Source organism: Elephas maximus, chromosome 6, assembly GCF_024166365.1.
Source record: "Elephas maximus indicus isolate mEleMax1 chromosome 6, mEleMax1 primary haplotype, whole genome shotgun sequence".
NCBI classification, from domain to species: Eukaryota; Metazoa; Chordata; class Mammalia; order Proboscidea; family Elephantidae; genus Elephas; species Elephas maximus.
The window spans coordinates 100821506-100882453 of record NC_064824.1 but is presented as its reverse complement, the minus strand read 5'-3'; the positions used below and the strand labels follow the sequence as shown (position 1 = coordinate 100882453).

The following is a 60948-nucleotide window of genomic DNA, read 5'->3' as shown; positions in this document are numbered from 1 at the left end:
AAGCCTCTGCAGGCAAGTCCTCTGCTACCATCTGGAAGCATCTACTGACTTTTCTGCTACCTGAACCCAAAGCACTTAATGTAACAATTTAGATAAGGTAATACAAACACACCAATCAGTTAAAAACAAAAACAACTCACTAAATTCTTCCCAAAGAAAACATCACCAGAAAATAACAAAAATATCTTCTAGTCCTCTTACTAACATGGACTTCATTTCCTAATGGCAGTAAAAACAGGGATCAGTCAAAAAAAAAAAAACACCAAACCAAACCTGGTGGGACAGCCCCATGTTTTTCAGAGCAGAAGTGCTCCATAGGATTTTCTTGGCTTTAATTTTTATGACAGCAGTTCACCAGGCCTTTCTTCCACATGGCTCAGACAACACCTCTCTAAAGGAAATGTTTATTCTGTACCTTCAATAAGTCATCCAAACCAGACTGTGAAAATGCTTAGGGGCGTGTGTGCGCGCGCGTGGGTGGCTGCGGTGGAGGGGGAGGGGTGCGGACAGGAAGCAGCAACAACAAAAAAATTAGGACAGTCGAAGTATTCACTACACTCCGTATTTTAAAAGGCAGGGAAAAATATATATACAACTCGAGGGTTTTTTGTTTTTTAATACATCAAGAATATATCACATCCTTTTTTCCTCAATGGGGGACACGACCAAGTGTCCCTCTCACCTTCTTTCCATAACACTTTGGCTTTATGAGATATAAGAACAGCAAACCCAAGAAACATTCACCTTCATATTTAAAAAAAAAAAATTTATTTGTGATCTGTACATGTGATAAAGTGGGGCGTCACTGAAGATCTTTAAAGGCAAAACAAGGCAAAAATCCAAAGTAAAAATGTATAAATACAATATATATTTTCTTACAAAAACGGGAGATTTACAAAATATACATACTGCAGTTGTCTCTATTTTACAATTTTCACATGCACTTAAGCATAACAACACAAAAGATGCCAAAAACCTGTGTAGTGGGAGTTTTCAAAATCCGGCTGATGAGACAGTTTTGGAGGTTTAAGAAACACAACGTCAATTTTAACCTTTGTATCAAAAGCAGCTCTACTTGACTGAACATTATATATATAAAGTAACTTGTCATCCTGACAGTACCACCTCTATGGTTGATATTTTAAAACTGTTCAGAGAAACATGATAGTGTGGCCTCCATTGCGATTGGAGGGCAGCAACAAAGGTGGAGTAAAGGTTAGTTCCCATGACTCTCTGCTCAGCTTTAGACCATGATGCAAAAGAGTAAGTTCAATTACAGAAAAAATATATATATGTATAAGATTTAAGATGAATGAATTTAAGTCATCCAGCACATTTCAAAGAACTCTAGAATTACTTTGAAGTTTACCCTCCTTTAATGACTTTCCTTAAAAATGGGGCCCATGGTTCCAACTTTCCTCTTCATTCACCGTCACCATCTCTGCAGATCACCTCCCCACCCAACCACAAAGCGTACACATGATGTTTTACAAACAGATGTGTGGAACTAAGAAAACAGGACGAAATGCTGCTTTACTTTTTTTTTTCCTTTATTATAAGGCTGAAGACATTATGCTTTTCTTTTATCTTGAAGGATTCAAATTGGAGGAAAGAAAAAAGAGAAAACCTAAATACAGGCTTATAGAAATTTTTTTAAAAATGAAGGGAGAAATTTCCTTGACCATTTTAACCAATCGTGTGTTCTGAATTAAATTTATTTAAAACAAAACCCAATAACAAGATCTCTTGCATTTTCTTTAGCCAAGTCAGAACCTCTGACTTAGTGGGGGGTATGAAAGCACACTACCCTTCACTTTTCCTTAAAAAGGAATGTTTATCTCAACCAAATTAACATCCAAAGGGAAACCTCAGATTTGTGCTACTTTGCCCGTAAAAGTTGCTGTCTTCACAGTTATGCCTTTCCACAGCGGGACACTTTTGTTTCCTCTTTTGTCTCTTACAACAAAGAAAGGGGGAAAAATGCATTCCTGTTTTGAAAAGCAACAAGTCATCACTTCTCTTCAGGGTATTAAACCAAATAAAACACCCTTCTTTCTTCCTGCCTTCCCCAGAAAATTAAAAAGTAGCAGAAATACCTGCTTTTCTCCTCCATCTCATCTCAAAATATTATCACTTCTTTCACATCCCCACGTTACGATTCTAGGAGACAGGCCTCCCAGGACTTCTAAATGCTGATTTTACAAGACTTGAAAGGGCTGGGGAAGGAAAAACAGTTGGGAGGGGGCCCAGCGGAGAGACTGTAATGTCTGACCCTGGAAATTAACCCATCTGGGCTCCAGTTTGGCCCCAGTGAAAAGAGATTATGGTTTGACCACGGCTTGACAAGGACACCGCAGGGAGTCCTCCGTCTTCCCAACAAAGAGACCGCCGCAGACAGAGCTGTACCTTTCACCCGGGCCTCACAGGCGTGAGGACAGGCCACTTTCCATGCAGCGGAGGAACCGCTCATGGGCCCAAGGCCGCCCCTAAGCGGGGAAGACCTCGCAGCAGTCTCTGCAGCTCTCAGCTTTCTCGATAGGCCCAAAGCTGCCCGTACCTTACATGAGTAACATCGTCATATCGTCGCATCAGGATCCTGCAAGTCTTTATGCCAGAAGTCTTTTCACCTAACCCGCCTTCGCACCCAGGCCTCCTTTTCAAACCCACCCCGCCGCCTTCGCACCCAGGCCTCCTTTCCAAACCCACCCCGCGCCCCAAATCTGCAACTGACTTTTCTCTTCCAGGTCACTGCTCAGCGGCAGGGGAGGAGGTTACAGACACAAACCCCCTACCCAGCAGTTCTGTCCCTACCGCGCCTCTTCCCCTGCTCGGGGGGTGAGGGGAGGGGTGGGGGAAGGGCCAGGGCTCATACCGCAGTCTCCCCCTTGCTGCTGTGGCTGAGTCTGTGGTAGAAGCGGCGCCACGACTGCAGGGTCTTGCCCGACCAGATCCAGAAGCCTGTAGTGATGCCCACGATCATGGTCATCAGGTACTTGATCATGAAGACGGTGAAGTCAGGGCTCATGGGCGGGAAGTGGCCGGGCGGGCAGGGCACGGCGTAGCTCTTGCAGGTCTGCAGGAGCCAGGTGCGCTCCCAGTGCTCGCGAAAGGCCTGCTCGTAAAAGTAGCAGGCCAGCACGATGGTGGCAGGCACCGTGTAGAGCACGCTAAAGACGCCGATGCGCACCATGAGCTTCTCCAGCTTCTCGGTCTTGGTGCCGTCGTGCTTCATGATGGTGCGGATGCGGAACAGAGACACGAAGCCGGCCAGCAGGAAGGACGTGCCGATGAAGAGGTAGACAAACAGGGGCGCCAGCACGAAGCCCCGCAGCGCGTCCACGCTCGACAGGCCAACGTAGCACACCCCGCTGAGCAGGTCCCCATCCACCTGGCCCATGGCCAGGATGGTGATGGTCTTGACGGCGGGCACGGCCCATGCGGCCAGGTGGAAGTACTGCGAGTTGGCCTCAATGGCCTCGTGGCCCCACTTCATGCCGGCCGCCAGGAACCAGGTAAGGGACAGGATGACCCACCAGATGGAGCTGGCCATGCCGAAAAAGTAGAGCACCATGAAAAGGATGGTGCAGCCCTCCTTCTTGGTGCCCTGCGCCACCGTGCGGTAGCCGTCGTCCGAGAAGCGCTCCACGCACACGGCGCGGTCCTCCAGCAGGAAGCCGGCCACGTGTGCCAAGGCCACCATGAAGTAGCAGCCCGACAGGAAGATGATGGGCCGCTCAGGATAGCTGAAGCGCCGCATGTCCACCAGGTAGGTAAGCACCGTGAAGAGCGTCGAAGCGCAGCACAGCACCGACCACACGCCCACCCAGAGGCGGGCGAAACGCCTCTCCTCCTCCTTAAAGTACATGAGGCCGTTGGCGCGGCCCGGCTCGCACGGGGCGCCACAGTCGCGCTCGCCCAAGAAGCGGTAGCCCAGGTAGGGAGGCACTTTGAGCTGGCGAGGGCACGAGAAGGGGAAGGTGGAGCGGCCCCTACCGTCTGCGGCCCCCGGGGGCAGCGCGGTGAAAGGCAAGTCAGGCAGGTAGGGCGCGGTGGGGTAGGCCGTGGGGCCGGGGCCCCCGGAGCCGTCCGACGTGTTCTGGCCCACGCAGATCTCGCCCGCGCCGTGCACCGGGAAGTTCTCGCAGCGCAGCCGCTCCGGCCACTGGAAGCCGAATTTGTTCATGAGCGCCTCGCAACCCTGGCGGGCGCGCTCACACAGAGAACGGCACGGCGGGATGGCCTGCTCGAGGACAGTGCACACGGGCGCGTACATGGAGCACAGGAAGAAGCGCAGCTCGGGCGAGCACTGCACCTTCACTAGCGGGTAGAATTGGTGCACCTCGAGGCCCGCGTCCTCTTGGTTCGTGTGGCCCAGCAGGTTGGGTAGGATGGTCTGGTTGTAGGCGATGTCCGTGCACAGCGGGATGGAGATGGGCTGGCAGAAGCCATGGTCTGGCACCGAGATGCCCTTCTCGCCGTGGTACGGCTGCGCCCCGGCGCCCGCGGGCAGCGCGCCCAGCAGCGCCAGCACCAGGGCGCGTAGGCCCAGGGGCGAGCGCGACGCGGCCGCGCCGGGGCCCCGCATCGCCGGCCGCGGATGCAGCTGCGCTCTCAGTGGGAGAAACGCGACGAGGCGGCCGGGAGAGTCTTGGATCCGAGGAGGCGACGCCGAGCCCGGCGCATGAGAATCCTCCCGGCGCCGGGGCCGGGCCGTAGGCGGCGCGGAGACAAGGGCGCTGCCGCCGGGGTGCCCGCGCCGCGGGGGCGAGGCCGCCGGCCGCGGGGGAGTCGCAGCCGTCTCCGCCCAGCACTCGCCCGGCCGCCCGGGCCCCAAACTCGTCCGCCTGGGCCGAGGGCGCCGAGAGGGGCTGCCTTCCCCTCCCCGCCGAGACGCAACGGTGCGGCTTTCTGTGTGGCGAGGAGCAACAAGCGTCTCCGGTTACCCCTCAAAGTTTGCCCAAGTCTCTCGCCCCCAGCGCACAGACGCGCGCGCTCCCCACACCACGTCCGTCCCCGCCAGGCGAAAGCCCGGCGCCGCCGCCTGCTCCGGGGGGCCGCCGCCTCGGCGCTGCTGCTCCGCCTCCTCGCCTCGAGGCTCCGCTCGCCGCCGCCCCCTCTTTCGCCTCCTTCTCCACTCTGCTCGGTCTTCAGCCCCAAGTTTCAGCCGTAAACGGCCGATTCTCGCTCGATCGGCGCCTCGGAGCCACGCGCTCAGCAACTTCTTCTTGGAAATCCTGATACACTGCGTCCGAAGCCGCGAGACCCCCGCGCCCGCGGCCTGGCCCGGCCTCTTCAGCCCCGCGCAGCCCTGGTCCGGCCGCCGCCGCCAGCCGCCCGCCGCCCGCCGCCCGCCGGGGGGAGCGCCGAGTAACGCCTCAGAGCCGCGCAACTCGGCTGAAGAAGCGCCGGCAGCTCGCAGGCTCTCGGGCCGCCCCGCCCCGCCCCGCCCCGCCCCTCCCCCTCCCCCTCCCCTCCCCCCATTCACAAACCGCTCCGGGGGCGGGCCCTCGAGTCCCCGGGCGGCCCAATGGCAGCCTTTGTTTTCTCTGCAGCCGCCTTCGGATTGGGTGGAATTCGGAAGGGGCGGGAGAGAGAACGTGGGAGGCGGTGTCTGCAGCGCTTTGGGCGGATTCCTGAGGGAAGGAGCGGGGGCTGGGAGGAAAAAGTTAGGAAAAACTTTTACCCTGAATTCACTCTGGAGGGAAAAAAACGCACCAGGAAGGGAATTTACTTGAAAGATTTGTTCCTCTTCCGGGTACACTAAAATACGCGTTCCTGAGCCGAAGGGCGCCTCCGCGAAGGGCCTCTGAGGGGAGAAGCAGAGAATAGCGCAGCGCCTCAGAGAGAGACGCGACTCGGAGTCACGTTTGCCGCCCGGCGGAAACATGCTGGCTTTGGCTGGGGGGCTGGCTGGCTGGCCGATGTCTTAGATGTGGGGTTTGGTACCGGGCGAGAAGTGGTGCGCCTTGCGGAGCGCTCTTCTCTCCTAGATCTTCTCAAGCAGATCACGTGAGGCCACAATCTCCGCTCACCCCCGGAATCCACCGGTTGTAAAAAAGAAGGGCCGCCTCCGCGCAGAAATCGGATTCGGGCCGAGGGGCCGACATAGGCGCGAGGAAGTGCAGACCCTTCGGCTAGGACAGGGCCCGGGGGTCCCCGGCCCCCCGCCACCCCGCAGGTCCGGACGGCCCAGGGCTGGGTTGCTGCTGTGGCTCTAGTGAGGTTATGAGAAAACTAAGACAGTGTGTGAGGGAAATGATTGTAAAAGTAACCTGAGACAGAGTGCCGAGGCGCATTGTACGATTTAAAGCGCGTCTTCGACTGCCCTGTTCTCCTTAGATCTGCAGCGTCTGGCCATTTGGGATCCCATCTTCGTTGCAAGAGCAATTATTTGACCCTCCACTTGGAATCTTGTGTAGGAAAGTTGTAATGCATATTAGAAGCAGGATCATCTGCATCTGCTAATTCAGGAGTTTTTAAAACACAGAGAGGGGTTATCCTCGTTCTCGGGTAACTCTCTGATTTGGCAAGCGTTCCTTTGTTCTTGGTCAAATCTTTGCCCGGCTCCAGGCGCTGGGCGCTCGCGCGCTCTCGGGCTATCCGTGGCGAGGTCGGTCGGAAGTCATCGGGGCCTTCTCTCGTCTCTGCGTAGCGAGGAATATCATGAATTCCCATGCAGGAAAGCGACATGTTGAGAAAGGAAGGAGGAGTCAGTCCCTCTCTTACACACACCGCGATCCTGGGCTTTAAAAACAAAACGTTACGCCTGACTGGCCTTCAGCCAGTCTCAATTCCCGGCGCTGGAGCTCTGAGGTTGAGTGTGTGCAGAAGTTGCTGCCTCTGCTGCCCCTGGTGCGCTTCTCCAGCAAGAAAAAACATTGACAGTTGAGCTCCTTTCCATGGGAGATTTCGGCCTCATCTGTTTTTCTTTCATTTATTTTGTTACTGCACTTTACAGGGAATCTTCACTTCAGCGTTCCATTTCGTTTCCCACTCCCTTTCCAGTTTCTGCGTCTGGAACCCGAATGTAGGGCGGGGGGTAAGGTGTCAGACTGCTCACGTACGCCTTCCGGCCCTCAATGGGAGTCCTCATCTTCTCTTTTCTTCAAAGCTTCAGTTTTTCCCCCCTCACACCCGGGATGCTAATTTTTTTCCCCTCTATTGGGGTATCTGTCTCAAGGCAATATGAAGGATTAATGATATTTAATTTAAGCATGTTTCATTCCTCCTCTGTATTTTTTAAGGGCTCTTTATTTTCTTTCTAAATTGTTATTCCCATTACCTAACCTCAGGGAACATTGATATTGCAGTGAAATTATGTAACTTGTTTAAGACAATGCTGCTGCTTTGCTTTGTCATTAAAAGTGTGTGATGGGGGCTGGAGAGGATGGGGCTTTGGAAATCCTTTTCTCTATAAGCTTCAGGATATGCTCCTTTTCGAAATCAAATTTTCATGCTTATTCATCAGGCCACTGATCTAAGTCACCTTTGCTTATTGAGGGAGAAATAGAACCACTGTTATCAAAATGAAAACAGACAGGATAAAAATACTGTCTCAAGCGCAACTAAAACCAGTTTAGTTGATAAGCTTCTACTCATATAGTGGCAGACAGCTCCCTGATGTCGATAATATTTAGAAAGAAAAAAGAGACCCGTTTAAAAAAGAAAATATACAGGGGGTGAATAAAATATTTTTAGAACAATCTACATATAAGGATGTCGAAAACCCGTTCCAAATGGAAAGTGCCACAGATGTGAGTCCTCTTGCTCTGTCCCAGCAGTGAAGTGTAAAAAGCAGGGAAGCAAAGGCAATTTTTTTTTTTAGCATGGTTTTAAAAAAAATCCAAAATTATTATGAAAAACATAAATTTACTGTTTGTGAAAAATGAGAATCTGCCGTTGGTGAGAGGGAAGCAGTAGCTAGCTTTCCATGCCTTACCTGATATACAATGCTAATAAAAGGGAGTAGGTAGATCAGACAAAATCAGTATACAAAGTAGGGGGCTAAATAACCTGTTTTAGGCTAAATGTAGTAACATTGACTTACATTCTGCCCAGGACCAATTTAATTTTCTTTTCCAAGCAACACCTTCCACATCCAACTGCCAGAACCACTAACTGGTATCTTCTTTGGAGAGCAAAGGGTGGAAAATTTTGTAACTGTCTGCTGCAAAACTTCCAATTGTCCCTGCCCTTTAAAACAACAAAGGGCTTTATTTCTTCACTCCATAGTCATATAGTCCCAGAGAAAAGTGATGCTAGTCATTGGCTCCAGTTTTTTAAATGCTACTTATTTTGGCCAAGACCCAGGTTTATCTAGTTGAATTACATTCTAATGTCAGGCCAGATTTGAAAATGGCCACGTTTGTGGTGCCACAATCCTGTGGTTGTAGAGAAACTCCAGCTGCAAGAATTACTCATGCAAGACCAGAAAGGGCAGCTTTCAGCACATACTTCCCTTTCTGGCCTCTCTTTTACCAGACAATTTATGACATTATAACACTGAGGACTTGGACATTCCAGTTGCCAGTTTACCATTGGGTTTTGTTCGTTTTAGTTTGGGTGTCAGATCATTCAAAAAATGGGAACATTCTTATCCCTAAAACAGACTTTCAAGTGTTATGAAAGTTAGAGGTGTCTAGATTGAATAGACCATGCTGAAAGCATGTTAGGTGTGATAGGTTCCATCCTACAGAGATGATTTATATAGCAGATTTAGTCACGAAATCTATTTGAACAACATTTCCTTTGTTGGTTGAGGGTTGTGTTAGTTATCTATTGCCATGTAACAAATTATCTCCAATATAGCAACTTAAAACAATAAACATTTAATGTCTCAGTTTCTGTATGTCAGGAATCTGGATGCACTTAGCTGTGTCTCTAGCTTAGAGTCTCTCACAAGACTGCAGTCAAGGTGTTGGTCCGGCTGCAGTTATCTCAAGGCTTGACTGAAGGAGGATCCATTTCCAAACTCACTCATGTGGCTGTTGGCAAGCCTCGGGTTCTCACTAGCTGTTAGCCAGAGACATCAGTTCCTTGCCACTTGGTCCTCTCTTAAGGCTACTGGCAACATGGCACCTTGCTTCTGCCTGAACAAGGGCTACCAGAGGTAGAAAGAGAGAGAGAGAAAAATGGAAGTCATAGTCTTTTCATAACTTAGTCTTGGAAGTGACATCCTGTCACTCTTGCCATATTCTATTCATTAGAAGCAAACAACCAGGCGTACTCCCAAGGAGTAGCAGGGATTATACTAAGGTATGAAAATCCATGAAGGGTTAGGATCACTGGGAGCCATTTTAGAGGCTGCCTAAGACAAGGCTTGTTCATTCATTGTTTCTCAGGCAGGAGAGAAACAGCCTCTGCCCTTAGGGAGTCCAGAGAAAAGGTCACAAATGAGAATACAGTGTTGATTGATTATGATGCCACTTGCATCTGTTAGAGTCAGAAGAGAAACCCTAACACTGGCCAACTGTTTTTCAAACACATGCCATTGGACACGAGGGAAAAGAATGTGGAGGAAGTGGATTAACAAAAGACCATCACCAATCTTGGAGAAAAAACTCCAAGAGGGTGGGCCATTCTGGGGAGTCAAATCTCCACTCAAAAGACAGGACATTTGGTCCACAAGTCTGAAGGAAGAGATTTTGGGTATTTGGGTTATGAGGTAAAAGCACTGTTGGTAATTGCCACCCATGTCTTCAATTCCAGTCTATACAGTACGAATGTTTAAGAAGGGTTGCAGAGGTGGTTAGTACAGACCTGTTTAGTTCTGCCTTTCTCCATAGGTTTCCTGTGATGCCTCAGGCAAGTCCCTTAACCTCCCTAGCTCCCCCAGGGTGTTGTGAGGATTAGAGAGATAATATTTACAAAATGCTTTGCTATCCATTGGCAAAAAAAAAAAAAAAAAAAAATCATGAGGGCAGTCTCCTGCTTTGGTTATATGGATGGAAATCACAGGGATAAAACAAAAGGTCATGTTAGAGGCATGTTTCATGGCTCTGGCTCTTTGCTGAGGTTATGACTTTTTTTATAGTGGTGTGCTGGTAAATGTTTAACAACCAGCTCTCCAGGAAAAAAAAAAAAGGCCCTGGTCTGTACATTTGCTTATTTCCATAGCATAAATACTTCCACCATGGCTGATTTCAAGTCAGTGTGATGTCATTGAACTTGGAATTTTGAAAAGATGCTCACAATCATCTGTCACAAGCCTTAAGAGTTGGTCCTAGCACACCATTGGATTTACAGAACTTGTTCTACTCAGATTATTTTGAGCATCCAAAATAGTTGTATTTTTATCAGTAATAAAAAAAAGAATGAACTGTTCATATATATAAGAACATGGATGAATCTCAAAATCATTATGCTGAGCCAAAGAACAAACATAAAAAGCACATACTGTGTAATTCCACTTACACGAAGTTCACGAATGTGCAAAACTAATGGATGATGGCAGAAATCGGAACAGTTGCTGCCTCTTGGAAATACTGACTGAAAAGGGGTACAAAGGAACTATTTGGGGTGCTGGGAAATTTTTATATTTCAGTTAGGATGTTGGTTACCCAGATGTGTACAGTTGCCAAAACTCTTTACTATATGTAAACCATACCTTGTTAAAATTAGTTAATTAAAAAAAATATTCTAAGTAAAATATAATTCTCTAAAAAAGTTGTATTTTTAATATAGTTACTACCATTTATGAAGTGCCTAGTGCTTTAGGTACAATCTCTCTAACTTCATAACAATCCTGTGAGATCCAAGGTATAACCTTTTTATAGTAGCAAAGCCTGGCTAAAACCCAGATCTTTGTAACTTTTTTTTCCACTTCACACTGCATTGCTGCTTGATCTCTTCAGGGTAATTATCACTGATTTTTGCTTTTTTATATGTCTGATCAAAAGCCATTCTGAAATTTAGAGAACCCCAGGATTTTTAGACTTGGAGTTTAAAATCCAGATTTGTGATTCCCCTCTGGTCATTAGACCCATACAAGTTTCAAACCCACTTGAAAATGTCAATTAATTTTCTCAAGGGACAACTTATCGTTATTGCCAAAACTATATCAATGGGGATCTAGATTTGGGGATGTGGGTACTCTGCTCCTGCCCACTAGAGCAGCGAGAATTTTGGTGGTGTATTAGGCCCTCTGTATAAGAGAATCTTGGTAGGCCATGACAGTTAGTGGAGAGCTAGGAGGAGAAACTGCAGGAATAAGAGACTCACGATAATCATGAAAGACCAAAGAACTTTCTAGAAGAGTGAAGGTAGGACCTAGAGCAATGGGTCCCAAACCTGGCTGGTCATCAGAATCACCAGGAACATTAAAAAAAAAAAAAAAAAATTTGGCCCTACCTCATACCTGCTGAATCAGAATCTCTGGCAATGGATTTGGCTATTTAATTTTTCAAAGCTCAGAAGGATACAACTATTGGTCTGTATGCATTTGGAGTAAAAGAAAGAAACCAAAGAAGAAACTAGTCCACAGGATTAGTAGTCTACCTCATCCACCCTGAGACTAGAAGAGCTGGATGATGCCCAGCTACCACTACTGACTGTTCTGATCAGGGACACAATAGATGGATCCTGGTAGAATGACAGCAAAATGTGGAACAAAACTCAAATTCTTAAAAAGTCTGGCTTACTGGACCAGTTTAGACTGGAGCACTCCCCAAGACTACTTCCCTGAGATACTCTTTAAGCCTTGAACCAAAACTATTCCATGAGGCCATTTTTTAGCTAAAAACAGATCAGCTCATAAAATAAACAGTATCATCCATGAGCACTGTGCTTCTTTAAAAGGTCATCTGTATGATACCAAATAGTTAACATTTACTCAAGAGCAAAGATAAGAAGGCAAAGGGGTAGGGAAACTAGACTACCGAAAACTGAACCACCAGAATGGAAATAATGAGAAAATTGACACACTGTAAAAAATGTAACCAATGTCATTGAACAAATTGTCCAGAAATTATTAAACAGGAACCTAATTTGCAAGTAAACCTTCATGGAAAACTCAATGAAGTATTTTAATTATATTAAACACACACACACACACACAAACAGCTCACTGAGTAATTCTTTTTTATTAGTCAGGTTTGAGAACCACTGACTGAAACTTGTATTCCAAAGCAGTATTCTGTCCTTGATGCTTTATAGAATGTTTTTTAGTCTTGCATAAAGTCCTCACTCCACTTGATTAAGTTTTGGATCTAAGGATGGAAATAGTGAGAACCATAAAGGAAGGGAGAATAATGAGTGTGAGGTGTGTGTGTGGTGTGTGTGTGTATGTGTGTGTGAGAGAGACAGAGAGAAAGAGAGACAGAGAGGAGAGAAGTGGTTGGATAAATGCCTGGTTGCATGGTGTGGTGTTGGATTGGGGCTGGGTCCTTATTTATAAGTCTCAACAAGTTCAAAGTGGCTATTCTGAAATGTAGCAGCTGCTACTCCCACAGTTTACAATGTTTCCTCAGGCTGACATCGCCATCCTGGTGCCCTGTAGCAGGTGAATCCTGACTTCTGATGGTTGAGCCAGGAAGAGGCAAGCACCTGACCCAGCCCTGAGGGTGTCTGGAGTAAGACCTCCGGTTGACCAGCATACCCCTGGGTATAGCGTGGCCACCCAGTCAGATGCTTTCACTTGGGAAGTCTGGGCATGAAGTAAACTGAATAGACCCCGGGGTGGGCAGAAGCTGAGAAACATTCGGTGAGAAGGGAATGAACAGAAGAAACCAGGAAGCGGCAGAAGCTTTGAGGAAGCAAGAGCCGAGTGGCAGTGAGGCAGATAGAGGGAGCATTTAGGTGGTGGCAACAGGAGCAGGAGAAGCAGAGACAAGTTGTTTTTGTTAGCTGCTGTCGAGTCAGCTCTGCTCACGGTGACCCCATGTGTGCAGGGTCAAACTGTGCTACATGGGAGTTTCAAGCTGTGACTTTTGGAAGGAGATCACCAGGACTTTCTTCTGAAGTTCCTCTGGGTGAGTTTGAACTGGCAACCTTTTGGCTAGTAGTTGTGTGGCTAACTATTTGCACCACCCAGGGACTCCAAAGACTGAGTAGTGGGGTCCTTTTGTAATGCAACACTATTGGAGGAAGGAAGGAAGGGAAGGAGGGAGGGGGAGGGAGGGAGGAAAGAATTAAAAAAGGAAGGAGGAAAGGCATTAAGGAAGGAAGGAAGGAGATACTGTTTCAAAAGGAAAAGACAGAAAGTCCAGGTCACAAGAACTACTTTCTCACTTCCTTCCTTGGGAATCTGACCACCCCCATTAATGAAGCTGTCTGACTGCCTGTCTGTTCTTGGGTCACGAGAACTATTTCCTGGCTTGCTTCCTTCCTTGGGAATCTGACCACCCCCATTAATGAAGCTGTCTGACTGCCTGTCTGTTCTTATCAACTAGAGAGAACCTCACTAACCACATGCCAGGGCCTGGAAAAGGGTGAAAACCTGGGTACCTTTTAACTTCCTCCTGTAAGGGGACCCACAGCTGCAGAAGGCTGACCTCAGAGGCTCAGCACCAGCCTGGGAGAGGCATCCAGTCCAAGTCATCCTTGACTAACAAAGCTCAGCCTTGCAGCGGCTGCGTCACCTTGTTCAATGACCTGGATAAAAGATTTGAGAATACACTTCCTAGGACTGCAAGTGACATTGAGTTGACTGTGATTACACAAGTGTTGCAAGATAGAAATTATCTTTAAAGTCTCAGGAGACCTCTTTCTTTTGGGTTATTATGAGCAATAAGTGGGCAAAAGCACAGAAAGTCCTTAGCATGGTGTGGAGGCTGCTAGCTGCCCCCCAGTATCTGTTCTCCCCTTCTTCAATAGTAATAGAACCCTCAGTCTTTAGCTGAGCATATAACCACCTGGAATAAAGACCCCATTTCCCAGCTTCCTTTTGGGCCATCCAAGTTCTGACCAATGGGATATCGGCAATAGTGTTGTGTGTTGTAAAGGGAAGAGGTGTGTCCTCCTTCCCTCCTCCGGATGGCTGGAGCTCCAGAGGCTATTGTGGACCATGAGGTGACCTTGGGAAAAGAACAAATGATAAAAGGAGCCTGAGTTCCTAACACCCAGGAGCACCATGCTAGCCTGGGATCAACTCCTTTGGGACTTCTCGAATGTAAGAGCAAAATAAATTACTGTCTCATTTAAGCCAACATTAATTTATGTTTTCCTATGCCTCACAGCCAAGCGTAATCCCGATTTATCTCCTGGTGCCTGGCATGTAACAGGCACTCATCAGATATCAGTTTTCTTTACCATCTGTCTTTGAAGGCTCTGTAGCTCTTTTGCTATTACTGTATTCTCTCTTGTATTTTAGTTATTTTGGTGTTTCTCCTTCCCGCACCTATTTATTTGAAGGTCCTTGAGAGTAGGAACTATGTCTTATTTTTCTCCTTTGCCTTTCACAAGGTTGTTGTTGTCAGCTGCCATTGATTCTGACTCATGATGACTCCATGTGTGCAGAGTAGAACTGTTCCATGGGGTTTTCAAGGCTATGACCTTTTTGTAGGCAGATTGTCAGGCCTGTCTTCCAAGGTGCCTTTGGGTACATTTAAAAAGCATTTGTTGAATCAAATTGTGCAAATTCATCAGTCAGCTGAAGTTCAGTGAAAATAAAAACTATAAATTGCAGAGATGCAGAATGGTGAAAGATTAACCAGGGAATAAAAGGCTGGGGTCATGGTAACTCACAGCTAAACATGTGTCAACAATGCACTGCTATTTTCTTCAAAATAATTTTTTTGTTCTGGTGGTAAAATACACAGCATAAATTTTATACACAGCATAAAATTGATCATTTTAACCGTTTTTAAGTGGCGTTTGGTAGTGTCCAATCACAATGTTGCAAAACCATCACTACTATTTCTAGAACTTTTTGATCCTCTCAAACAGAAACTTTGTACCCGTTAAACAACAACTCTCAAAACAACAATAACTCCCCATTCTCTTCTCTCTCCAGTCCCTGGTAACCATTACTCTACTTTCTGTCTCTCTGATTTGCCAGTCCTAGATACCATGTATAAATGAAAGCATACAATATTTTTTACTTCGTGGCTTATTTCATTTAGCTTAATGTTTTCAAGGTTCATCCATGTTGCAGCATGCTTCAGAACTTCATTTCTCTTTATGGGTGAATAATATTCCATTGTGTACAAACTCAAACCAAACCCACTGCAGTCAAATTGATTCTGACTCGTAGTGACCCTGTAGAACAGAGTAGAACTGCCCCACCTTGCCCTACTTCCAAACCTCAGTAAGAGACCAAAAGATCGACAATTACTCAAAAGCAAAGAAGAAAAGATAGGGGGTAGGGAAATTGGAGCACGGGAAAAGGAATAAACTGAATTTTGAAATTGTGAAGTGTTGTGATACGATACATTGTTATAAATGTAACTAATGTCACTGAACAATTTGTGTGGAAATTGTCAAGTGGGAACCTAACTGCTGTGTAAACTTTCACCAAAAACTCAATAAAATATTATTAAAAAAAAAAAAGAGTAGAACTGCCCCATAGGGTCTCCAAGGCTATCATCTACTGTGGAGCAGCTAGTGGGTTCAAACCACAGACCTTTCAGTTAGAAACCAAGTGCTCGACCACTGCGCCATCAGGACTCCCTCCGTTGTGCGTATACACCACATTTTGCTTATCCATTCATCTGTTGATAGACACATAAGTTGTTTTCACATTTGGGCTGTTGTTTTTTACGCTGAACACAGACTTGAGGTGCAAGAACTATAAATTACGTGGCACGAAGGAATGAGTATAAAGAGTAACAGAAGGGAGTTTAAGTGATTCTCAAAGAGGAGGTAGTGGTGGGGGCTTAATAAAAAAAAAAAGCCTACTTCCTGGGAGCCACCCCCGAAGTATCTATTTAAATGCTCCCCAAGCAAGTCTAATGCATAGCCAGGATCCAAAATAGCTGATAAGAAAACAAGGTGAAAGTTTTTGTTTCACTGGGAAAAATACATGATGTCATTTAACTGCCTTCCCAAGTGTATGAAATTTTGTTTTGCGATGGATGTGGTACGTTTCTCCCTCTAGAGGATCATACAGAGAAAAAGGCTTCAGTTACAGCCAGGAAACTTAGAAGAGTTTGTGGGTGTTCATCCAGCCACACACCCTGTGGCCTCGAGTCAGACCGTTAACCTCTCTGGGCCTCAGTGTCTTCATCTGTTAAGACAAGGAAGCTGGACCTTGTGATCTGGCCCAGTTCTGATAGCCTATGGCTCTATCTGGGGGTTCCTCATTCAACCAGGGCTTCTTCATGTTTTATGTGCACGTCACCCACAAAGCCGAGCTGGTCAGTCCCCAGGTCCTGAGTCCTGGCTTCCCAGCTGCCCCATTGAGGCTCTGGGGCTCGCAGTCTGTGCCCAACATGTGCTGATAAGGCCAGGGTACATGTTACCCTGAGTGTTCCCTTAAGGGCCACTTGTCCACCCCCTTTCTCCCAGAGCCTCTAACCAGTTTGTACCCCTATTGAGAATCTGCCTTTCCACCCCAGCTATACTGAATCAGAATCTATAATTTAGCAAGATTCCCAGGTGATTCTTATGTCTGATAAATTTTGAGAACCACTGCTCTTGTGGTGGTTCTCAGAACAGGTCCCTAACCAGCATACCTGGGAACTTGTTAGAAATGCAAATTCTCAGTGGGGGGGGGGTGGGGGGGTGGTAGTGGTGGTGGTGGCGGGGGAGGGGGGTGGGGAGGTTCGAACCGGAATGAACCTGTTTTGAAGCCCTGCTTTCTTCCCTTTCACATTTCCATTTAGTCCCCTTCCTCCTCACCCCTCCCCTGCGCCCTCCCTATTATTATAAATGGTACTTTAGGCTCTAGAGTAAAAAAAAAAAAAGAGTAGGGCTCTTCAATTAAGGTGTAGACAAAGTGGTTTGACTCCACTTGATTAAAAACTCTGTGAATGGGAGAGAGCACAAACCTCAAAACATTTGCCTTTCAAAGCCAGGAGAGCAGGGAGAGAGAAACTGTTACGTGATCTCGAATTTGCCAGATGTCAGCTTAAAGGGGTCTAAAGAATTCCTAAGCCTTTGTTTACCAAATCCTCCCTCCCCTGGGTCAGAACTCAGGGAAGCCGGGGCCTGTGGTTACCTTGCCAAGAGGCCACCGAAAGGCCAAAATGGAAGGGAAGGGGTCGGGATAGGGGTGGGAGGGAGGCATTTGAGTTTTGTTTTCTCCTCTTAATTATCTGGGGCTGTGCTGCCCTTTGACAAATCCGTTCTCTTTGCATTGGGAAATTAACCCTTAATCTCCACAAATGAGGGCAATCAACCGATTTACTAAATAAACACAGATCATTGCAGACGGACTGCCCCTCTTTGTGATTTAATTTGAGAAAGATTTCACATGAGGGAGGAGCCTGGTCGGCTTAACCTGGTGGGGGGGGTCTCCAAAGGGAGGTGGTGGATTGAAGAGGTAGTTAAGAGAGGGCTCGGTGAGCCTGGTTGAGGCTGGAGAGGGATTTGAGATTTCCTTTTAGTAAGTCCAATTCCCTCCCTGGCTAGGGTCTTAACCATCTGAATTGATTTGGGAGTGGGACTTTCCGTTGTATGGTGTTAATTTTGGCTTTGAAAGTGTGAAGCTGGTAAAAGCAACTTTTATTAGACTACTGGCTATCAGAAGCCTCTGGGAGGGAAACAGAGAAGCCCTTTATTTCTTTGGTAACTCTCTCATTAATATTAACGTTAAGAATCTCTCCTTGCCTTTAATTCCTGCCTCAATCACCAGTTATTTTGTTTATAAGTTGTCACGGAAATTTATTTAAATCGCTGGGCAGTTACATCGCAGTGGAGTACAGTGCCAGGCCTATAGCATAGCGGGTGCTCGACAAATGATTGGTTGAGGGTGCTCAACAAATGATTGGTTGAGTGAGTAAATGGATGAGGTACATGTTAAGTTAAAAAGAATGTAATAAAATCACATGGACTTCATTTATTTTAAAATGGGTAGTGCAAATTAACACACTTGGCTGCTAACCAAAAGGCTGCTTACTGGTTTGAGTCCACCCAGAGGTGCCTTGGAAGAGTGGCCTGGTGATATCTACTTCAGAAAAATCAGTCATTCAAAGTCCTACAGAGCACAGTTCTACTCTGACATACATGGGGTCACTATCGACTCCAGAGCAACTTTCTTTTTTATTTTTAATGCACTAAAGAGCATATTGGGCCTAGTGGCGAAATGGTTCAGAGCAATGGCTGCTGACCAAAAGGTTGGCAGTTTGAATCCACCAGCTACTCTTTGGAAACCCTATGGGGAAGTTCTACTCTGTACTGTAGGGTCTCTATGACCTTATACTCTTGATTATCAAATGAATTTGGTTTTCTGAGATGACGTGGAGTTGGTCTCAAAGTTACAATGGGAGTTTGGCATTGAGCAAGGAGTCAGCCTATCCTGTGATTTTTAAAAAAGGAGGGGCTGAGTTAGAGAGTGTTTTGGGCATTTATTTTTCAGAAGGAACTTAAGTGCTCAGTAATTCTTTCCCTTTATTTTACAGGTGAGAAAACTGAAGCCCAAGATGGTGGAGTGAACTGTCCAAGGGCTCACAGTAAGAACTGGAACTAGAATCCACATTTTTGGGTTCCTGGGCCTGTGCTTTATCCAAGGGCCTTGCAGATAACTGCCCAACTTTATTCCCTCTGCTTCCTGCTCACCTCAAACAGCAAATAACTTAAGTCTGAGCTCCAAAGTGAAAGATCAGAGTGATTGGCTCAGTGGGGGTCTTGGGTTGGCTTAAGCCCGGCCCGGGAGATACCCGAAAAGCTGGGTGAGTGTGGCTTCTCTGGCTTGCCCTCCATTGGCTGAGCTGAACCCTCACAGCTGTGCCTTGTCAGGAAGGGACTGTCAGGGTACAGCCCAACCCCGGAGGCAGGGGAGGGACTTGGGGCTATTCCCTGCTGGCTGTTTTGAGCTGGAGAATGGGCTGTTGGCCCATTTTGTGTGACCTCCAGCAGACTTGTAAAGAACTGCTACCAAAAAGGAGGGGTTTTGAAAACAGCCTAGGAAGCGGGAGAGGAAACATTTAGAGGAGAGGTAAACAAAAGAAGCGACAGACTTCTCACTCTAGCAAAAGGGGCTTTGGTTTACCTGTGAAATTCTACTCCTCCTCTTCCGCTAACCTCAAATTTATAAAGCTAGTCCATGACACTAAGAGGTTATCAGTTATTTTTTAAACTCAAGTTCTGAGGACCATGTTGGTCTTGCTGTGTCTTAGCACCCAGGGTTGGTGGCATCCTGACTTAAATTCCAGCTGAACAAGTTAAGGGTAGGCTGGCTGGCTGACTCCAGTGTCTGATAGTAGTTGTATCATTACTATTTTTATTAACAGCTAACACTTATCAAGTGCTTATCAAGGATCCCTGATGGTGCAGTGGTTAGGCGTTCAGCTGCTAACCTAAAGTTTGGCAGTTTGAACCCACTAGCCGCTCCTTGGGAGAAAAAAACCTGACAATCTGCTCCCATAAAGATTACAGCCTAGGAAACTCTATGAGGCATTTCTACTCTGTCCTCTACGGTCTCCAGGAGTCAGAATTGGCTCTACGGCATGCAACAACTATCATGCCAGGCATCGTGCTGAGCCCTTGATCCATACTATCTCCTTAAATCTTCATCCTTGCAACGGTCCTTTGAGGTGGCTACTATTTATTCGACCCATTTTAAAACCTGAGTTATACAGAAGTCCGAGGTCATGTGGGTAGTAAGTAAAAGAACTGGGCTTTGAACCCTGTTTCCACTTTGATGAAAACAACTTGTATGAAGAAAAGAGGGGAAGAAGTTCAGCCTACTCCTAACAGCACGAGTCATCTAAGCACTTAAGCGTCTGGCCTGGAGAAGGTCTCCAGAGAGCAAACAGACTGGATGAGCTTGTGTTTTCCATGGAGCCTCTGTGAAGATGCATTTCTATGCCCCGCCCCCCCAGCCAGCTGTCCAAGAGGCTGTCACTAGACCTGGATGCACATGACAGGCTGGATCACTGTAGGTCATATAGGATGCTGGGCCTCCCCTAGTGACCATCTCACATTTCTCTGCCGGAAGGAGTGAGAAAATAGTTTTTCTGTTAACTGTTTTGAAAGGTTTTATTTTTGTTATAGTAGGGACTCCTCTTCCATTTTTTGGAGATGCTGTTTGAGAGGAGTGGTTGAGGGTACATGTTTTGTGGAGTTGAATCTTTGTTCAGTGGCTTAAAAGTAATGTGACTTTGGACAAGTTACTAAATGTCTCTGGGCCTCAGTTTCCTTGTCTGTAATATTGTGGTAATAATAGGACCTGCCTCATAGAATTGTGAAGATCAAATGAGATAACACAATGAACTTAGTACCTGGCGTGTTGTAAATGCTCAATGAAGAGTAGTTATTAATGTTCTCTAATGGTTTAAAGAGGCAATTGGGTCTAGGCAGATGGGAGTTAAAAGTTTCTGCTTTCTCAGAAAGCTGTCAGCATTCTCTCTGCTCAGTTGAGAATGAAAATACTGAAGGAATGGTAGGTCCAGAGTAAAGGCATGCTTTCATTTCAATATTTTCAATGAGCTAATAATGGGTTTTTGATAATAAGCTGAAGACATGACCATAGGAGCTATTGAACACAATGCCTTTTTTTTCTTTCCAAATCTGTATGCCCACCAGTTGCCATCAAGTCGATTCCAGCTTATGGTAATGCCATGTGTTGCAGAGAAGAACTGTGCTCCATAGGGTTTTCTAGGCTGTGACCTTTCCCAAGCAGATCACCAGGTGTTTCTTCTGAAGCACCTCAGTACTTAATAGTTTGCAGCATCCAGGGACTCCTGAATGTCTACAAGCCTAGAAAAAAGACATTTTGGACATCCCATGTTTATTTCCACTCATGTCCTTTTTAGACACAGGGCTTTCAGAACTAAGAACTGTGCTAGATACAAATGAAAAAGAAAAAATTGTCTTTCCATGCCTAGGCAATAACCAAAAACCAAACCCACTCATAGTGACCCTATAGAACAGAGTAGAACTGCCCCACACAGTTTCCAAGGAGCGCCTGGTAGATTTGAACTGCCAACCTTTTGGTTAGCAGCTGTAGCTCTTAACCACTGTGCTACCAGGGTTTTCACATAAAATTTATCAACATGATCACAATCCTTAGAGAAGCAGAACTTTGAATGGAAACCCAAAAAACCAAACCAAATCCATTGCTGTCGAATTGATCCTGACTCACGGTAACCCCATGTGTCACAGAGCAGAACCTCTCCGTAGGGTTTTCTTCTGTAATATTCATAGAAGCAGATCTCCTGGCCTTTCTGCTGCTTAATGGAAAAGGCGGGGAAAAGTTCAAGTCCCAATGGTACATTTTCCACCCTGTTCAAATTTGCCTTATATTATTGTCCTGCCCATTTCGTTTGGAATACAAATTCAAAATGCCCTACAGAGCATTTTGGATTTACAAAGCCTGTGGAACGCTGCCCACTTTTGCAAATGGATGGGTCAAAAGCAGTTATTTGCTAAATGGCAAGCTCCTGACAGGCAGCATCTGTTTCTAAGCCATATTTGTATTTCCCAAGTGGCTTTGTACTAGGTGGCTGCTCAATAAACATTTGCTGGATAAATGAGTTGTTGTTTCCCACTCTTGTTTACCCTGTGCAATTCAATATGTTGGTCTAAAATAATTTTCCTCATTTCAATTTGTGAGCACTTAAACACTAACGTTTGTGTTTATATATGTATGTAAAATAACAATTAATTACAAAAATGCTGTTTTGTGTTGTAACTAGTGAGAAATGGTGGCCTCTATTTTATGACTTCTATAAACCAGTAAGAGCTTTGAGTACCCCAGGGCTTAGAACTATATCTCACTGTTCAAAAACCAGACTTTTTTGATAAACATAAAAACAAACAAACAGAAAAACCTCCTCACAATTGCCCAGAAAGTCTAATGTGTTTTTATCTGCACTTCTTAGGTGTAGAAATGGAGACCTGTAGTTGTTAACTACCTTCAAAGTCAGCCCTCAACTCATGTGCAACAGAATAAAATGCTGCTCGGTCTTGAGCCATCCTCACAATTAGTTGCTGATCAGACTATTGTGATTCATAGGGCTTTGTACTGGCTGATTTTCAGGAGTAGATTGCCAGGCCTTTCTTCCTGGTTTGCCTTAATCTGGAAGCTCCACTCCACTGAAACCTGTCCAGTATCATCGCAACATGCAAGCCATCCGTGACAGATGGGTGGTGGCTGCACATGAGGTACATTGGTTGGGGATAGAACCAGGGTCTTCCGCATGGAAGGCAAGAATTCTACCACTGAACCCACCAATGCAACTCAGATGGAGACTTAGGCTGAATAACTTGCCCAAGTTCATACAGCTCGTAAGTATTAGGGCTGGGATTTGAACCAAGGCAGTGTGGCTCCAGAGCTTCAGTGCTCACCACGTGGCAACACTACCCAGCACCAGGTATGTGCCCCTGGCCACCCAGCAGTCCTGGCTGGAGAGATCTAGCCTCTGCCTGAACTGTAGTGAGAGAAGGATATCTTTAAAGGGTTCCCATCCCATTTTTCGGAGAGTTTTAATTGTTAGAAAGTCCTTCATTATATTGAACTGAAATCTGCCTACCCAAGGTTTCCATTGATCTTCACAGTACAAGTTTAATTCCTCTCCCACACAACCACTCCTCAGATAGTGTGCAGCCCCCTCCTCCATTCCTCCTCCCGTATGCTGTGGGAACAGTGGAAATAGGCCCTCTCAAGGTTCCAGGCCCCCAAAGCAACCAAGGCTGAAGGGAAGCTGGAAGGGGCTTATGCAGGAGGCGGAATGATAAGTCAGGTATTGTAAATAGCTCCTGGGCAATGCTTAGAAGGGTGGGCAAGGAATCCCCTAGGAACCAGCTAAGAAGGTCTCACGATCCCTGCATTACACACTTCCCTGTAACACAGATATTGCTGTAAGATGTAATTGGTCTGGAGAGTGATGAGCCCAGTGGAATAGCAATGACTCAATTTGTAGTTGAGTATTCCAACCTAGATGGGGTTCAATGGGAAAGGGAACCAGATGCACAAAATTAGAGAGGATGAGAGCCAAGGAGACATCAAAATGGGGTGGGGTGGGGTGTGGTGGGGGGGGAGGATGAAGGGGTTGGAACAACAATGACACAAAATAGGTTCTGCAACAAGAATGATTAAGTGGTGTCTAGAGGAGCCCTGGTGGCGCAGTGGTTAAGCACTGGGCTGCTAACAGAAAAGTCTGCAGTTTGAACCCCCCAGCTGGTCCACGGGAGACAAAAACCTGGTGATCTGCTCCTGTAAAGATTACAGCCTAGGAAACCCTAAGGGGCAGTGCTACTCTGCCCTATAGGGTCATTGTGAGTTGGAATCGACTCAACAGCACATAACAACAATGGGTTTGAAACGGCAGCAAACCCTTGCTGAGTGCAAGGAAATAAATGAACACCCTGTTCTGGGCATGCAAGAGAGCCAGACACGTGGATTACTTTTGTTTCTGACCTCTCCATTGAGTACACATTGTAGAAACAAAAATATGTGGGGATGTTGGGGGGTGGGCATAGTTTTAAAGCAACTGGGGCCAGCTCCCCTGGGAGAGCTCAATCAAGAGCAAGGAAGGAGAAGCCCCTTCTGGTAGCCATTTAAAACTATCTCTTCCCTGTCCCTACCCCAGCCTTTGGTTAAATGACAGCCCCTGATGTTGGATGATTTATCCTTGTGTAACCACGTGGCCGAACATCTCTAAAAGATCAACAAAGATGTGATAGCTCCAGAGCTTGGCAGGACCCAAGTCCTGCTCAGAACGGGAGATTCTGTGGAGAGGCAGCAAAGATGGCAAACACATGTCCAAATGCATGTATTCATTTATCCTTTCAAAACTACGTGTGCCAGGCCCTGGGCTTGATCCTGCAGACACAGCAGTAAACAAGACCAGCACAGTCCTGCCATTATACCATTCAAACTTACTGGGCAACTACCATGTGCAGCAGTCCCTGGGTGGTGCAATGATTTGTGCTCAACTACTAACCTAAAGGGTGGCGGTTCAAATTCACCCACTGGCACTGCAGCAGAAAGGCCTGGTGATCTGCTTCTATAAAGACAACAGCCAGGAAAACTCTACAAAGCAGTCCTACTCTGTAACACATGGGGTCACTATGAGTCGGAATCAACTCGATAGCAACAGGTTTGGTTTTGGTACTTTGGGTAAGGCTCCGTATGCTGAAGGCTAGCCTCAACTCATTTGCAGCCTTTAAAGGTCCCATCCCCTTTTTAGGGCTTTTGGGGATGAGATGTGGAGGGCGAAAATCTCTGCACTGTTGGAACAGGATTAGGGTGCCAAGTGGTGGCTCTGGCTGCAGGAAGGCTGGATGCCAGGACTGCCCATGCTGGCTGGCTGTCTTATGGGAGATGAAAGGTGTGCAGTCCTGGAGGCCTCCTCAGAGGAAAACTCACATGACCCCCCCCCCCCCCCGACTCCTGCCCCCTTAGCTTTTTCTATCTTACTCTTGCTGAGAAATTCCCCTTTGTGTAAATCTGGACAGTGTTCTTTCACGTGGAGTAGAGTGTATGTCTAGCAATGTCAGCTTCCCTTGGAATCTCAGGCCAAGCCTTTGAGCAGACAGGCATCCTCAGTCTCCCAGCATCTCCCAGCGATTAACATAACCTGACACCAGGCCCATCAAGATAAGGAGCCTAATGGCCACGATGGCTTCCCTTTCTTCCCCCAGCCCTCCTTTATTGCTCGCTTCCAGCAGGGAAGAGTTTATAAGGGTGGGGCTAGGCGAGCCCGTTCTGCAGGCAGCTCCCTGCAAGGCTTGTGTGAGGGCTCCAGGGACAGAGATGCATTTCCCTTTAATAAGCTTCTCACACTACATTAAAGATAAAAGGGGAAGGGAAATATTTATATTCTGACAAAGCAACTCTTCCCTTCAGGCTCTTGTTTTATTTATTAACTTGCTCTGTCCCTCTCTCAGTCTTTCTCCATTTCGGGGGCTAGGCATTTCCTCGCCTGCTCCCCTTTAGTCATTAATTTTGCAGGTGAATGACAGTGACAGGGGGACTTCAGAATCGTTGTCAAATGGATGGGATTTGTATGTGGATGCCATTCCCAGGTGATACAAACAGCTGTTCCTCCACTCTCCCAGGAGTTGCCTCCCATTATCACCCTTATTGTATAGCACTCGGGCAGCAGAATATATCATGCTAAAAAAAAATAAGTTATATCATTTAAAATGCAGCCATGTCAGTCCAGCAAACTGTGCAGAGATGTGTTAACCTGGATGCATAACTGCTGACATGGGAACTTCTCGGACCCCTTTTTTATTGCATATGTTCTTCTTTCCCAGAAGTGATCCCTCAGGAATGATTGTTTCCTCCAGTTGATCTGCCCAAAGCCAGTATGGCACAGGTATGCTGTGGCACCTCAGTTCAGCCCTTTGCCTTTGTCATTATAGTTTCAGACCACCAGTTGTTCCAAAGCCTGCTGTAGTCAGTAGTCACTGAGGAGTTAACCCCTGACACCCTCCCTCCTCCTCCAAGGAGTCTGTCTAGATTGGTCATGAGAGCCCAGAGTTTTTTAGGCTCTGCTCTGTTAGCCTCTGTAATATCTGGGAATATTCATGTTGTTTTCTAATTAGAGGCTGTTTGATTTTTTGGTAACAACTTTTTTTTTTTGGATGATACATGAATCATTAATTGAAAATTCAAAGTACAAGGAAAGCAACAAATGACCCATAACCTACCCACCTGTAGAGTAGCAATATAGTGTGATGGTTAAGAGCAGAGACTCTGGTGTTCAGACCTTTGGTTTTGACTCTTAGCTGTACCACTTACGATCTGTGTAACCTTGGGAAAGCATCCCCATGTCTCACTTCCCTTACCTGTAAAGTGGGATGATGATAGTATCTACTACCCATTAGGAATCTTTAGAGAATTAAATACATAGATACATGTACTTAGGATAGTGCCTGACACATGTGTCATTGAGTCAATTTCGACTCATAGCAACCCCATGTGACAAAGTAGAACTGACCCATAGGGTTTTCTGGGCTGTTTTTTTTTTTTTTTTTTTTTTATCTTTATGGGAGTAGATAACCCTATCTTGGCTGCTTAAAGAATCCCTTCTTTATTCTTGAAGTCTTGTAGATGGTTCTATATCAAATTTTCCTAGTTTAGAGTGGGCCCTTTCCATCTGTGGATTCAAGTGTTGATTTTGAAGAAAATTTCCTGTATTATGCCCCCCAGTGCTTTTTCTATTCTATTTCTGGGGGAATAAATGGGGTTCTATTTCAGGTTTGGACACCCATTTATTCTCTATCTCTACAATCTTCTTTATAGTTGCTATAATCTTTGCCTTTTCCTTTTTTTGTTATTTTAACTTTTACCACCTCAAGTATTTCCCAGATGTGTTTGCTTCATTTTGGCTGGTCCTTTTTGTTCCTTTATTTTTTTCTCCTTTATGCAGAGTGTTGGTTCTCAGTTGTTTCTTTAGCTGCCGAATGTCTCCTTTTATCTCATTCTTTTGCTGTGTTTTTTTCAACTTTGAACTTACTGTGGGCTTGTTCCTGAGGATTACCAAAGAGGCAGAGGGAAGTCCCCACTCTCTATACCCTTAGTATAGCTTGGGGAGAGAGAAGAAACACAGAAAAAGTTAAATGACAATCAAAACCATGCATAAGCTCAAGATGAGTAGTCTAAAGATCAGGTGTTGTGGGGATTCAGAAGTAGTAGTTGGTAAGAGTTGACAGGATGGCTGGGATAAGGGAGTGACAGGTGTGGGAAGGGCTGGGTAGGAGAGATGGACAGTGGGAATCACAGTGTGAGCTGAAGCCATGATGTGGAGGGTTCACCTTGCACAGTGGTAAAGTCCCCAGGCTTCAGAGTCAGACAACCTCGGTTTAAGTTTTCACTCTACCACTTGTTAACCATGTGACCTTGAACAAGGTACTTGATCTCTCTGAGCCTCACTTTCCTCATCTGTAAAATAAGAGAAATAATAATATACATCATCTCATAACACTGTTAATGAAGATGAAATAAGATAATGCATCTAAGGGCAAGGGGCTTAGCACATTGCTCAATAAATAGTGGCTATTGTTATTGGGAGCCCTGGTGGCAAAACAGTTAGGCACTCAGCTGCTAACCAATCAGTTGGTGGTTGGGACCCACCCAGTGACTCCATGGGAGAAAGACCTGGTGATCTGTTCCCATAAAGATTACAGCCTAGAAAACCCTATGGGGCAGTTCTACTCTGTCACATGGGGTTACCATAATTGGAATCAACTCAACAGCACACAACCACAACAACATTTATTGTGGAAGGCCATGGATCCCTACCAAGATTGTGAGTTCCTTAGGGGAAGGGATTGTATCTTATTCCTCATTGTATGCCTAGCACATATAGTAGATGACTAATCATTGTGTGGATGACTTTACTCTATTGATTATGTTGTATTTCATTTATTTCATTGGGAGTAGCAGAAAGCCCAACTCAAACTGGCTTAAACTAGGGATCAGTTGACTACAGCCTATAAGCTAAATCTGCCCCACTGCCTGTTTCTGTACAGTTCATGAGCTAAGAATAGTTTTTAAATGGTTGGGAAAAAAAATCAAAAGAAGAATATCTTGAGACTTTTGAAAATTATATGGGGTTCAAATTTCAGTGTCCATAAATGAAGTTTTATTGGAACACAGCCATACTCATTCATTTGTGTATTGTCTATGGCAGGTGTTGGCAAACTTTTCCTGTAAAGCGCCAGATAGTAAATATTTTAGCTTTGTGAGCCAGATGTCCTCTGTCCCAACTACTCAATTCTGCCATTGTAGCACAAAAGTAGCCATAGACAATAGCCTTAGAAGAGAAGATCCAATGACAGGGAACAGAGAGAAAAAGTGGGAGGACTTCTAGACACAGAGCCAGGTCTCCTGGGTCTCAGGCTTGGCTCTTACCAACCAATGCTAGGACCTTGGTCAAGCCACTTCTGTGGTCATATTGTCTACAAAACAAAAGGTTTAGACTAGATTTCCAAGACTTCTTTTAGCTCTAGAATTTCTGTTATAGTGTCCCAGCTTAATAACATGGACCTTTCCTAAAGGTGTGTGTAGCAATTAGAACACTTTAATTGCAAGCAACAGAAACCAACTCTAGCTAGTTTAAGCACAAAAAGATATGAATTGTCAGGATATGAATGTATGTCAGAGAACTAAAGGGAGAGCAGAAAATCCAGGCTCAAAGAGGACAGGAGCCAGAGCAGGTCCTGGGGTCCAGGCAGTTGGAACTAACGGGTAATCTCTTCAGGATACTGTAGACTCAGTTGATGAACTCTGACCATTCTCAAGAACTTTCAGGATTGAAATTCCAATGGTATGTATCAAAAAACCACCATGACTCAAAGAAGAAACTAGTCCACAGGATTATTAACTCACATGGACCAAGGCCTCTTCTAACCTGAGAGCAGAAGGACTAGATGGTGGCAGCTACCACTATTGACCGTTCTGACCAAGTACACAATAGAATGTCCCAGGTAGAATGGGACAAAAATGTAGAACAAAATTCAAATTCCTAAAAAAGGCCAGACCTACTGGGCCAAGAGAGACTAGAGGAACCCCTGAGACTATTGTCCTAAGATAACCTTTGAACTTGGCACTGAAGCTACTGCTGGAGATCATCTTTCATCCAAATAATAGATTGGCTTATAATTAAATCGTATTACCTGTGAATAATGTGCTGCCTTAAACAATCAACTATATGAGACCAAACGGTCAACATTTACCCAAAAGCAAAGATGAGAAGGCAAGGAGGGGCAGGGAAGCAAGATCAATGGAAACAGAACAAACAGAATGGAAATATTGAAAATGCTGACACACTGTGAAAACTGTAACCAATGTCATGGAACAATTTGTGTAAAAATTGTAAATTGGGAACTTAATTTTCTATGTAAACTTTCACTTAAAACACAATAAAACATTAAAAAAAAAAAAAGAACCACCATGACTGTATCCAATAGGGAGGGATAGTTCCCCAAAGTCAAGTGAGGGACTGTTACTGGGAAAAGGAGGAACGGATGCTGGGCAGGCAAAATCAACAGATGTCCATGACAGAGTGAAGGATATAATTGTCTATGTGGGAGACATTTTAGCAAGAGGAGCTGGCCTTGATTCTGGAGTTATTTGCTCATTCTCTCAGCAAACACTGAATATGAGAATGGCATCTTGGAGGACACCAAAGAAATATAATAATGACCTGTAGGACTGGTGGGAAAGGGTGCTGGGATTTTACTCAAGAAGACCTGGGACAGAATTATATTCCCTTTTAATTTGAATCATTAAAATATATCTGAGCATGTGTAACTGAAGTTCATTATAGGAGAGATGTTAAGTAATTCTCTAATTATATGTATTACACTGTTGGCAGAGGATTCTGAGACAAGTGCCCTACCTCACATGTCAAGGGGCAGAGCTAAAAGCAGGACCTGACTTCCGGACTTGAATAACTGCTCTGGATCAGCTGCCTAGCAACCACGGCCCCAGTTCAGAAGGAGCTACGCTGTGAGGAACGTTCCTTGGTGCCTCCTCCCTCACTAACCATGAACGGTTTAAGGGCAGGAACGGGGTCCAGTTCATCTGTTTCCCCCGGGGCCTCACATGACACTGGACACACAAAAAGCCGACACTCAGTAAGAGATTCATCTCCGCTTTAGATGAAGACTTGAGCCAAAAAAAAAAAAACACCCAAAACCAAACCCACTGCCCTCCAGTCGATTCCGACTCATAGCGATCCTACAGGACATAGAACTGCCCCATAGAGTTTCCAAGGAGCGCCTGGCGGATAAAGAGCATGAAAATATCCCCAGCTGCTGTCAGGAAGGACTTATTTCAGAGCGGAAGAATTTTCAGAGACTTTTTCTGATAGGGTTTAGCTGTAAACTCCGTGTTCACGTTTGACAACATATTGGTCTCAATGTATACATTATTACTTCTGGCAAATACTGAAAAATTATGACTTCACAAAGCAAATCAGTGGGTGTAATTGTCTCCATTCATCTCTCTCCTCTTCTATGGGAAAAAGCTGGCTGTGCCTCTCAATTAGCTTAGAAGGAAATGTTTATAAAAGTTGCCCTCAATCAAGTACTCGGGCATGTGTGTGCTCTTTGTTTAGGGAAAGTTACCAACTCGCCTGACTTACCTTTTTCATGGCTTGTTCCCAGGCCTTCACCCAGCTGTCTCTGATTCCGCAGTGGCCCCAGGCTCAGGCAGGTTCACCTTTCCAGGGCCAGTGCCCGGCAGTCTTAGCCCCACAGCTGGATCCAGGAAGGGTGGCTCTCAGAGGCTATTAAATCATTTATTTTAAAAAATGGCTTCTTTTTCTTGTTATTTACCTCTGTTGAAAAAAAGGAGGCTTCTTGTGACTACCCCTCCCCTCCTCCACAGGTGTCTTAGTCATCTAATGCTGCAGTAACAGAAATAACGCAAGTTCATGGCTTTAATGAACAGAAATTTATTTTCTTGCTGTTTAGAAGACTGGAAGTCGGAATTCAGGGCACTAGCTCTAGGGGAAAGCTCTCTCTGTCCACTCTGGGGGAAAAAATCCTTCTCAGCTTCTCTAACATTCTTGTTTTTGGAATTCCTTGGTGATCTCCACGTGGCAGCTCTTTCCTCATTTGTGCTGGCTTGCTGCTGTGCCTAATCTGCCCTTTTTGTATTTAAAAAGCGTTTAGGTTAGATGGTGCCCGGCTACAACCGATGACTGCCCTGGCAGGGAGCACAACAGAGAACCCCTGAGGGAGCAGATCAGTGGGATGCAGACCCCAAATTCTCACAAAAAGACCATACTTAATGGTCTGACTGAGACTAGAGGAATCCCGGCAGTCATGGTCCCCAAACCTGTTGGCCCAGGACAGGAACCATTCCCGAAGACAACTCAGCAGACATGAAAGGGACTGGACAGTGGGGAGGAGAGAGATGCTGATGAAGAGCGAGCTAATTATATCAGGTGGACACTTGAGACTGTGTTGGCATCTCCTGTCTGGAGGGGGGTGGGAGGATAGAGAGAGTTGGAAGCTGGCAAAATCGTCACGAAAGGAGAGACTGGAAGGGCTGACTCATTAGGGGGAGAGCAAGTGGGAGAACAGAGTAAGGTGTATATAAACTTATATGTGACAGTCTGACTTGATTTGTAAAAGTTCACTTGAAGCTCAATAAAATTAATAAAAAAAAAAGTGTTTAGGTTTAAGACACAGGCTACACTGATGTGGCCTCACTAACATAACAAAGGAAACCCTATTCCCAAATGGGATTATATCCACAGGCGTAGGAGTTAGGATTTACAGCGTGTATTTGGGAGAACACAATTTAATCCATAACATGAGGTGATCAGCCTCTTCCACTAGGTCTAGATTCGTGGGACCTCTTTGTCTGCTGAGTGGCTCCTGATGGAAGGGCAAGGACTTCTAGCTCAGTTTCACAACAACCTAAAGTGTCTCCAATTATCTGAAGGAGTGTTGAGAAATCTTCAAAATTAAATTAATCTCAGTTCACTTCAGCTGAATAAATCAACACCACTCTGCGCAGGAAGGAGCAGAAGGGAGAATACTTGGGAAATCAAAGACTTTCTAGATTGTCGTATCTCCAAAAAGATTGACGCTCTTAGAGATTATTTTGGGCTGGTTCATCGTCTCTTCTCTTCTTGGCAGGGATATGGTGCTGATTTGTTTAAAGAAGAGGTTATTATTTTTTAGTGTATCTCAACATCAACTAGCTCTCTACACTTTCTTCAGTCTTTTTCTCCTTATGGTGTACATGTAACTGTGTTTTTTTCACATTCTGCCTTTGCCTTCACCCCATTTCCTGTATCCATTGTCATGCCATGCTGATCCCCTGGTTATGTGTGTGACAGCAAATCTGAGGTATTTATTAACAAGGCCCAAATTAGAGCTGACTTGCTCCATGCCAGTTTCGCTGGCAATTCCAGTGGGCAGTAAAGGTCTTGCCCTTTACTTAGAAGCACTCCTGGTGGGCTGCCCTTAGCTACACTTCCTTATAATCCAAGAGATTCTGCAGAAAGCCCAGCTCACCTCCTCTCCTTTTGTGTTTCCCAATCCTTACATAGAAGCAAAACTAAAAATAATTTCATTTCTATTTTAGTTGGACCTCATTTTTCTCCATGTAGTCACACATATTTAGAGCAATGTTGAAGGATGTTACAAGAAGTGCCGAGACAGAAGGGTGGCAGCAATATTAACAGTCATTAGGGTCCCCAAGGAGTCACTGGATGGTGCAAAAGGTTAATGCACCTGACTGCTAACCAAAAAGTTGGAGGTTCAAGTCCACCCAGAGGTGCCTGGGAAGAAAAGCCTAACGAAAAATCAGCCTTCGAAAACCCTATAGAGCACAGTTCTACTGACACTCATGCAGTTTCCTTGAGTCAGAACTGACTCAAAGAGAACTAGTTTAGAGGCCCTGAAGGGGCTGTCCAAATGCAACTTACACTGCACTTGCCCTCCAAGAGACCACCATTTGGCTTAACATGGAAATCTGCTCCAAGATAACACAGTATTACCTCCTCTTTTGAAAGACAGTTCCCATCTTTTCCCTCACCTTTTTCTCTCTTAAAAAAAAAGTTTCCAAACTTTTAAAAATGTCAAACCCATTTAGACAGTGATTCAAATACCAGGAGCATCCAAAGAATGTTTAAAGTTTCCATTCCATTAAGTGTCTTTGAGTAAAGAACCGAAGTTCAGGCGGGACACACCCAGGGCTGTGGGTGGAATCTGCAGCCAGACCAGGGTTCATCAACTCTCCAGCTGAGTGCTTCAGAGAGGATTGGAGATACAGGCCTGCAGGCTCCCCGGGGAGGGAGGATGCGTGGAGGAGTATAAGGAGGAATGGAATGCAATAGAAAGGACACATGGGAAGCTGATTTCAACGCAGTCTGATTTCCCTTTCTCGGGCTGAGTATTTCTTTCTCTAAAGCTGACTTCACACTGATACTCCAGTTGCCTGATACACTAAAACCTGCAAAAGCCGGAACCTGTGTAAGGCAGAAACGTGTCAGAGAAGGAAAACTCAAATATTTTCCACTAAAATGATAGAAAAGTGGTAAGACTGCATCCTGTCAAAGGTGAAAGCTTGCAAGACCCGGACAAAAGAAGGTAGTCCGTGGAGTTGCTGCTCTCACAGTTTTCGCTGTAATTAACACTCTTTGCAAAGGGCGCTTTTGTTTAGGGCTCTTTCCTCTAAGTAGTGGGGAGGGTTGGAGAAAAGGGAAAATTTTTTAGCAGAGATGAACCTACAAAATAGAGCTGTGGAAAGCACGAAAATGCAGAACTATTCTTTGTGCAGTGTTTTGTTGATCAAATAAAAACCTTTGCCAGAGCCTGATTCCAATTTATCTTTGTTACATCAGAGGACAGTCAGTTTCTATGTTATGAGAGATGAAAAAAAAGAAACCAAAAAGAAAAAAATTGTTCCGATGCTTATCAATGATTATTTTCCTTTAGTTCCTTTCACTTGAGTTGGTGGCCACCAAATATCCCCATGAAAACTCTTAACTGTACTGTCCACAGCCCGGCTTGTAGCCAGGCCAGCGAGGTTATTAAAACTCACCCTAAGGTTGCAGACAATTAAAATAATGATGTGCAGCTTTGCAAATTGGCAGGAGTAACTTGGGTGATACCAAAGAGGAAAGGAGGGTTTGAGACTCTCCAGTAAATCAGCTTTAATGAGGATGCTCTCTCCTTCTCCTGCCAGCTAGCCTCTCTAGCTCTAAAATAAAGCTACCAAAATCTGATGATGTAATCCCTACGGTAACACTGTCCCCAGGCAGGATAGCCCTTTGTCTAAAAGTCATGTTCCCTATCTTGTCACCCTTGTTTCTCTTGAACTGGAAAGGTCAGCTTAAATGAGGTATTGCAGGTGACCTTTGCAATTTCCATTTGATCCTAGAAGGAGAGAGGAAAGGATTAGGTTTGAGTTGTGAGAAAATTCAATGCTTGCTTCACGGCTGGCTCTCTCCTGATCACAGGGTGGTTTGTTTTCCGACCCCTTGGGGAATCTGATTGCTTAAACAAGGCTCAAGGCTCCTTCTGAGCTTGAATCAAACGTGAGTTGAGAGCTGGGGAGGCCCCCAGCTGTTTGATGGACCACCTGTTTGCAAAGAAGTGGAACCCTAAAAGAGACTAAAAAGTTGTTTTTGGATAGGCCTAGTGTAGGCAAGGTAACATCTCAGGGGGGTAAACTGTAACTGAATTAGAAACAGGTGGATTGGCTTTCCCTGAAAATATCCTTTGTTAAAACAACTAGGGGGAAATGCTTGGCATGAAGCATTTCAGATTTGGGATAACAGACTGTTTGGGGGGCAGGGGCAATTCACTGGAACCAGCATGCATGTTTCAGCTAATGTTTGATGCTATAGCACATGACTACACAATGTATAAGGAGCCCTGGTGGCTCAAGAGTTAGCAGCTTAACCAAAAGGTTGGTTCGAACCCACCTATCCGTTTCAAGGGAGAAAAGACCTGGCAATTGACTCCCATAAAGATTTAAAACAAAAAAAAAAGTTGCCAATGAGCCTATTCCGACTCATAGCAACCCTATAGGACAGAGTAGAACTGGCCCATAGGGTTTTCAAGGCTGTACTCTTTAAGGAAGCAGACTGCCATACCTTTCTCCCATGGAGCTGTTGGTGGGTTTGCACCACCCACCTTTAGGTTAACAGCTGAGTGCTTAACCACTGTACCACCGGGGCTCCTTCCCCATAAACATTATAGCCTAGAAAACTCTATAGGGCAGTTCTACTCTGTCACGTAGGGTCACTATGAGTTGAAATAGACTCGATGGCCCCTAATAACAACACAATGTATGCATGCTGTACATGTTACGGATTAAAGCCTTCCACTCACTAATACATCCTAATGATGACCCAATAAAAACACTCTGTGTTTACACTTCATTTTCAAATCACTAGCTTGTTCTAAAAAATTAATAACAATAACAACGGCAACAAAATCTCCAACTCTACCAATAATTCGTTCTAAGAAAAAAATACAAGCTAACAAACAAATGTCTGTTTTATTTGATCTTATAAAAAATTAAAAATAATTTTATTATAGTAAAAAATATAAAACATTTGCCATTGTAATCATTTTTACATGTACAATTCAGGGCCATTAATTGCGTTCACCATGTTGTGAAACCATTACCCCTATTTCCAAAATATGGAAACTATTTCCAGTTTCATCACCCAAAAACAGAAACTCAGTACTCCTTAAGCAATATCTCTATTTCCCCCTACCCTCAGCCCCTGGTACCTGTTGCTATTGAGTGATCCTATAGGGCAGGGTAGAACTGCCCCATAGAGTTTCCAAGGCTTAGCTGGTAGATTTGAACTGCTGACCTTTTGGTTAGCAGTCATAGCACTTAACCACTACACCACCAGGGTTTCCTAGTAACTACTAGTAAACTTTTGTTTTCTACGCATTGCCTGTTCTAGATTTTGGATATAAGTGGGATCATACAATATTTGTCCTTTTGTGTTGACTTACTTCACTTAGAATGTTTTTAAGGTTCATTTATGTCATAATATGTATCAGAATTTCATTTCTTTTAAAGCTGAATAATATTCCATTATGTGTATATTAGAACCCTGGTAGCGCAGTGGTTGAGAACTAGGCTGCTAATAAAAAGGTTGGCAGTATGAAGCCATCAGCTGCTCCTTGGAAACTCTATGGAGCAGTTCTACTCTGTCCTATAGGGTCGTTATGAGTCAGAATTGACTCGATGGCTAACAGGTTTTTTAATTTTTTTTATTTTTTTATGTGTATATTAAGGAGCTGTGGTGGTGCAGTGGTTAAGTGCTCAGCTGCTAACCAAAAGGTGGGCAGTTCAAACCCACTAGCTCCTCCTAGGAAGAAAGATGTGATAGTTGGCTTCTGTAAAGATTACAGCCTTGGAAACCCTATGGCACAGTTCTACCGTGTCCTGTAGGGTGGCTATGAGTTGGAATTGCCAACATAGCAACAGGTTATGGGTGTGTATATTAATTACCACCTTCTGTTTATCCATTCATCTGTTGATAGACCCTTAGGTTGTTTCTACCTTTTGGCTGTTGCAAATAATGCTATAATGAGTACTGGTGTACAAGTATGTGTTTGAGTACCTGCTTTCAAGTCTTTTGGCTATATACCTAGGAGTGGAATTGCTGGATTAAATAGTAACTCTATGTTTAACTTTTTGAGAAACCTCCGAACTGTTTATTGCAGGGGCTGTATCATTTTACATTCTCATCAGCATCTTTGCCAACACTTGTTATTTTCTGCTTTTTTTTTTTTTTTTAATAATACCCATCCTAGTGGGTGTGAAGTGGTATCCTATAGTTGTTTTGATTTGCATTTTCCTACATTGAGGAGCCCTGGTGGTATGGTTGTTAAGAGCTTGGCTACTAACCAAAAAGTCTGTAGTTTGAATCTACCAGCTTGGAAACCCTATGGAGCAGTTCTGCTCTGTCCATTAGTGTCGTTGTGAGTTGGAATTGACTTGATGGGTTTGGTTTTTTTGGTTTAGTGATTAATGATGTTGAGCATCTTTTCATGTGCATGTTGCCATTTGTCTGTCTTCTTTGGAGAAATGTCTGTTCAAGTTCTTTGCTCATTTTTTAATCGAGTTTTTGTCCTTTTATTGTTGACTAGTAGGAGTTCTTTATATATTAAGATATTAAACCCTTATCAGATATATGGTTACCAAATATTTTCTTCTATTTTGTAGGTTGTCTCTTCACTTTCTTGGTGAAGTCTTTTGATGCACAAAAGTTTTTAATTTTGATGAAGTCCAATATATTATTTTTTTTTCCTTTTGTTGCTTGTGCTAGCTCACTTTTAAGATTTATAACATTTGGCATACTCACAGTTCCTAATAAGGAAAGTAAAGGTTAGGGTCTCAACTGTCTAGTACTGCTGTAACGGAAATGCTACAGGTGGGTGGCTTTAACAAACAAATTTATTTTCTCACAGTTTAGGAGGCAGAATCAGGGTGCCGGCTCTAGGGGAAAATTTTCTCTTTCTTTTGGCTCTGGGGGAAGGTCCTTGTTTCTTCTAGCTTCTGCTCCTGGGTAGTCTTCCTGTGGCTTGGCATCCCTCTTGCCCCAGCTCTGCTTCTTTAGCCTACTTGTTTAATGTCTTTTATATCTCACAAAAGATTGGCTCAAGACATACCCTACACTAATTCTGCCTCATTAACGTACAAGGACAACCCATTCCTAAATGGGATTATAACCACAGGCATGAAAGTTAGGATTTACAACACATATTTTTTGGGGACACAATTCCATCCATAACAGTTAAATGAAATATTAGGTTAGAAAAGGACATGTCAGGGTTGGCCCACTCGCAAATGTGGCTCGTCCTCAGGTTACATGTGTGTATGTATGTGTATGTACATGTATGTATGTGTATGTACAATCTTGTTCTCATGCCTCTAAAATGCCCACTAGATGACCCAGGAAATTTCCCCTGTAATTTCAGCACAGAGTTTTCTATAGTAGACACAACTTAATTCAATTCACGGCAGTGTATTGAGCATCTACCATGAATGGTAGGGCAAATATCCTTTGTAGCCAAGATTATCCTTGAAAAATCCCCTAAATGGCTTATACAGTATGGGGGCAGTGGCATCACTACAGGTGGTGTCACCCAGTATGGTAACTCACCGTGTCACCACCCTCTGTGGCCCCAGCTGGCAGGCAAACCCCACATGGGCTGAGTTCCTCTGGCCCCCTCCACCGCGCACAGGTCGGAGCCCTGCCCCAGCAGTCCCGCCCCCGGCCCCGCCCCCCACAGCTCTCCCGCAGATCCTTCCCTCTCCCATTGGCCAAGGTGGAGACCCCCTTCTCTGCCCAATGGCAGGAGCTGGCCCTGCTGCCTGCACCCTGAATGGTGGGTGGCTGGGGGTGGGGTGATGAGTTACCACACTAGGTGACACCAACCCAAGTGACGAGGGGGTGCTGGTGATGAGTTAGGGCGCTGGACGACTGGTGATGCGAACCCTAGTGATGGCACTGTCTTGGTGGCCCCTCCTCTGGTGGCACTCACCCGCCCACTGCTTCCACCACCTCTGCCACCGCAGACCATGTGGTCATTTTGGTGTCACCCCCTCTGACAGTGTCGGGGGTACAGTCCGCACCAACCCTCTCAACCCCCCCTAGTGACACCACTGTGCAGGGGCATCCCTCACTAAGTTCAGCTCAGCCGGGGTTTTCAACAGTGGATCAGATTGCTTTTTTTGTTTGTCTTTGGTTGTGAACCAGATGAAGCAGTTGGCTCTTATTTAGAGAAGCTGTTGTATCTCAAACACCTATCTTTAAAACTCGAGACTCATATGTAGCCTCACCTTGAGAGGCACAAAGGAAGTGATAACAGCTGACTTAACAGCAGCATCATGTCCCTCAGCTTGGCGACTCTGGGGCCTCACTCACCGAGTGGATATCTGGTGGAACTGCCCACACTATTGCAAGTGCTGTTTTCCTTGCTGTTTTTGGTGGGGGAAAGCAGGGCCAAGTGCACATAGTTGAATTTGTGTCATATGATATATCACAACTCCTCAACATTTATTGAGTTAATGAGTATTTGGAATGATCAGAATCGACTTGATGGCAACAAGTTTGGTTTGGTTTTGGGGATATAATTTGGTTGAGTTGCCCTATTGACTCTTGTATGCACATAGCTATTTTTTCCACTGAAAAAAATCAATGGTTTAAATATCTTTAAGTAATAGCATAACATATGAAAAAGTCTAAAAGGTGACATTACCAATCACTTAGAAAAAAAAAAAAAAAAGGCCAGACTACTTAGATGAAGGCCTGGCCATAAATATTCTAAATTTCTTAGGGGTACAATATATAGCAATACTGGCAATTTTAATACCATCACTAATCATTTGGAATACTCTGACATCCTTTCACTGTAATATTTGTGTATTTAGTGGAAACTTTTAAGAAAAGTCATGCCACTAGCCAACAAAAGTCATTTTATAGTTATGATGTAATTGTAAGGTAATATTTCAGGGCTGTCAAGATCAAAGACTTGAAATATGACTTAAGAAAAAAAAATTCAGGAGAGACCCCTCCAAACAACCTTTTAAAGAAACTTAACCAATAGCATCTCGTCTCCTGTTTTCCTTAAGTTTTTGGAAACAGAATCGTACAAAAGACCATTCTCCAGAGGCACATGAATTAAAATTAAAGAGTAAAAATAAATAATCCTATATGAAACTTTTCTCTCTGATTTAAACAGTGGGAAATATATACACTCAATGCATTGGCAATAAAAATAGGAAAACTGTACGCAAATTGTGAATTGGGCCCAATACCAAAATTTAAATATGGATGTCATGAAAGCTGCTTGGGTTGACTGAAGGAAATTTTTTAATGCATGGGGAGTATCTGTCTAGTTTATCTTCTTGAGTTTTATAATCTAAAAGTAGAGGATAGCTTTAAAAATTAAAATCCTCTTTTTATAATAAACCCCGCATTGAAATACATCTTTCTATACTTTTGCTTGTTGACCACTGTAAGCTCAGCTATAAACTATTGACCTGGTCTTAGGCAGCTGATTCCTAGGTGGATTCAAGAGGTTATTTATTTTCTTCTGTTTGTCTAAGGTGATGAAGAAAGGAGATGCCAAGTTATAATTCTCCCTTCTAGCACCCTCTGACTTCCCCAAACAAAAAAGGAAAGAGCAAACAATACCTGTTCACATAGAAAGCATTTTTAGATGATGATGATGATTTTTTTCTATCATGATCTGCCAACTTTTTATAAGGAAAAAGGAATGTTTGTGGTGACTCCGCCTTTCCCTCTGGTAACTCAGAGTAGGACTCTAACCCAGCTTCCTCCTCTTGAGCTTGACTGATTTGGTAGAGAATACCTTAATTTTTTTGAGAAGGACTGATCCTCAGGGGTGGAAGAATCACTTGAAAATCACATGTAAGTAAGAAAACAACTCAATTAGATTTTTTTTCCCCCAGAAAGAATCTTTACTTTTGTCACTGAAAAATGCTACCTCCAATGGAAAGTCTCAGCTGATATAACATGATGCCCCACTTGGGGCTTAGATGTGCTACTTTCTAGAAGGGATGCTCCTTCAAGATTTTCCTCATATTGCTTGTTACTAAAAGGTTACCCTCCCTCACAAAACACAAACTTGTTAAATAGCAACAGTCATAGCCATAATTGTAACCACAACGATAGGAACTACCGTTTAAGAAAACCTATTACGTGCCATTGTGTCAGTCCAGTGACCACAACAATGAACTCAGACATACCAATAATCATGAAGATGGCGCAGGACTGGGCAGCATTTTGTTCTGTGACACATGGCGTTGCCATGAGTCAGAGCCAACTCCAGGGCAACAAACACCAACAACAACCAAGTGCCAGGCACCAAAATTGGCAATTTGCACACATTGTTAGCTTGTTAATTCTCACAGCACTTCTTTAAAAAAGGGTTTATTATCACCATTTCACAAACAAGAAAACTGAGGCCCTGAGATATTAAATAGCTTAATGTCTTTTAATAAATGAGTAGAGTTGCAACTTGCGCCCATGTCTGACTTTACTCACGCTCTTTCTGTACTCTCATTTTCTCATAGTCTAGCCAACTCTTATGGCAATTTCTTTGGGGAAGTCAAATACATGGGGAGAGGGCATCTTGGGAGTTTTTCAGGAAGACTGAAAAATAAAGACTAGCACTGCCCTGGATACTCTTTTGCTAAACTTTTAAGGCCAGCCTCATTCACTATTGTACTCCCAATGCTGGGCACATAGATCAATTATCATAAAAGAATGAAGATAATAGATGCTTATTAAATGTGTTCTGAACTGGATTGGATTTTTCAGCCGCTACCATACCAACAATTGGGGCTCTACAATTTCCATATAGGAAGGGCTTAAGGAATGGCAGTCTCGTTAGAAGGGGGCCTAGGCAGACTGTTTTAGAGCTTAACAAGGGATAGTTGGCTTTGGTATTGGTGGATCGTGGTAACTCAGTACACACTGAAGCCCGGGCAAGACTCTGCTCAGCATGGCAACTAAGCATCCAGTCCAGCCCAGTGATGGTTTAGCAGTCTCGTGGCCAGCGAAGAGCCCGCTACCTACCACAGACATCACAGGGAGGCTGGGAAGGATAGGAGGGGCTGGCTGGGTGCTTTTCCCCAGTGGTCAGCTCTCTGCTGCCAGCAGTGCGGCAGCCGGGCTGCTCAGGGTGTTTTCTGCAACAAGATGACAGTGTGATGGAAGAGCCATCGCCTCACAACTGTGCAGCCCTGCCAAGCACTGGGAATGCTTGTGTTCACATTTGCCTCAGCAGCTCTCGTGAGAACCCACCCAGCTTGGTGGGACCCGTAAGTGTATGTGTGTGGGGGCGGGTGGGCAGAGAAACACCTTCCCTAATGTAACATCTTAGCACATTAATCAAAAGCAAAATAAAAGCAAATCTCCCCCAAATATAAACCCATGCTGATGACATATCTTTCTTCAGAACAGGGCAGTGGCATGGTCCAGCTGGACTCGCTGGCCACATGTTCCAGGGATGTAACCAAGAGGAGTGCAGAGGATGTGTGAGATAAAGTTTCTCTGTCAGGGAAGAGATTTCAAAACTGGCTTCAAAGGGAAGAGACTGGCGTTATTGTTGAGGTTTGAGTCTCAGAGGAAGACATCTTTCCAGCTGAACACTTAACAAACTAAACCGACAGAATTGGAAATTCTAGACTCTTTGGTTGAGAGCACCTGGAGGCCCAGGTCTCACTGATCTCTCTTCTCTGGGCTGCAGTGCTTTTGATACATCTCACATGGATTAGCCCCGGATTAAGCAGAGGTTTGTGCCATTCTCTGGAGGTTTCTTCTCTGTAATCCAGCCTCCCTCGCCAGACTCGAAGCATCTTAAATCCAGAGACTGTTTTCCCTGCCGGTTGACATCTGTCTCAGTTATTAAGGATGAAACCATGTTGTAAGCAGTTACGTACTTGAAGACTCTTACCTTCCTCTCAGAGCCTAGAATTGTGCCAGCTTGAAGCAGAAACTCCACAAAGATCTGTGGAATAAATGAAACGATTGACTAGAACTGCTCTCTTGTTGGCTTATTTGAAAACTGAAATCCTTACTGCTACTTCCTGTTTCGCTTACACTGGTCTAGTTTCTGTAAGCAAGAAAAGGTGAGGAGAACATCTGATGAGAAACGTCCATGAAAGCAGAGTGTTAAATGTAATCTTTTCCCCATAAAGCCAGGCCATCACAGCACAGGAAATGTTTCTACCTTTTTCTTCTCTCCTGGGAAGCCCTGGTTATCATGTTTCTAAGGAGGAAAAGAGATTTTTTCCCAGAGCAACTCTGAGAAGAGAGATCAGTAAAACCTGGGCCCCCGGGTGCTTCAACCAAAGAGTCTATTGGACTTTTGACCTTTCAAATACTACCAAAAAAAAAAAATTGTTTTTGTACCTTCTCACTTATGAAGCATATTGAAGTGGGGCAAGCATATAATAAAATTAAGCCCATAAATTTAACAATCACACTTGCTTGCTCTTAGAAGCCTCTCAGAATTTATGCCTGAGTTTCTATTTTATCTGTAACTATAACTTTGTTTTCACTGGAAGGGGAAGTTCCTCCAGCACAGGGTAATTTAATTTTGTCAGTAACCAGACACATTCTGTTTAGATTTGGAATCCTTTTAAAATGGGAGCTTTCTATCAATCACCCGCCTCAAGCATGTTTGGATTATAGACTCTTCTAGAAAGGGGCCCTCTGCTTATTGATGATGTGGTGACCGAAGGGGATAGATCGCTTTATCTGCGGCAGCTTCCTAGAGAGAAATATTATCGATATCCATGTGTTAATAGGAGGAAATGGCCTTGCCACAGCTTTCCTCACCACATGGCCTCCCCTGCCCCCATCCAACCCAACGGCTGCCTCCTCAGTGAATGGCCGCTTCGGACACTGCTGAAGGGAGAGAAGAATTCCAGCAACAGTGAAAACATAACTTTCCACTCCATCACAAGAAGCCAAACACAGAAACCATATTCAAAGAGCTCTTTGTCTACAAGATAACGTTTGAATCGGAAACTTGTTTAGCCAGATTCTCTTGTTACAATTTACTGCTTCATCAGGTGGGGGCAGGGACAGACACAATCCATCCTTTAAATAGTAGGACGATGCCCACAGGAAGGATGGCAATTCCAAATGTGTATTTTTTTTTTTTTTTTAATTCTCCCTATACCCCCACCTAAGGCCTCCGACTGCTTGAGGGTGTTCACTTGGGAGGAGGGATTCCTGCACAAATAACCCCAGATGAGGGCAAGTGACTTTTAAGTTGAAGAGGAAAAAGTAGCCAAGAGCAGTCACATTTAGAATATCTTCCCTCCCAGGAATTAAAGGCGAGAAAAGAGACAGGAAGATTGGGGAGAGAGGGAGAGAAAGGATGGACAGACATCTCCCTGCAGTACATTCTTGGGACAACAATCGCCTTTGTTCCAAGCAGGCTCAGAGAGCTGCTTGTGAAATGCCGCATCTGGGCTCAGGGCAGGTTAGAGCCTGTGTGTTCACGTGAGGTCTCCTGGTGACCAAAGGCCCAGAGGTGGCCTGGAATGCTGATATAAGAGGAGGGCTGAGGGGGTGTTTTGGCCCATTATGTGCCCATGTCCACCCAGAATTTGACTGAGTCGCTCCTGAAGCCCCCCTCCAGCATTCACCTCAGGGAGGGAGGAAAGCACTGACCCCTGCCTCTCAGGGGGAGAGCCAGGTTGGCTGTTGGGGCCAGAATGGGATTCTGACTGCCCAGCACCAGTGCTAAGATTAGGCTAGATCACTAATCTGCTGGGCTACAATCACCAGGGGGTGTTAAACAACAACAGCAACAACAGGTATCTGGGCCTCCTAAAATCTTTTGAATCTGAATCTCCATGGGCTTGAGAATTTCTGTTTTCTAAAGCTTCCCAGATATTTCTCATGCTACTGATGAGGGAGCTAATGACTTGTAAGGTCCCTTCTAGAGTGAAGACAGTCTTTCTTTTATATCTTCTAATAAACATGAACTAACTGGGAATTCCAAATAAAAAAACTGGCCACCCTCTATGGGTCTGAAGTGGTCCCAAGGGTAGAATCCTCTAGGTAACACTTTTCCTAAAATAGGTTTGGGGAGGATGGCCAAACCAGTTGTCGGAAGAGACCCTGAAACTTGCTCTTGAACGTAGAAAAGCTAAAGCTAAAGAAGGAAATGAAGTAAAAGAGCTGAACAGAAGATTTCAAAGGGTGGCTTGAGAAGACAAAGTATTATAATGAAATGTGCAAAGACCTGGAGTTAGAAAACCAAAAGGAAAGAATGCCCTTGGCATTTCTTAAGCTGAAAGAACTGAAGAAAAAATTCAAGCCTCGAGTTGCAATATTGAATGATCCTACCAGAAAAGTATTAACTGAGGCAGGAAGCATCAGAAGAAGATGGAAGGAATACATAGTCATTGTACCAAAAAGCATTGGTTGATGTCCAGTCATTTCAGGAGGTAGCCTACGAGCAAGAACTGATGGTATTGAAGGAAGAAGTCCAAGCTGCACTGAAGGCATTGGTGAAAAACAAAGCTCCAGGAATTGACGGAATACCAACTGAGATGTTTCAACAAACAGATGCAGGGCAGGCAGTGCTCATTCGTGTATGCCAAGAAATTTTCGAACAGTATCATTCAGATCACATGCAAGTAAAGTTTTGCTGAAGATCATTCAAAAGTGGTTGCAGGAGTACATCGACACTGTTGGAAATTCAAGACAAATTCAGAAGAGGATGTAGAACCAGGGATATCATTGCTGATGTCAGAGGGATCTTGGCTGAAAGAAAGGATACCAGAAAGATGTTTACCTGTGTTTTATTGACTATGCAAAGGCATTTGACTGTGGATCATAACAAATTATGGATAACATTGCAAAGAATGGAAATTCCAGAACACTTAATTGTGCTCATGAAGTACCTGTACATAGACCAAGAGGCAGTTGTTTGAACAGAGCAAGGGGGATACGGCATGGTTTAAAATCACAAAGGTGTGCATCAGGGTTGCATCCTTTCATCATATTTATTCAGTCTGTATGCTGAACAAATAATCTAGGAAGCTGGACTATAGGAGAAGTATGTAGCATCAGGATTGGAGGAAGGCTAATTAACAACCTGTGATATGCAGATGACACAATCTTGCTTGCTGAAAGTGAAGAGGACTTGAAGCACTTACTGATGAAGATCAAAGACTACAGCCTTTAGTATGGATTACACCTCAACATAAAACAAAAATCCTCACAAGTGGACCGATAAGCAACATCATGATAGACGGGGAAAAGATTGAAGTTGTCGAGAATTTCATTTTATTTGGATCCACAATCAACACCCGTGGAAGCTGCAGTCAGGAAGTCAAACAACGCATTGCATTGGGTAACCTGCCTCGAAAGACCTCTGTAAAGTGTTAAAAAGCAAAGACATCAGTTTGAGGACTAAGGTGCACCTGACCTAAGCCACGGTGTTTTCAACCACCTCATATGCATGCAAAAGCTGGACAATGAATAAGGAAGACTGAATAAGAATTGATGCCTTTGTATTACAGTGTTGGCAAAGAATATCGAATACGCCATGCAGTGCCAGATGAGCAAACAAACCTGTCCGGGAGGAAGTACAGCCAGAAAGCTCCTTAGAAGTGAGGATAGTGAGATCTCATCTCATATACTTTGGACATGTTGTCAGGAGGGATTTGTCCCAGAAGAAGGATATCATGCTTGGTGATGTGGGGGGTCATCGAAAAAGAGGAAGATTCTCAACAAGATGGATTGACACAGTGGCTGCGACAATGGACTCAAGCATACCAATGATTGTGAGGATGGGTCAGGACCTGGTAGTGTTTTCGTTCTGTTGTACATACTGTTGCTATGAGTCAGAACTGATTCGATGGCACCTACCAACAACAAGAACAAGATCTGTCTATACTTAATTTCACCAAATATGCCAGATTGGTCCCCAGAACTGTTACAACAGCCCACACTATTGTGTAGGGACATCACCAGGCTTCAGGCTTTTTCAGGGGAGGGGGGAGGAGTGAGGTTTGTCTTATTCACTGTCATAGCTCTAGCACCTATTGCTGTGTCTGGCACGGAGTAGGTATTCAATCAATATTCATTGATGAAATGAAAGAATGAATGAGTGAGTAGGTAGTTTTCCAGAATCAGGCCTTCCTGCCCACTTTAAATAACCTCTCTTCTCTACCCATTCCTCTGCTTTCTCTCTCTTTTTTTTTTTTCCACAGTTTGACTCAAAACCTAGCAACTCCACAAATCTTAACCATACCCCAACTTGGTTACTTTGTTTCTCCTATTTGAGGGTCCTATATTCTTTGTTTGTAACACAGCAGAGCCAGTTTCTTTCTTGGATTTAGGGTTTACAAATGCCTCAGGCCCATGTTACAGGAGAAACAATCTCTAATGGGACCCCCCTTCTTCCTGTCCTATGCCAAATTCTGTCCTTAAGCAGTGTCCTAGAGGATCTCCCTGCAGGCCATCCTCCCAGATATTGCAACAATACCTGTAACATTTTGGAATAGCATTTGTTGTTTTAGGCTCTCAAATATCCATTCACTCCATTTCTGGTTATACTCCCCAGTTTTTCTCTTCCGGAATCCAGTCAGAGCCAGTTGGATGCAATGAGACTTTTACTGAGGGGAGAGAGAGAGAGAGGAACTGCTGGATTCAACCTGCGGGAATGTGAAATCTGGAGGTTTTAGCAGCCACCTCGTAACCATGAGGGAAATGCCCACCTAAGAAGGAAGCCAATCCCACAGAAGATGACTTATTCCAGGATGTTTTATTACATGAGTGAAAGTTATCATGAGACCACTGTAATTTGCTACTTGATGTATAATAGTATTGACAAGAAATTTGATGTATAATGATATTGGACAAGAGACAGAATATCATGGGGAAAAGTACCGGACCAGGAATAAGTGTTTTGGACAAACTCATCCATTAGCTAGTTATGCGGTCATGGTCAAGACATTCCCTCTCTCTGAGCATCACACTCCTCAACTGGGAAATGAGGTAGCTGGACAAGATTAGGGTGGATGTCGAGCCAGTATTGGTCCCCTGGTGCCCAGGGTTCCAGCTGCTTTGATTCTGACATTCCAGTTGTTAAATATTTTAAATCTGGACCAGATAATTTCAACATTCTTATACATCTGTCATTATATGATTCTAGGCAGGAAAAATCTGATCTCTTTATAATCCCTGATATTCTGATCCAAGCACACGTTGTATGAGGTGCAAGATGAAGCATGTTGTGTTTAAACTAACAAATGGAATATTTGTCCTTCCCATAAATTATTTTTATCCTCACCAGGTTTCCTTTAGATCCAACTTGCCTCCGTAGTGTCTGATTTAGGAAAAGGGGAAAATAGGTATCTGGGCCTCAGCCTGGAGGATGACCTCAGGCATGTAATTTGTCTGTCATTACTCCATGGGTGGAGATGACAAAAAGGATAATTCACAGTGACATCAGTAATCAACTTATGAGGCATTTTCATTTTTGCTTTTGCTTGTTTTGCCTAGATTCTGAAACTTTCTGGATTTTTTTTTTTCCTCCTTAAGTTTAGACTCTTGAAATGATTAAAAAAAAAAATGTTTTTCCAAAGATTTATTGCTAAAAAAAAAAATCTCACAACCTTTGACCAGCAGTTCCCAGGAATACTTTTCATTTCTGCCTTCAGGTTTAGCAATATGTTTCTCTAGATAAGTTAATATTTCCAGGCAATGGTGGTTCAGTGGTAGAATTCTCACATTCTATGTGGGAGACCTGTGTTTGATTCCCAACCAGGGTACCTCATGCGCAGCTATCACTTACCTATCAGTGGAAGCTTCATGAAACTGATACGCTCAACAGGTTTCAGTGGAGCTTCCAGACTAAGCTGGACCAGGAAGAAGGGCCTGGAAGTCTACTTCTAAAAATCAACCAATGATAACCCTATAGATAGATCACAATGGTAAGATCTGCAACTGATCGTGGGGTTGGTGCAAGGCTGGTCATCTGTTTTCTTCAGTTGTGCATGGGGTCACCATGAGTTGGGGACTGACTGGACAGCAGGTAACAATAACAGTAACAGCAACTTGTGTTAGGGCGGCATACGGAATAGGCAGATCAGTAACCAAAACCAAAAACCAAACCCAGCGCCGTGGAGTCGATTCCGACTCATAGCGACCCTTTGAATTTCTAAAAAATGAATTCACATGGTCCTAACTTCCTAGGCTGACATCTGAGAAATATGGTCAAGACAGTTTGATTTGAGTATATAATTAAACTCAGCTTATTGTCATAGTATATATAATAGTCCATAACCAAAGAAATGAGTAAAGTTAAGAAAAAAAAAAAGGGACTATATAAATAAATAAATAAAAGCCCATAAAAATTTCCCTGAGCTCAGAGGCCTAAGTGACTTATTTATTGAAAGATTTAAAAAAATAGTTTTAATTAATTCATTCCAACCTATCGACAAATCCCGTTGGCTCTACCTTAAAAGGATGTCCAGTGTATAGCTCTTCTCACCCTCCACTGCTACTACCTTGGCCCAAGGTACCATTTTCTGTCACCTAGACTCTGCCATGGTCTCCCTTCTTCCATTTTTTGCCCTTCTGCAGTTTATTCTCCACGGTATAGCCATATATCATATCGCTGCTCAAAACCCTCCCATGACGTCCCACCACACTTAGTAAAAAATCCCCATACCCTTACCATGACCTTCAAGGCCCTGCCCATTCTGGCCCCTGGCTGTCTCTACAACTTCATCTTCTCCCACTCTTCACTCCCTCCCTTTGCTCTAGCCACTGGCCTCCTTGCTGTTCCTCAGACATGCCAACCAGAATCCCGGCTCAGGGCGTTTGCTCTTGCCATTCCCTCTGCCCGGAATGCCCCTTCTCAGATGCATTTTAACTTCCTCCTTCATCATTCAGGTCTCCACTCAAATGTCGCAGAGCTTCCCTGGTGACTCTATTTAAAATAGTAGTCACCACTTTCACTCCATTTTACCTTGTTTTATGTATCTTCATAGCACATATTCTTACCTGGCATAACATATTTGTTTGCTGTTCTAAGAGGTCAGGAATGTTTGTCTGTTTTGTTTACTATACCAAAAAACCAAATCCATTGCCATTGAGTTGATTTCCACTCATAGCCACTCTTTAGAGGACAGAGTAGAACTGCCCCATGAAGTTTCCAAGGAGTGCCTGGCAGATTTGAACTACCAACCCTTTGGTTAGCAGCCATAGCACTTAAGCAGTACACCACCAGGGTTTCCCTATAGTGTCCCCCAAAGCTTAGCATAATGCCTAGTACATAGTAGGTGCTCAATAAATATCTATTGAATGAATGAATTTATTTTAAAAAACATGTGTATTACACAGTTACTAACGTACTGGGTATTGGCACTGGGTTTTTAATGTGTACAAGAACAAAAAAATTTTGAATGTAACAGAAAAAACTCCTGAAAATGTTTTTAGAGAGAGAGATACTAAAATCTTTTTTAAAAAAAAAAAAAATTTTGTTTTAAGGGCTGTAGTCTCAGGGGTCTGGACAAGCAAGTGGTTTTATCTAAAAGTTTAAGTGGTGGTTAAGTATGTCTTGGGACCTGTTAGTCTTAACCCTGGGGAATGGCTGCTCATCTCAGTTGATTACAGCCCAGTTTTGTACCTGAGGTCACAGGTTCCTGCCTCACGTGGGCGTGTCAACTTTGTTCTTCTAACGACCCCAGATCTGGGGCTCTCACCCTGACCAGCCATCCCTGGCCCAACATGACTGTGGCCTCCAAGGAGACCACTTGAGGAAAGATGGATGGGTTTGCATAGAGCCATCACTGGGCCTGGAAAACCAGCTCAAAGCTACTTCAAAGCCAGCTGCTGTGTCTGAAGACCACACAGTCACGGTGGAGGGGGTAGAATGATTGCACAGAATGGTGTGGGGAGGGAGGGAGATGTGGTGATGGTCTCATGGAGGCAGAGCTTGGTCAGTGAAGACTTCTTGGCCCCATAGAAGGCACCTGGTGGAGAAAAACTACCTGATTTAACTTTTAGCAAATCCTTATAAAGGTCAGTAGATGCTCAAGCAAATCTGGGCACAAACCATGAATTTTTTTTTTCTATCAGTTGTTCAGACAAAAACGTCTTCAAAATATCCCTAAGACCCTTAAGTAATTATAACCACACAGAGCATCTTTATTACCTAAATGCTTGCCCTGTTATTTCATGGGCTTCTCTGTCATCCCAGAGAGGCAAGGAGGCACGCTTTCTTTTCACAGGTGGAGAAAAATGAGGCAGAGACAGGTCAAGTGACTCACATAAGGCCTTATGCTTCAGCTCCACTTATCCAACTCCAGGTATCCTCATGCCCACAGAATACTTTATCAGATAAACTTGCCTTTAAATCTCTGGGCTCTGCCTGGTCATTAGCTTTCCTGGCCATTGGTCAACGAAGGGAGTAGGGATTGCCCAGAAGCAAGAAAACGTGACTGGGAGGAACCTGAAAAAACATTCTGCAGCCTCTGCTTCTCTTTGTCTTCAGAGAGAAGATGCTGGATCGTGTGCAAGGAAGAAGCTCTACCAGACTCGGGTTGTCAATGAAGACCTGGCATTTCCCTGGCACTTTATAACTGAGCTCCCAGGAGGCCCACAGGGATCAACATCTTTCAGGGCCCACCTCCAATCCACATGCAGTTTATCAGTTGTGTCTTAGTTATCTAGTGCTGGTGTAACAGAAATACCACAAATTGATGGCTTTAACAAAGAGAAATTTATTCTCTCACAGTCTAGGAAGCTAGAAGTCTGAATTCCAGGTGCCAGCACCAGGGGAAGTCTTTCTCTCTCTGTTGGCTCTGAAGGAAGTCCCTTGTTATCATTCTTTCCCGGTCGAGGAGCTTCTCAGTGTAGAGACCCTGGGTCCAAAGGAAGCGCAATTCTCTTGGCTCTTGTTTCTTGGTGGTATGAAGTACCCCTGTCTCTGCTCAATTCTCTATTTTATATCTCAAAACAGATTGATTTAAAACACAACCTAATCTTGTAGATTGAGTCCTGCCTCATTAACATATTGCTGCTAATCCCATCTCATTAACATCAGAGGTAGGATTCACAACACATAGGAAAATCGCATCAGATGACAAAATGGTGGACAATCACACAATACTGGGGCCTAGCCAAGTTGACACAATTTTGGGCTATACAATTCAATTCATGAAAAGCTATTTCAGGGTATAGGTTGTTCTATGGAGGTTAAAAAAGGAAAAAATCTTCCACGTTGGATTAGGCCCAGTAAAATGGTGACTAAGGCCTTCCCTACTCCAAATCTCAGGGGCTCAAGCCAGGCTGTCATAGGTCACAAGATCAGCATCAGACAGGTGTCAGCAAATAGAACAGATGTTTATCCTATACAAATTCAGGTCTGCCAGGGTTGTTTTTTACCTGTGAGCTACTCCCACAATCACAACCCACAATCAAGCTGGCCTCAATTGGATTGGGCCTCATTTTCACCCTGGGGGAAACTGAGGCAAAGTGTTGCTGAAGCCTCCCCTGAAGGTTGTGCCAAGGGAATCTGTTGGTGGCCAAGTTCCCTTCCTCTAACTGCAATCTGCCTCTCCCTCCTGGTATGTTTATGACAGCTCGGAAGGTAATCTCGCATGTCAGCGTGAGCTTTCCGGAATGCGTGCATCTCATATTCTGGGAAGAGCAGGCAGCGGGGGTGAAGGTGAGACAGGAAATCTTTCTGGAGGCTCTGAAGCCATTCCAGTTTTGGAGCGCCCCCAGCAACTCCCACAGAGTCAAGCCTTTTAAATTGCCTTTTGGAGAGGCTGCACTGAGGGCAGGGTTGCCTCCATCTGCTCTTGCCCAGCTTCCTTTCTGCAGGACCCTGTGAGAGGAACAGAGCAGCGCCCCAGGGAGGATGCAAGGAGAATGAGCTGATTGAGGGATGTGGGCACAGGGCTGGCGGGCTGCCACCATGCTGCCTGTCAGCAGGCTGCAGGGTGGCTTTTCTTCTTGGTTTGCTCACAGATCCGGGGAGGCCGGGTGCCAGGGAGAGCATTTCCTCTGTTTGGGAAAAGCCTCATCCATTTGGTTTGCCCTGCAGCCTGTGGCCTCTTGCCTGAGCAGCTTTCCTGTTACTGGGCATGGACCCCATTGGCTGGATCTCTGCTCTGACTGACGGGAGACACTGCCCCTGGAAGAGGCAGCCAGTGGGGGCCCTACATGGGGTGTGAGTATGGCAGGGCTGGCAGAGCCATCAGTTCATTAACCCCACAGACATTCATGGAGGGTCTGCTCCACTGGGGTGTGGACCTCAGCCTGTTGATAAAGTCTCAGGTAGAATCCTCAAGAATGGTGGTAGAGTGTTCTCAGGCTTGAAGAGATCTTACAGGTCACCAGATGCAGCCCCCTTTATTTTTTGCAGATGAGGAAACTAAGGTTCGGAGATCTGAAGTTGCATGATCAGGTTCATAGAGGAAACCCAGGTTTTAGATCTGGCTCTACCGCTGCCTTGCCATGTGACCTTGAGCCAGTTACTTAACTTTGCTGGGACTGTTTCCTCATCTCTAGAAGGTCCTAGGACATAGGCGTCCCTGAGTGGGGCAAACAGTTAAGTGCTTGGCTACTAACTGAAAGGTCGGTGGTTCAAATCCACCCAGAGGAACCTTGGAAGAAAGGCCCGGTGATCTGCTTCTGAAAAATCACAGCCATAGAAAACCATATAGAGCACAGTTCTACTCTGAAACACATGAGGTGACCATGAGTTGGAATCAACTCAACTCGACCACAAACAGTCAGTCAGTCAGTCAGTCAGTCAGTCAGTCAGTCAGTCAGTCAGTCAGTCAGTCAGTCAGTCAGTCAGTCAGTCAGTCAAAGGGGCATAAGAAATGTACCAAATCATTAAGGCTACTATGAGAGACAATCTAAGTGAAGGGCTCATCACTGGGCCTCTGCTCACAGGAAGACCTCCGTACAGTACATCGGAGGATCTGTATTATCATTCTTTTATTATTACAATGTCATGGGTTGAACTGTATCCTCCAAAAATATGTGTACCAATTTGGCTAGGCCATGATTCCCAGTATTGTGATTGTCCACCATTTTATAACATACAGGATTTTCCCATGTGTTGCATCCTATCTCTATGATGCTAATGAGATGGGATTAGCAGCAGTTATGTTAATGAGGCAGGACTCAATCTACAAGATTGGATTGTGTCTTGGGCCAGTCTCTTTTGAGACATAAAAGAGATAGTTGAGCAGAGAGACATGGGGACCTCATACCACCAAGAAAGCAGTGCCAGGAGCAGAGCCCATTCTTTGGACCTGGGGTTCCTAGACCAGGAGAAGATTGATGACAAGGACCTTCCTCCAGAGTTGACAGAGAGAGAAAGGTTTCCCCTGGAGCTGGTGCCCTTTATTCAGACTTGTAGCCTACTAGACTGTGAGAGAATAAACTTCCCTTTTGTTAAAGCCACCCACTTGTGGTATTTCTGATACACCAGCGCAAGATCACTAAGACTCCATACCATTGGCAACAACCACTGCAAGTGCATGAGGACTTTGGAAACAGGGCTGTGTACCACTTGCACTACAGCTGGCCGTTCACGAAGTACTTCTGGGATTACTCTCTCCTTCCATCCTCACCATTTAGATAAGGTACACAAGGAAAATCGCCCTTCTTCCGTTTTCCTAATGAGAAAACTTCAGTCAAAGATAGGCTCAAAACTGTGTCCTCTATTCTCAGCCTTCCTCATGCTTTCTGCCTCCACCTGCTGCCAATTAGAATATTCTTGCTGATCTGAGACAACAAGCTATGTTGGGACTTACTGTGGGAGAGAAGTAATACCCCCCCAAGACCCCAAATGAATGGAAGTCACTGGAACATCCTTGCCCTTTTCTGTTTGCTCTGGAGTTTATCCCCAGGAGCTAGGGCTTCCTTGTCTGCAGAGGACCGTATGTGAAGGAACAGACAGAATACATTTCCCGCCTTTAGGGTAGTGGCAACTCTAACAGCAAACAAAGAATTACAATCTGCTGTGTTATAGTGGCTGAAGGGATTTATGGATATTTTCTGTGAATCTATAGATATAGATCCAAGGCTCAAGTTGAACAGAGCCCAGAGGAAACACAGTGGTCCTTGTTAAATGGGAAGCATGAGTTGAATGTATATAGGGCGAGGGTAGGGGGTGGTGGGGAGAAGACAGAAGGAAAAGGGATTCTCCCATTAAATATTTACAATTTGAGCTCTGAGTCAGCCCTTATTTTCCTGTATATCCAAAGGTGGTGGCAGGAGAATGATTTCTGTAATACATGGATATTCCTCCCTCTAAACCCACCTTGCATGAGAAACTGCAGCAAGCATGGAAAACTGCTCATGAATATTAATCAGTAAACTCCCCCTGCCTTTTGGAAACTGGGGCTGGTACTAAAATGGTCGCTCCCCAGCCTGCAAATGCAAACAGCCCCTGAGGAAACCCCTGAAGCCACCTCTGAGGCTGAGGGAGCTGAAGCCTTCCAGGCAGTGGGGTCAGAGGGCATGGCCAGGGGAGGAGTCAGCTTTGTTTCCACTCTGTGTTGGTGAAAGCCAAAGCTTTATGGAACTTTTCTAGCCGCATTTTGGGCTATTTAGCTTCAAAAACAAAAGATTTATTTTTCCCCCTTCTCCTTTGGGTTTTGTCCTCCACTGACAGCAGTGACATATGCAGGTCTGGAGGCTGTTCAGGCCAGGCCAGGCCGGCTCTCCCCCCATCCTGAGGAAAAGAAAAGATAGGATCTTAATTAAAAGAGAACCCAACATGTGGGTTAAGCCAGCACAAACATTCCCAACATTCACCGTTCCTTCTCTGATCTTTTCAATAGAGAAAGAAAAAACAAGAGTGGTGTGGTGAGGAGTGCCTTTCATAATACCCTGTATTTGTACAACCTGTTACATTTTAATGCACTTCCACATGCTACAGTGTGTAATCCTTGCATCAGCTCTGTGAGGTGGGGTTTGTGGTCCCTGTTTTACAGATGAGAAACTGGGGCTTCTAAGTAATTTCTCCAGAGTCACAGAGATGTTGAAGAGGCAGAGCTGGGGCTGCAACCTAGGTTTACTGACTCCAGGTATAGGGGCCTTCCTAATAGATAAAGCAAGTAATGTGGCTTAACCCTTCTGTGCCCGGCAGTACATATAGCGGCCATGAAACTTTTCAGCTTCTGGAGTTTCTTGGTAAGCTGCTGTACCACTGACAGTGCCTGCTGCCAGAAAGCACAGCCTTTATGACTGTTTGAAACCGAAGCAATGGGCATGTGCCACAAATTACAGTTTTTATAGGGCGCTTTTTTTTTTTTTTTTTTTTATTGTATGAGGTAGCTGAATTTTTGATAGGAAAAAGAGAAATTTTGGAAAATTTTTATTTTCTACACATAGACCCTGGTGTACCAATAGACCCTGGTGGGGACTCTAGGGTATAATTAGTGGTGCTTTGTATGTACCACTAAATACTTAGGGTAGGTTAGTGGGAGAGGGCAAGAAAAAAAAAAATTCATACTACCTACCGAAAATTTAGACACACTCAATGATTCAGCATGCTTCCATTAATGAAAACACATGGTATCAACAAAAAATCCAAAGCAGAAAATAATTGGGTCACCAAAGGGTTAACTCCCCTGCATCTCATTTTCTAAATCTGTAAAATAGGGCTGTTCTCTAAATTCCATTTAAATCTTCTAAACTCTTCTCTTGCTTTGGCCCTTTACAAACATGGCAATATTCTGGAAGAAACCAAGTTGTGTATCTCAGTAGAATTTGGAGTTTTCTATCAAGTTCCTAGCATGATGACAAAGGTAGGCTTTTTCCCCATGCTGTTCTCACATACTAATCAGGGTGGTTATAAAATCAATCTGGAATATCTCCATAGGGGACCTGTGGCACTGTTAGGGGTTGAATTGCGTTCCTCCCACCCCCCAAATATGTGCTGTAAATCCTAACCTCTACACCTGTGGTTATAATCCCATTTGGGAATGGGTTGTCTTTGTTATGTTAATGAGACAGGATTAGTGTAGGGTGTGCCCTAAATCAATCTCTTTTGCGATATAAAAGAGATTAAACAAATGAGCTAAAGAGGCAGAGTTGGTGGAAGAGAGATGCCAAGCCACATGAAGATTGCCCAGGAGCAGAAGCTCAGAAGAGACTAGGACCTTCCTCCAGAGCTAACACAGAGAGAAAGCCTTCCCTCTAGAGCTGGGACCCTGAATTTGGACTTCTAGCATCCTAAACTGTGAGAAAATAAATTTGTTTGTGAAAGCCACTCATTTGTGGTATTTCTGTTATAGCAGCACTAGATAAATCAGACAGGCACTTCGGGTGTAGAAGCTGCTGTAGCATTGTCAGATGTCTGAAAGTATTCAATTTTGGTCAAAAAACACTCCTGTTTTTGACACCATGATATCGTTAGTAGAAATGTGCCTATGAAGTATACGATTGGGCTTCTGAACACAGGCTGTACTTTAGGGAGTATATTCATTACAGGAATTTAGGGCAGGGATTTGTAATTAGGATTATTGTAAGGGACAGGTGATTTAGGACATAGCACCTAGGCTCAGAACATCTTATTTTTTAGTTCTTGAGTGGAAAGCTGTATCTCAATTTACATAGCCTGAGTGAAAGTATTCTGGTGGCTTTTTTTTTTTTTTAAATTGTGGTAAAATATATATAACAAAACATTTGTCATTTCAACCATTTTTATGTGTATAAATTTTTTAGTTCAATGACATTAATTGTATTCACCATGTGTATCCATCACCACTATCTGGTTAGTCTTGATCTGGCTACTTTATACTGGCTATGGTAGATACGTAGTCCCTGTGTTAATGAAGTTAACAGGTTTCGCTGCTTTCCAGTCCACCCATAGGTGCTTGAAAGAAAGCCCTGGCGATCTACTTCCAAAAAAATCAGCCACTGAAAATGCTACAGAGCACAGTTCAACTCTGACACACTTGGGGTCACCCTGAGATGGAGTCGACACCACAGCACCTGGTTTGGGTTTTTACTGTGGATGCAGCAAAGGAGTTGGCCTGCAGCTGTGACAACCCACCTTCCTAAGAAGCAGGTCTGGGCAGAGAAACAGGGGTGAGGCCCTCTGGCCTGTACTTGAAAAGCCTGGATAGCCTGGTCTGATCATTAACTGATAGAGAAGAGAGGGCACTTTTATGTGAGCCCTTTAGTACTAAGCTCAACACCTGTCCCCCTGTAGTGCTGTGATGGTTAAGCTCATGTGTCAACTCAGCTGGGCTCTGGGGCCCAGTTGTTTGGTAGAACACTAGCCTAGTTGCTGTTATGATGTAGGTATGTGAGATTACAACAACTGCACTAATAAAGCAGATTACCCACCATAATATGGTGGATCTGAGCCAATCAGTTGAAGGCCTTAAGAACAAAAAGAGAGTTTCTCTAGAGTGGTTCTGCCTCCAGACTAAATGGACATTTTGTCAGAACTCTTCAGCCTTCTCATTGACTGACCTATGGATTTTGGGATACAAGCCTGTAGGAATCTTTGGCCTGTTGCCTGACCAAAGATATGGGACTTGCCAGCCCCCCCACAATTGTGTGAGCTAATTCCTTGAAGTAAATCTGTTTTTCTCTCTCTGTCCATACATGCGCATGCACACACACACACACACACACACACACACAAATACATACGTACGTGTATTTCATTGGTTTTGTTTCTCTAGGAAACTATAAGACGAGTACCTTTTGTCTCTGGGTTTTTGAAATTCACAGAGAGCATCAGGGAACCAACCCCTCTACACATTACTTCACTTCTCTGGATTAAAATCTGTTGGGAGTTTGATATCACTGGAGAGAATGCCAGAGGTGAGCACTGTGGGAAAGTTTACTTGCTGCTTCTATAATAACAATGATGAGGCAAATGCTAACAGAGGTGGTATAGTGTAAAGGTAAACAGTTGGGCTCTGGAGTGAGATTCCCTGGGTTCAAATCCTAACTCATCCATATTGGGTCTCGGCAAGTTATTTTACTTTGCTGCACCCATTTCTTTATCTATAAATGGAGATGATAAGAGTTCCTACCACATAGGGTTCTTGCAGGGATTAAGTTAAATGATTCTCCTGGCTCCGCAGCACAGGATGAGTGCCCAATTCATGTAAGCTTCCACTTTGTCTATGACATAAGTTGAGAGGTTGCCTTCTTCCTGATACCTGGGTTAGGGCCACATGCTCTCCTTTGGCTGTAGAGTATTGGGGAAATTGCCCCATGCTTTTTCTCATTTTTTTTTCCCCAGAAAAGTGGGACAATTCAGCAAATCTGAAAATTTACAGAGATGCAAGCTTCTACAAATGACCTTTGAAGCTCCCTCACTGCTGGTGGAGGAGGGGAGGGGATGCGTGGTCCCTGGTTGGCCTGGCCTGGCCCTCCCTGGGTTCATTTCCAGAATCTGAAGCTCTAAACAAAGCTGCATGGTGTACACTGGGCCTCTCACTTTAACAAGCTGGCCCTATGCAGGCTGCCAGGTGGAGGGACTCCCTTCTCCTTGGGGAAGCCAAACTCCAACTGACTCCACAGGGAAATAGCCAAGACAGGAAGCGGGTCTGGTGTCCCCACGTCTTCTGGAACAGAGGTCCTGAAGGGGGCCCAGAAGCCCTTCAGAATGTATGCAAAGTTACAAGAGTTTGTCCCTTTCACCAGATTCTCAAAGGAATCTGGAACCTGAGCAAGGAAAAGAGTCATTGTCAGACAGCAAGATGATCTGGGATGGCCACTTTGCAGGGAGCAAGGTCCTGTGTGAAGGTCCAAACATGGGATGGTCATTAGCAAATTCATCAGGGTCCTGCCCAGGGCTCTGTTGAGGGGAATGGCCATGTGAGAGGACACCTTGTGGGGCTGGTGCTCTCTCTGAATGATGTCATGTGTGAAATGCAACCACATTGTCTCCTACTGACATGTAGTTGGGACAATAAACCAAGGATTCCTCTGTTCAAATAAATGATTTGGGTTGATAATATGACTCTAACTAATAAATTTGTTGATGGCTTTTGTCTTAGTTACTTAGTGCTGCCATAACAAAATACCACAAGTAGGTGGCTTCAAAGAACAGAAATGTATTGTCTCATGATAGTGGAGGATGTAAGTCCAAATCAGGGCACGGGCCACGATGATCCCATCTGATGGCTTTGAGAGAGGAACTGTTCCACGCCTCTCTCCTACCTTCTAGCGGCTGCCAGTGGTCCTTGGTGCTGCTTGTAGATGTTACTCACATGGTGTCCTCTCCTGTGTCTGACTCTGTTTCTATGACTGTTCTCCTTTTTTATCACACACCACTCAGAAGAGATTAAGACAAGGACCCACCCTACTCTGATGTGACTTAACAGATAATATCTTTGAACAAAGACCTTATTTCCCCAAACAAGGTCACATTCACAGGTACAGTGTTAGGACTTGAACATACCTTTTTTTGGGAGTGGGGGGATGCAGTTCAATCCTTAACAGCCGTTCTCTTTTTAATGCCCTAAATTGGAGGATCACGACACATGAGTCTCTGGAGTGTTCTGGATGGTTAGAAACTTATTGAGAAGACAAAATATACTGATTTTATTCTGGACTGGGGGACTGCCTTCATTCAATGGTTCACCTCAAGTCTCTTCACCATCCCTTCCCCTTCCCTTTTTAAAAAATTTACTTTTTATTTTTGTAAAAAAATATATATGTATATATATATATATATATATATATATATGGAAACCCTAGTGGCGTAGTGGCTAAGCGCTATAGCTGCTAACCAAGAGGTCAGCAGTTCAAATCTGCCAGGTGCTCCTGGGAAACCCTATGGGGCAGTTCTACTCTATCCTATAGGGTCACTATGAGTCAGAATCGACTCAACGGCAGTGGGTTTTGGTATTATCTAGGTTAATTCCAAAAATACCCCTCTAAGACAGGCATTATTATTTTACAGACAAGGAAACTGAAGCTCAGTGAGAGAAAGGCCCTTGCCAAGGTCCATGGCTAGTACACAGGTGAGTCCAGATTCATATAGTCCCTCTGACTCCAAAGTCTTTGGACTATCCCGTTGCCTTGCTTCACCTTCCACTTCAGTTCTACGTCATAGACTGGAGTTAAGATCTGCTTTCCTGTGCGGTCTATCCTAGAGAAAAAGGCAAAGAGGGAGGGTGGAGGGAATATGGCAGTTTGGGGTGTGCGTGTATGTGTGTGTATTGGGGTGTTGTGTAGTGTTGGGGGTGTTGTAGATTCTGTGAAGGTGTGTGTTAGTGGTTGTGTGTGATGGAAGGAGAGGAAGGCTCTGTCTCCTGCTTAGCTAGTCACTCCTTGGCTAGGGGCTTCAATGCTTCTGCCAAAGACCCAACTGTTGCTGCTCCCTGTCTACCACACCCTGCCCAGACTGAAGGAGATGGAGCAGCTGGCCCTCCATCTCTTTCCTCTCTGACCTTGATGTGGGGCCGGGACTGGCTGCCAAGCTCAGTGCCAGGAAGCAAGAGGAGGGGGTCAGCATGAGGGCTCAGGATATAAGCATCTCGGCATGGGTGGTCCAGGATTTATAAAGGCTCTACACTTGAGCCCTGGTGGCACTCCACAGCTAACTAAAAGGTTGGGGTTTGAACCCACCAGTCACTCCTCATGAAAAGACCTGGTGATTTGCTCCCATGAAGATTATAGCCTAAAAAAATCAATGGAGCTGTTGTACTCTGTCACATGGGGTCTCTATGAGTCAAAATAGACTCGACAGCACCCAACAACAACACTTGGAACAACCCTCGGTGCGTATAAATATCCAAAGAAATGAAGGATTTTCTGGAACTGTTCTTCATTCAGCTAGAGGGACATGTGCCTTTGATCTATTATCAGATAATACTACAATGATAATAATAAAAATATCTGGTGCTTATATAATGCCTACTGTATCTATTATCAGAAACCC

General features: G+C 44.6%; 1 protein-coding gene and 1 long non-coding RNA gene across 2 annotated transcripts; one reads left to right on the top strand and one right to left on the bottom strand.

The window, feature by feature from the left end:
• Positions 1 to 643: 643 nt before the first annotated feature.
• FZD7 (frizzled class receptor 7) lies at positions 644 to 4979 on the bottom strand. Its single transcript, XM_049887865.1, has one exon. The coding sequence runs from the start codon at positions 4583 to 4585 to the stop codon at positions 2867 to 2869; it is 1719 nt and encodes a 572-aa protein (XP_049743822.1). The 5' UTR covers positions 4586 to 4979; the 3' UTR covers positions 644 to 2866.
• A 7900-nt stretch (positions 4980 to 12879) lies between these two features.
• LOC126078450 (uncharacterized) lies at positions 12880 to 50909 on the top strand. The gene is made up of 3 exons (XR_007518041.1): positions 12880 to 12968; positions 18498 to 18548; positions 50557 to 50909. It is a non-coding gene; the product is annotated as an uncharacterized LOC126078450 (long non-coding RNA).
• The last annotated feature ends 10039 nt before the right edge of the window (positions 50910 to 60948 follow it).

What these genes read in the sequence shown, in the direction of transcription:
- FZD7 (XM_049887865.1), bottom strand. Translation starts at nt 4,585, where the DNA reads ATGCGGGGCCCCGGCGCGGCCGCGTCGCGCTCGCCCCTGGGCCTACGC.